The following is a 72,089-nucleotide window of genomic DNA, read 5'->3' as shown; positions in this document are numbered from 1 at the left end:
AGCTCTTGTTCAAGAAAGGAAAGAATGGAAAACTGGAAACAGTTATTTTTTGCAGCCAGGATACTATATATACTGTATATAGATGATTCCAACGTGAGAGAGATCTGAACTCAAAGGATTTATGAGTAGTGATGAGCAAATTTTTTTGCCAGGCAAGGATTCACAGTGAATTTCTGCATTTCGCCATTGCGAATTGTTTTATGAAACTTCCACGAAAATTAGCCACGCGTCCAAAAATTCTCAGGCGTGTCAAAATAGGTGCGGTCGCAGCAAATTGGGCATGATAGCGTCAAAAAAAGGGCGCGGCCACGTAGAAATGTGAAAGGTCTCATGAGGAACGCATTTCGCGAATTTGTCACCGTTTTGCAGATTTTTCTGTCTTTTTGCTAATTTTTCTGCAAAGTGAAATGGGACAGATTCACTAATCAATAGTGATAAGTAAATTTTTTTTACCAGGTTTGGCTGTGGAAAAACTCCAATGTACTGTAATGTGTGCCGCAAAAGTTGCAGTGGACTGGAAAAAGTCACAGTGAAAAAAATGCCTATTGACTTCAAAGCGTTTTGTTTTCGCTGTTGCCACTTAATTGTGAGAAATTAAGAGGTTCATTGTGAAAATGTACGTTTCAGCTAGCAAATATATTTTATATATATACACACAGTATGCTTAACCTTTTGGAAAGGGTAGGGATAGATAAACTTGCTAAGTACCAGGGTTGTGCAAATGATTTTGTTGGCAATGAGAACCCCCATGAGTTTCACTTGCAAATAATATATTGATAGCTGGGGCCAATTGCAATTCATATTTATTCTTTTTAACTTTTAGTAAGAAGTAACCCTATTCTGCTACTGAAGGAAATCCTGCCTAATTTCAACTTTTTTGTGGTGCTACAGGAGTCTTGTACCTCTGCTACAGGGGATAGCAGGTACACTGGAAAGTGGCATTCCTCCAGACTGTAATACCCTCCCTAGGAACTTCTTTGACCCACAATCACATATAGAGATAAAGTAGATAGGTTTATGGACAGGACACCATTCCTTTAAAGAACGGCTGCCTACCTGCCAGGAGCTATTTTATATAATACTGCTGATTCTCTGATCTTTTTTTCTGGGGGGTAGTAGTAGTGGTGGTGGGGGAATTCCAACTTATGTGGCAGTTCTTTCAGAGCCCTGAGAACTCCCTTTGGCTTTGCGTGCCCTGAAAAGAGCACCATCATGTAACCTAGTGTGTTAGTGTGCAATAAGCCTGAGCCGTTGTTAAACCACATCTATCTCCTAATGTACCAACACCATGAAACACCACAGAAAGCCTAATTTATTGGCTTTCTAAATTTCTGGCTGACATACAAACCATATAGTAATGGAATGGTGAATAGTGATGGGCGAAAAGTTTCGCCAGGCATGGATTCGCGGCGAATTTCCGCGTTTCGCCATTGGCGGATTGTTTCGCGAAACGGACGAAACAAGAGCCGCGGGCGACGAAACAATAGCCGCGCGACAAAACAATAGCCGCGGGAGACGAAACAATAGCCGCGCGACAAAATAATAGCCGCGGGCGACAATTTTTTTTGTCGCACAACATTTCCGCCGTTTCGCGGATCTTTTCAAAGATTCGCGAATTTTTCGGCGAAGCGAAACGGAACAGATTCGCTCATCACTAATGGTGAATACTACTACAAGAAATTAAGACACTATTGTTAAAGTAGTGAAGTAGCAATTATTAATACTCCAAAATTATCCATTTTTAGAGATCTATATTCTGGCAGCAGTCTAGGATGTAACATCTGAAGTGCTGAACTTTCCTTTTTTTCCAACTGTGATGTTATAAGGGGTGGGGAATGTTCTGGCAATTTCTTTATTAAGTCTCAGCTTGTTTTTGCTTTCTGCTTAGGTGTATGACACAAATAAATACCTGTATGTGTCATTTCTCAATTCCCAGGGCACAAATGCAAGGGTGGTAAGGGCTGCAAGAGCACACCACAGAACTTACTTAACAACCATGTGTGCCTGGGGATTGCATCAAGTACAAATCAAAAATTGTGTAAGTGCAAATTATGGGGTGGGTAGAGGATGGGTTGGGGGATGCTTACATGCAACCCCCTGCCCATATCTTTCCAATAGAAAGCTGCCCAATGCGGGAAACTGCAGGTCTCTCTGAGAACACTGTAGAAAGTGCAGAAAATTGGCTAATTCCAGCATTTTTTTGCAGTTTGCACTCTGTGTCCTATGTTATAATGACCCCTTTAATAATTCCCACTTTATATTTGTGCAACTAATATACAAATAGTAAGAGAGTATTTAATTTTTTTTATCTGAAATGAAGAATCAAAGTAAGCCTTTGGATCTGAAAGTCTATGTACGGGATTGGTGTATGGCTGAAACCTGTGTATGGCTTCTATGTATTCTGTTACTGAGAAAGACTCAAGTAATGTAATATATGCTGATTGCTGTTTGCAGTTAGTCAATTCTTATTGATCTCTCAAGCTTGGCAAATTAGCATATTTTATTAAGGCACTTTAAAATCTTTTTTGGATATAAAATGTAAGCAGTGAACTTTGAAATTTGTAAACTGGGAGGCCGGTAGCTTTTTGTACATTTTGAATCAAACTTTATTTAATTTACTTACAACTATGTATCATACAGTGGAGTAACACAGAGTTTACCCTGGGGAAAGAAGAAAGTTTTTTAAAAATAAAATGAAATTATTTACTGTGCTAATACAGACTATCCGTGGTTCTTAAGAATATTCTCAAATATTTTTGTGTTTATGTTTTTCGCTGTGTTCTTTCTTGATTCTTAAAAAAAAATGCAAACTTGAATTTTGATAAATTGGCCCCTTGGATTTGGGAAAAATGACGTAGCCCAAGCTCTGACAACAACAAAAAGAGCTTTGATATAATTCAATGTGTCCTTCTTGGTGAATATTGATCATTGTCTGGGTTTCTTTTTGCTATAAAGGAATAATTATCCCTACTACACAGAACATAGAAATTAGGGCATAAAATATCTCACTGCAGCTTGATACAGGTATAGGACCCATTATCCAGAATGCACGGGACCAAGGGTATTCTGGATAAGGGGTCTTTCCGTAATTTGGATCTCTATACCTTAAGTCTATTAGAAAATCAATAAAACATTTATTAAACCCAATAGGATTGTTTTGCATCCAATAAGGATTATTTACATCTTAGTTGGGATCAATTCCAACGTACTGTTTTATTTCTACAAAGAAAAAGGAAATCAGTTTTAAAATTCTGAATGATTTCATTAAAATGGAGTCTATGGGAGACGGGCTTTCCATAATTTGGAGCTTTCTGGATAACGGGTTTCTGGATAAGGGGTCCGATACCTGTATAATAATAGAGTATCTGTGAAGGGGTGGAGAAAGGAAGGACATAAGGCACATATTCCTACGTGAAAGACTCATAATAAGTGACAAAATAAAATAGGAAACCACGTTATAACTATAAGAAGGTAGCAATTCTAATGGTATTATAACATATTACTCTTAAAAGCATAGGCATTGGTAATGGAAAGATTAAAAAAGCCCACAGGAGTGAGTGTAAAATGAATACAGACACCAGATGAAATATCATGAAATTACTCAAAATGACAAAATCACCTTTAGGATAATAATGGTAATTATTGCAAATGGGCAGAAAGCAAAGTGGCTGCAGCTATCAATATGGGACTCATCATAAGCAGCAAGGGTGTACGGCATAGTAGAAATTAAAGTCAGCAAAATTACATGACTGTCAATGTTGCTTTACAGATGGACAGTTTGTCCTAAAATATCCAATATTACCTATTAGAGTGACTTTTAAATGGCACAGAGAAGTTGTGAGCAAATAGAAAATGTCAGATCCACTACGTGTTACAGGAGAAGGGAGGAAATCATTTCATAAGAGAAAAGCATTAAACTAGTGATGATTTTTCTTAAATTCCATGGGGCAAATGTATTAATGTTCATAATTTTCCATGATTCATGGAAACTTTATTTTCTTAAAGAAAAAAAAAAACAATTTTTTCGGCATTTATTATGCGGCAAAAAAAATGCAAATGTAAAAATACTCCATCTAAAAGCTGTCAAATGAAAAATTCAAGGTTTACACATATTCATGTCTGCATTTTTTTGTTGTGGTTTTTTAATAAATTATAGACATTTGTGCTTTTTTAAAAAGTGATTTTAGTCATGGTAGAAAAAACCACGAAAATTACACAAATTTGAATTTTGATAAATTAGCCTTCAATTATTTATTTTATTTTTATGACAGATATTGAGGTTTAACAAATATATTAGGAGCACATGATTAGTATAAACCACAGCAAAAAGTACCAGATATGTGTACAATGACTCCCAGATAGAGTTGACTAATTTATCAATTATTATTCAAGTAGGAATAAATAAATGAAATGGGTGGGGCTTAAGTTGTTGAAAAAGGGAATAATTAGCCACTGTGTTACTGACTTCTCAAGAAAGGAGTTGTTGAAACTATTCCAAACATTTCATAACCACGCAAAATGTTACTGGGTCATTAAGGGCAAAATAATGAGCAGAAAAATATTTCCTCCAGGTTGGAAATTGTTCCATGAAATGCCAAAAAACCCACTATGCAGGGACTAAATACATCACCTCGTGCTGCTTTTCTTGTGCTGTTTATTCCTTTACAGGCCCCTGTAGAATCATGAGGCCCCATACTGTATAAACTATAGCAACAAAGGGAAAGTTGTGCTCAACCGCTAAATTTTAAACCATTAGATGGGGGTGCAATGAGGTTGTGACCACAAAATACATACAGACGGCAACATGAGGTTCTCTGCACTCACCCATTATCAATATATATAGGGTATTAAGACATTCTGTGCATTAAGTTACCAAGAAATTCTCTCCCCATTAAGCAAAACAGAAATTGTTTGTACATATATTGCAAAATAGTCAAGATGGCCAATTACGTTAAAGTCATTCCTGGTCTGGCCAGTCCTACGCTGACTTACTTACTCTGATTCATTGAGAATTGTACTGCTTCAATATACATTTAACAAAGTTAAATGAGTTAACTGACTTTTACCTGCAAACAATCCCTGTTTTGCTTGAAGGGAAGGGCATTTCTCGGTAGCTTAATACTAGGCAGCCCCAAGTGAAATATATTGCTAAGTTTTTTTCCCGGGCTGGTGCTCCTGTTAGGAAAAAACTGCACCATTCTGTAGATAAACTTTCCTAAGAGCTGTGCCAGCATTTTATTTACCATCCTTGTGAAAATCTGTGTTCACGCATGTGCAGTAAAGTAAACCTGGCAGACCTATTCTACTGCACACACACAGATGGCCAAGCGCCAAGGAGAGAAAAAGGAAGGTACTGAGATGCTGGCATGCATTTGGCAGGGGACACCCTGGGGAGCATTTACCCAATGTCTGTTTTTTCCACAATGCCTATTTTTTTTTGCATCAGAATACCACTTTGTTGTGAAAAAAACATGATAACAAAACCACAACAAATCATGTAGACGTCCCTTTTTCAACTCGAAGATCTTTCTTTGCTTCATAGTTTTAGAGGTTTTGGGGTTTTTTGCTTATTCATTTATGTTTGCCTTTGTGCGGCAATATGAAAATTCACCGTTTTTGTATTGTCGCATATTGTCTTTTTTTTTTCTTCAACCTAACTTACTATGTGTTTTTCACATTTTTTCCACGTCTTTCTTTCTTTGTGCATTTTCATTCAGATCTTTTGATAAATGACTGACATTTGTGGAAAAGAGTTTTGTCTTTGTTTCAAAAACCTCTAAAACGATGAAAATGTTAATTAATGGGCTTTCCCATGTCATCTTCTAAATCTCCCAACAGAATCCACAAAACAAGTTAGTTACCCTAGAACTATATCAATATATATAATATATGTAGTAGATGAGGTCAGTATATCAGAGATCATACACTAAATACATTTTACTCATACTCATCTAGGGGCACATTTACTAAGCAATTTTGAGATAAAGTCAGATTTTTTCTTACTGCTAGATAATTTCAAGATTTATGAATGGGTTTTTGCCAGAACTCAATTTTTTCGTAATTGTTCCCCAAAATATTTCGAAAATGTCAAGTTTTTCGAAAATAACTCCCATAATTCGTGATTTATTAACGTTTAGTTAACTTTTTGTTGGCAGGTTTGATCTGTCCTATTGAGGCTTAGGGGCACATTTACAAAAGCACGAACGCACGAGCGTTCATGCGAACGATCCAAATGTATTTTTGCCGATTTTTTCGGGCGCCCGCACGACTTTTTCGTACGGCGCACGACTTTTTTGGACGTTGGCACGAAAAAATCGAAAAGGTTTTACCGCTGTTTACAATTGTTCGGTACGAAAATTTCGGGACTTTCGGATCGCCAATACGATATTATCGTGACTAATACGATTTTTTCGTAAGCATTTTTGTGATATTTGCGATCTTACGAAATTTTCGTTTCCAATACGATTTTTTCCCATTCGTGATTCGGATTCGTGGATTAGTAAATGTGCCCCTTAGAATAGTAAAGGAATAGAATAATCAGTGACAACCTGTCCTTGAACTTTGAATGTTAATCAAAAATTAATCCCCTCATTGTTTTTAGTTTCACCCAACTTCAAGGGGAACTTGACCCCCTCATTGTTTTCTATTTCACACATTTTCAATGGAGACTTAATCCCATCATTGTGTTCAGTTTCACCCAGTTTCAAGTGAAACTTAAACACATTATTGTTTTCCAAGAATGCCAATGCTCCTAAAATGGCTGCTAAAAAAGTTTTAGTAGGAACTATTCAAGCATTATCGAGACATTTTATAAATACAGCAATGATCGAGTTTAATTCGAATTTATACCATGTCAAGTTTATACAACTTTCAAGGCCAGAAAAAAAACGAATTTTAGTAAATGTCCCCTTAGAGTCAGTGTTAATGCACAAGCCTTTGTTTTGAATTACTAAACAAGAAACAAACAGCAGTCGCTCCAGATCTTTATGTGCTTAATTGTGAAAGTGGGGTTTTAATGAATTACTTAACTCATTGTGCCATAATAAACAGTAGGTAACTGCTTGCTATTTCATTAGATAGATCTTGCAGTGTCAGGCAATTTTGCTGATTTTAAATGAAATGAACTAAAAATGTAGAGTATTCTTGTGATTTGTATGAATTTGACAAGCCTATTTCTGTATTTAAAACACAATGCAGTATGGATATTTTATTAGCTGGTAATCCCCTCATGCCTCCGCTCTGTCTATTAAGCAGCTTAAAAAGCTGAGTTTAGTTTCAGAGACTGCAGAGCCAGCATTTCAGATTATTGCATATTGCTTCAGATGGATGCACACAGCCAGAAAGGTATTGTGGGGAAACTTGAGTTTGGAAACAGCATTTTAGAAAAAGGATTGAATGCACTGGTTATTTTATGTTCCAAGTTGGATAAAGTATTGAAGTTTGGTGTTTCAAAAGAGCAATAAAATAGTGCATTGTACAGTATCTGCATACCTGACTACACCTACTCCTTTCTATTTGTACAAAGATTGACCTCAAATAACATTTTGTTATATACGTTCTGCCAAAAGGTGCTGCAAAGAAACACTCCATTTCCAGATAAAGCTTATTAATGTGACTAATAATTAGTTATTTATTAATATGATTTACATAAAAAATAGATCAGGCAATGGTGCAAACCTAAACAAATACATAGCAAAATTAAAACAGCACAAGAAAACACTATCCTATAGGGACAATAGCAAATGCTCAAGTTACCCACGTTTTACTTTAGTAATGTACATTTCCTTTTCACATATATGAAGGTCTCTTATCCAGAAAGTTCCAGAAAGCAGCAATGCCTTTTCCAATAGAGTCCTGTTAACTAGTGACTGATCCTCTTTTCTATTATATTTTTTTTAATGTAAGTAGCCATGGGTCTCTGAACTATTCGGAAAACCCCACATCCGAAGTATTTGTGATTATAGATCCTAGTCCGTTGTGTCCAGCTGTTTTTTTGGGGGGTTTCCCCCACACTTAAGGCACATTAAAGACGGATCACCTCTTGAATAGGGAAATATGCAGTTAGGCACCGGCAGATAAGAACTAGGTTTCTTTTTATATTGTGAGCATTTAATTGGTATTAAGCTGATCAAAAATCAATAAAACATTAATTAAACCCAATTGGATTGTTTTGCATCCAATAAGGATTAATTATATCTTAGTTGGGATCAGTTACAAGGTCCTGTTTTATTATTACAGAGAAAAAGGGAATCAGTTTTAAAATTCTGAATTATTTGAGTAAAATGGAGTCTATGGGAGACAGGCTTTCTGTAATTCGGAGCTTTCTGGATAACGGGTTTCTGGATAAGGGGTCCCGTACCTGTACTGTACTACTGGATACTCTCTTGTCCACTCCTCCTCTTATATCTAGAGGAGAGGCATTTAGAGATCAGATTTGAAGTCCTCACACATTGCAATCCACAGTTTATTCTACCCAAACTGTATTTAGAGGTTCCAATTTTAAGATCTGGCACTAAATTCAATGAATCTTCCTTTTTATTTTTTGTAGTTTTAAAATCTTTACATTTTTGTTCTGCAGTACTTAGACTTGGAATTTAAACTTCTTTTTGGTTGCTAGGGCTTAATTATACTAGCAGTCAGGTAGCAACCTGAAAGTCAGAAGGCAGGTGGGGACAGTTTGGGTAGATTTATCAACAATCTGATTTGAATAGTTTTAGTAGTTTTTGAAACCACAAAAAACTTATTTCCTCTAAGCCATGAATGTCTATTTATTTATTAAAACATCTGAATATAAAAAAGTAAAATGCAGAACAAAAACAAAAAGGACGTGCAAACTATACAGTTTTTGTTTTAGTAAGAATTTTCATATGCTTGGAAATGGAAAAAAAAATACCCCAAATCTTCTAAAACCACAAACGAAATAAAGAATGTTACATTTTGACTTCTGTAGGACCTTGACAGATGGCTGTTAGATGTCAACATTTTGTATTAGTGGTTTTTGTGTTTTTTATACTTAATAAATCACAACAAAGTCAGGATTTTTTACATGAAAACTTTTCACTCCTTAGAGTAATTACAACCTCAAGCACAGTTGTAGTAGCGCAAGGTACTCACAGCCAGTTGCATGTAAGACCCCATTCATTAAAGCTTTAATTGCCTTAGTCCATCTGCCTCCCATTTTGAATTTAAACCTTCCACCTCTGCTTGGGTTGGTAGCTCCAGGGTTACCTTAGCACCCTGTGGCAATGGGTACAGCAAACTTGCACCTAAAGAATAGAGGGCATAGGTCACTTGCACACCAAACGCTGGAAGTTACGTCAACCAGACAATAATATTTAATTTGAATAAATTTTGATGCAATGTCCACAATTGTGTCAGACTCAACACCCCCAGGTTGGCAATGACACTTGGATACCTAGGAAGAAATTGTGAGCATAAATTACCCCTATAATGTTGAAATATCTTTTGGTATCCGAGCAGTAATATTTTACATGTACGCAAAGGCACTTTAAATTCAGGCAGGGTCACTTTAAATACAATGATCAACATTATGGATTCAGGCACAACACAATATATCCAGGTAGGTGAATATTTCCAGGGGGTTCCAATTATCCCTGACACAGGTATGATAGACAGGCTCACTGGTAAATGTATAGTAGGCTAATGCCACACGAGGCGTAGGGCGGATATTTTCGGCAAGTGTAAAAACGCCTTTTGAAAATTCCGCCCTACACCTCCTACATGTGCCTGCACCCGAATGAATGGGATACGCTCGGGTGAAGGCACATGTAGCCGATATACGCATGAAAACGCGAGATAATGCAAAAAAATATCCGCCCTACGCCTCGTCTGGCATTAGCCGTAGAGCAACAGCTATCACTAACATGTAACACATGACAACTGACCTTCTCCGAGCTGCAGTATATGTCCCTTTATAAGGGTCAACATTATTCTAAATATTCTGACCCCAGTTTTCAGCTCAAACTGGTTAGAACAATAGGCAAAAGTATTTGATCTGTGCAGCCTCCTTATCTGTACCTTAATTAACTAGCAAACTGAATGAATTAATGAGACACCATGAAGGTCAGCTAATAAGATTGCAAGCAACAATTACTCTTCTGACTTATTGTTCATTACAAGGGTACTGTGGGCTTTGGGCTTGTAAGAGGGGAGTTTTCTTGAGCCATGTACATAGTATATATTGTAGGAAACCAGCCATCAATAATGGGATTTGCACATTTAGCAGCTGTAGGGCATTCCTATTTAAGCTAGTTGTGGATTAAAGGAACAGTAACACCAAAAAATGAAAGTGTATAAAAATTATTAATATATTATGTACTATTGCCCTGCACTGGTAAAAGTTGTGTGTTTGCTTCATAAACACTACTACAGTTTATATAAATACCCTGCTGTGTAGCCATGGGGGCAGCCATTTAAATTGAAAAAAGGAGAAAAGGCACAGGTTACTTAACAGATAACAGATAAGTAGCATAGATTCCCATTGTATTCTACACAGTTTATCTGTTATCTTCTTATGTAACCTGTGCCTTTTCTCCTTTTTTCAATTTAAATGGCTGCCCCCATGGCTACACAGCAGCTATTTCTATTAACTACAGTAGTCTTTCTAAAGCAAACACACAACTTTTACCAGTGCAGGGCAACAGTACATTATATTTTAATTATTTTAAAACATTTTTATTTTTTAGTGTTACTGTTCCTTTAATATGAATACTCAGGCTCTATGACATCTTTTGGTGGGATTACTATTTAATAGCCCAGATTGCTTAAATGCAACTGAATTCAGTCAGTCTCTTTGTAGGGTCAAATCTAAGTGGTCAGTGAAAATACTCTTGAACTGACGAACGATTTGGCCGATACCTAAGTAGTTCTTACTGGGTATTGCTATTATGCAACTTTCTCTTTTCTACTGAATATGTCACTATGCATGTCACCAAAATAATTCCCTTCAAATAGTGTCTGTCTAACTTGCTAATTTTACTATTCAGAAGGTGACACGCTTAATGGTGCTATAATGACAATAATAGTAAATGTTAAGATTTTAAGCCAATTTCATGTACTTTTGATATTAATTTTAGCTTGGATAAAATGTCTGGCTTCTTCTGATCTGAGTATTATCCTGAAATAAAGAGGTTATTCATTAAACCACTTAGCATTAAAACTGATGTCAGTTTTTGACAGCTCAGTGCAAAAAATAAGAGCTGGTGATTACAGTGCACATTGTGATGAAATCTCAAATACAGTTATTTACACTGGGATACTGCACTAACTTTTGTTGTTTTGTTATACAAGGCATTATGGTCAATGACTGCAAAGAACAAGGGCCTTTATACTGACCCATTGCTTATCTAGGGTTTAGAAAAAGAAAACATAATTCCAAGATTTCCAACATTAATTTTAGTGCTTTAAAAGTTACTTGTAAATGTAATCGCTATTGAAAGCCGCATTTGCCAAACTCCTGGTTGTTGCTTTTTAAACAATGTTGCAAATGTCAGTCTCCTCCAGCAGATAGGTCTGTGAGTTTGCTGCCTTGTGTTTCAAATGCCAGATCCCCGGGGCAGAGAATAAAAAAGGACAGACAAACACTACTTATACTTATACACACTTATACTCAAACACTGGGGGGCACATTTACTAATCTACGAATGCTCCGAAGGCGTCCGAATGCGTTTTTTTCGTAATGATCGGTATTTTGTGATTTTTTCGTAAATTGTCACAACTTTTTCTTAGCTTTCACGCTGAGTACGAAAGTTTCGGATTCATTCAAGCTTCAGTATCGTGACTTTCCTTGGGCCAGGTTGGAGCTGCAGAGTGCCATTGAGCCCTATGGGAGACTTTCCTTGGGCCAGGTTGGAGCTGCGGAGTGCCATTGAGTCCTATGGGAGACTTTCCTTGGGCCAGGTTGGAGCTGCAGAGTGCCATTGAGCCCTATGGGAGACTTTCCTTGGGCCAGGTTGGAGCTGAAGAGTGCCATTGAGACCTATGGGAGACTTTCCTTGGGCCGGGTTGGAGCTGCAGAGTGCCATTGAGTCCTATGGGAGACTTTCCTTGGGCTGGGTTGGAGCTGCAGAGTGCCATTGAGCCCTATGGGAGACTTTCCTTGGACCGGGTTGGAGCTGCAGAGTGCCATTGAGTCCTATGGGAGACTTTCCTTGGGCCGGGTTGGAGCTGCAGAGTGCCATTGAGTCCTATGGGAGACTTTCCTTGGGCTGGGTTGGAGCTGCAGAGTGCCATTGAGCCCTATGGGAGACTTTCCTTGGACCGGGTTGGAGCTGCAGAGTGCCATTGAGCCCTATGGGAGACTTTCCTTGGGCCGGGTTGGAGCTGCAGAGTGCCATTGAGCCCTATGGGAGACTTTCCTTGGGCCAGGTTGGAGCTGCAGAGTGCCATTGAGCCCTATGGGAGACTTTCCTTGGGCCGGGTTGGAGCTGCAGAGTGCCATTGAGCCCTATGGGAGACTTTCCTTGGGCCGGGTTGGAGCTGCAGAGTGCCATTGAGCCCTATGGGAGACTTTCCTTGGGCCAGGTTGGAGCTGCAGAGTGCCATTGAGCCCTATGGGAGACTTTCCTTGGGCCGGGTTGGAGCTGCAGAGTGCCATTGAGCCCTATGGGAGACTTTCCTTGGGCCAGGTTGGAGCTGCAGAGTGCCATTGAGTCCTATGGGAGGCTTTCCTTGGGCCGGGTTAGAGCTGCAGAGTGCCATCGAGTCCTATGGGAGGCTTCCAAAATCATGCAAAGTCTGAAAGGTTTGCCCGCCGTTTATGAGCGCTCAATATAAAAAAGTCGTGACAATATACGAGCAAATCGTAACGGCTACAAAAAAGTCACGACAATTCGCGCAAGTCGTAATGGCTACGAAAAAGTCGCGACAATTTACGAAAAAGTCGTAACGTCGACGAAAAAATCGCAAAAAATACGGAAAAGTTGGATTCTGATTCGTGGATTAGTAAATGTACCCCTAGGTATATACAAATAAGTAAAAACCATTGCAAATTTGTAATAAATGTATATTGCAAAGTTGCTCAGAATTGTGTTTTCTTTTATTAGACAAAAAAAACATTATATTTTTGGGTTAACTTGTCCTTTAAGAAGATTAATTGCATTTTGGACTGCACCAGAGACACTTACAAAGGTTATTATCCTAGGAATGGTAGCCAATAGCCAATATACTGTAGCCACCACACCAATGAGCATAAAAAAGCACTGATTATGTGGGTGATATAATCAGAGATATATATATGTTTTAATGTGAAAGGGCTTATTTTTATCATTACTTATTTAAACTGAATTATACTATCCGGTCTTTTATATCACATTTCCCATGGTAAATTTTTATGTGGATCAAGAATATTGACATTTACTGTTGCTTGAAATCTTTACTGCGTATCTCTTGTGCGTCATAAAGTCTACTGTAAAAAACTCATTTGCGCTGTTCATTTGATCTCTATATTAAAATCGCCACATGGATGAAGAGGGTGCTCAGCTGGGAAGGTAAATGATGAACATCCTTTGGAGGATAACACTATAGTTTCTGGAAACCATTTTTTGGACACTGTTACAGACAATAGTTGTTGAAGCACTTGAAATAATACAGAGAATACCCAAAATATTTCAGGGATATGGATAATACTCATTGTACAGGAAATATGTAAATATACTTACATGATAAAAGAGATTTCTGCAGTGATTATTGGTTTGAGTAATATGTATTCAGCTCCAGATTTATATCTGGCACTGCCCTAGGAATGATATATTTATCAGTTAGGCTGAGCAAACTAAAGGTTCAGTTTCAGGGTTACAGAGTCTAGTTTCTTAAGCAACTTGCCCTCTGACTATAATAGAGCTTTATTTAGATCACCTCTTCTAATGGGTCTTTTAATTACCTCTAGAATGCACCTCCTCAATAGTGTAGCGTTATGATAAAATTTCATGCTACTAAGTTGTCTGTTCTAGTATTAGGTTTCAAGTTCTTAATGTGCCCTTTGTGTTTCTGAATCCTTAAAGGAGAAGGAAAGGCTAGTAAAGAGTTAATCTCAAGCTGCAGGCATACCTTCAGTTCTCTCAATAGTGCCCTTAAGTCTCCCCATATTTCACCTGTTCAAATGATCAGAAGCCAAACAGGAAGAAAAAACGCTGAGCTGTGTAAAGAAAGTTCCCATAATGCCTCACTCCTGCACAGACACTCAGACCAAGTGAACATGCTCAGTTAGTTAGACTATGAGTCAGCTTCCTGCTGATTGGCTCAGATCCACATTCCTATGGGGGGAGTGAGTTCTTAGCATTCTTGAGGGAGGGGGGAGCAGGAGAGGAGAGAGAGCTGCCTGTCTCTGGCACATGAATTACAGACACAAGAAATCTTTTCACAGAGAAGTCAGTGCAGCATTTCTGTGAGTGTTTATTGCTGTATTTACATAGACATTTCTAATAAAGCTTACTTCGTTTTTACCTTTCTTTCTCCTTTAATGTCACCTGTCTTGAAGTTTGAGCCACGTAGACTTGGCATCAAGGGGACTTGATCATATAATCACTCTTTAACATACTCTTAATGTAGTCCCTCAAATTAATTTTATAACGACTGGTGCTCTCCCCTTATACTATTTAACTGCAAAAATTACTGTTTAAGCATGGAAAGTTCCCCTTTTAGGTATGCCCCTATACACATTTATACTTCTTTCAATAGGCTCACATTCACTCTTTTACTAAAGAGTAGCTAAAGAGGGGTGGGTTGGAGAAAAGCCCCAGTACTTCCTGTCATGTTGTAACAGAGGCAAATATCTCCTCCCAATTGACTCAATCCAACCACTCAATTTGTCAAATCCAGACACAAAGGGGATATTGTTTTCCTTTTTAGGTATAACCATTTTTGCCAGCAGTGTTTCACATTCAGCCAAATATATCTTCTGTGTTGCTCTGCCAATTAAATCTTGTGGATAGCCTTTTTTGTTTAAAGTTATGAGCAATATTATGAACTGCAGCCTTATATCTGTCTGAGGTTATCTTTTTAGCCCTAAGGAACTGGCCCTTAGGGATACCCAATACCACTTATGAAAACTCCTAGCTTGGAGTAGGTTATTCCTATTGCAGACAACAAGTAATTTAAGGTAAACTTAAACGTGGTAGGACATTCATTTGCTTCTGTAAGCATCTGTTTAAGCAATTGTTCAGGATTATTCCAAAACGTAAGAATGTTGTCCACCAAACCTGAAGTACACACAGTGGGGGAACTTTTGGTAAAACAGTCTGTGCACAGTTTCATTAACAGATTGCAAAAGTTCCTTTACAACAGGGAGTCAAGAGTTGATAAGCCTCCCCTGTGCTTCCCACTGGACTTGAACACTGAGGATAAGGACAGTAACGGGTCCAACTGAAGAACAGCAGGAGTGCCAGGAAAACCACATGCAGTAGAGATAGAAAAAGCCCTATCCAGATCAGAAATAACAGCAGCTGTTAAGTATAGAGAGAATTAACTCACACCTTGTCAGGTATGTATCCTCCACAACAAAGTCACTTGGCCAAAGCTGAAGGAGCTACAATCCCCTCCCCTCTAATTATGATTTAGAGAGATGAAATTTGGAAATGTCTTATTTATGCTATATAGTGTATTCTTTGTGGTATATGGTGCTATTATTATCCCTGCAGTGTAGCCTATCCTGTAGTAGCAAAGGCACTACATGCGCTGTATAAAAGGACTTGTTTTTCTCTTTCCTCTTTATTATCTTTTAATGCATGTTTATATCTTGACATATGTACCATTGGAACATACAATGTATTTTGTTACCACAGGCCCACACACTCCACCCTTCTATCACAAGCACTTACTGGATCAGCTTTCTTTATTGTTACATGCTTAGGACCCATCATATTAAGGAACATAGAAATAGCATATAGATGGAATCCTGATCAGAATCTGCAAAGACAAGCCAATATAGTGTTTAGGACTGTGGAGACTTGTTCCCTCCCATTATCACTCTTGCCCCATTGCACCTAGCTGACAAAAGACGCAATGACACCATTGTGTGGGTGGAGTTCGGCCACAGCTTTATTATCAAATACAACGTCCAAAATTAGTCCTTGCCATGTATATTCAAACTTTTCCAAACAATAAACCATTTTGTTAACAAATGCCGGCCACTGCGAACGCAGTGGGCATGTAGAAGCCATAAGACAGCATCAGAACTTAAATGGCCAAGGACTACCCCCCGCCATTTGCTGTGACAAACCACAAATTTATATTGATATGATGATTTTTTTTTTTTTTATAAACAGAGTGTTCTTAAACAGGGAGGGTGGGAGGGGGATGCCGCTCGGTGGAATCCAGGAAGCAGAGTGGCGGCAGCAGAGCGGGAATGCAGGCACAGAGGAGGGAGGAGGAGCGAGCAAGGGGGGGGCTGCCCTTTCCTGACTGCACTGGTAAGTTAACCCCTTCCAAGCACGGAGGGACCTGGACCACAGCTGGCTCCACAGTCCCTCCGCGCTTTCATTATTTATTTCAGCGCTCTCTATAACTAGTAGACTAATATCTGTCTATATACTGATATGGTGAATCAGTGTTGACATTGTTTATGTGGTGGTAGGAGAACCATGGGGTAAATAGGAGTTATAAGGCTCCATGGTTAATTATTTAATGGAGAGTCCCAACCCCAAAAGCTCTGGGAAGATGCATATTTGTATGAAACTGCTCATAACTCAATGCACCAACCAGGACCTCTCTACTTTTTGTCACTGCCCTGGGTCTTCACAAGGAACATAGCACAATGGCAACAATATCAAATAGCAGCAAAACAATTGCACACACATTAGTTTTAAATAGCTTCCCGAAACCCTTGGCTTTAGCTGAACGTCTAATCAATGGTGCCACAGTATAGATCAGGAACTGTCCATTTTAACCTGATGTGCCTTTGTTTTCAGGGTTATTAATGGAATTAAACATATTTTCTCAAAGTTGAACACAGTTAGCACTTCCTTAAAAAAACAATTAGAAAAAAAAAAACAATCCTACAGTCCTGAATTATTCAATTTGCAACTTTAAAAATAACTTTGGTGCTGGGTAACAGTCATTGAAGGAGTCATTGTCACTGCTGTAATTAGATGTATGAATGCTTAAAGGAAACCAGGCCACTTTCTTCTAAGCATTTAAGGGTAAAACTCTGAATAAGTCATTAAGAGCAATTTTATGCGTTGTGATGAAAGACAAAATTGAAGTCAGTGACATTAATTCTCCTTGCTCTCCACAGGGGTTTAAGTTTGTTCTTAACTTTAACTGTAATTGCAATCAAGAAATAATGGCACATATTTTATGTCAAAGTTTTTAAAAGAGAACCCAAGGGGGTGAAAATGTGTATTTACAGATATGTGCTTACTTGCTTAGAGAAGAAAAATAAAGAGGTCTGTTACATTGTAAAATATACTATACGTAACGCAAACTTTTATTAATACTTATTGTAATGTTCGGTATCGTATATATACAGTTTAGGTACAAGTTTTGAAACAAAGAAAGATCCTCCAGGGAATGAAAGGGACATCTGCCATTGACTTCGACATAATCTCGGCAAGTTTTAGATTTTTCAAGTAAATCTCGAAAAAGTCACAACTTTTTTTTTAGTGTAAAAAATCTGAATTGGATAAAAAAAAATGACCCCCTAGGGGTTGTAACCTAAGACTTGGACCTAAACTGTGCCTCTGGGCTCAGGTATTTAGTGTGGGCCACAGGCTTCCCTATAAAGTTATGACACAAGAGCACAAAACCACTTGTACAAATAATTTAGCACTTGTGTGTGCAGGTACATGACAACCTGGGGGTACTGTATATGGTGCATCACTATGTTTTTTATTTTTGCAATATGGAGTTAAAGTTAAAATTGGTAACATCTTTCTCAACTGGGTTGAGTCAGTGCGGAGGTGCAGTAGGGCAAACTGATACATAAAATAAATAAATGAATACATACATACTGTAAGTACATCATAAGGATCTTATAGCAAATATTTTGTTTTAGCATTAGAGATACTTTAAAAAGATATATGAATTTATGGGGTGGGGTGAAGTTGAAAGAAGAAGGCTACTTTTTAGAGATGAGCAAACCCCTAAGCATATTCAATGACTGGATATTTTTCTGAAATCAAGGGACAAACCATTCTTTTCTCTTGCCCTTTCTGATTCACTCAATCATCATGTTGCATATTGACATCTCTAATACTCTATCAATTGTCCCTCCAAAGACTGTCACCCCTCCAGTCCATAATGCTGCTTCCAAACTCATATGTCCCAGCATTCCACTGCCTTTAGAAATACAATTCAAACTAATGACCCTGACATTCAAGTACGTACCAAACTACTTGTTGAAGGAGGACTAACCACTTCCCTTTACCCCAGGCCCCTTTCAATGGCCCCTCCTCCTCATTTCCTCCATGCACCACCTGTTACTCTCCTTAATGAACCAATATGTTGAGCTCTGAATCAATGCAAGATTTGTAAAGCATCAACAAAGATTGGTACAACATATTGTAGGGGGCCCAGGGTTGGGGCCCTCCTCTGAAATTCCCTCCCATATTATATTACACTCTGCCAGTCTTTCTGCCATGAAACAATACCTTAAAACACAGATAAGTTGACCCTCTTCTACCCCAGCATTGCTTCAGTATACACTATATGACACTACCAAATGCCAATTAATAAACTCAATGCCATATCCCTAACTTTTCTGGCTCTTGATCTTGCCAATCCCCACACCTTGCTAATGTCCTTTTTATGTAAGACTATTTGCTTTAATAGCCATGGAATGACTCTGCCTGGATTTAGACAACTTATCTACAAAATCCTTAGATCCTTCTCTATTAAGGCTGATGGCCCACGGAGCGAGTTAGTCGCCGCAATAGATCTCTGCTACCGCAGGTGACTAATTGCTCAGAAATGCCTTTCCACTGGCAACAATAGGAGTTGCCAGTGGAAAGGCCTACACATAACTTCAGCTTTTTTATTAGCTCCATGTGTCTTCACCCTTAAATAGTGGCACCACATTAGCAAGTCGGCGGTCTCTTGCACCATGCCTGACCTCAATGAATCCTAAAAAAGTGAAAAGGATTGGCAATCACAGAGCTAAGCTTGTTTTGCACCCTGGGATGAATACCATCCAGTCCCAGACTTTTGCTTACATGTTCAAGTCTCTTTTGAATTTCCTCCTCAGCGACCCATGCATCAGTAGTTACTGTATATTACTAGAACTTGGTCTATTAAAAGGGAAGCCTTGATAGGTGGATCCTCAGCTGTGCAGATGAAAAATAACAGTTCAGAATTTCTGCTTTTTTCATGATTTCATCAACGATCTAACCCGCTTGATAATAAGGATCCCACCCCTTCTTGCTTCATTTTTTCACTTTTTACATATTTAAAAAAATTATTTTGGATTCATTTTACATCATTTTCCATCTCTATTTTAGATTGTTTGATATCTTTTTTGCATGTTTTATCTGCTTCCTTGTACCTGATGAAGTTTCTGCTGTCCCAGCTAACTTAAAAGCCTTAAAAGCACGTTTTTTCCTACAAACCTTGGCACCAACACTTTTATCAAACCATAAAGGTTTTGCTGTGCAATGTCTTTCCTTGCTTACAAAGGAAATAGATTGACATGTATATTTATTAAGCAATATTTTAAAGACATTCCATTTTACCTCTGTGTTTAACCCTGTGACAAGCCTTTCCCAGTTAATATATTGTAGAGCTGCCCTTATACTGGCAAAGTTTGCACGTCTAAAAGGTAGCATTTTAGTTACACCCTTATAGAGCTGTCTCTACCCTTGTAGAGCTGCAACATTATCTCAAAAGAGACCATGCTATGATCAGTATTCCCTAAATACTCACCCATGCAAATTCTAGAGAGTTTAGTTTTCATTTTTACCAGGCCCAAAAGAGAATCATTCCTAGTCAGTTCCTGAATTTAGCATATTTACAAACCTACTAGCTTTTTCTGAATTGGCCACCCCATTACTCCAGTCAATGTATAGATAATGGAAGTCCCCCATAATAACAATTTAACCTATAGTAGTTGTAAAACCTTCTCCATTTGTGATATTAACTGGGCTTCATTCTTATCGTTTATATGGGGTGGTTTGTAGTGTACTCCACTTATAATCTTTTTTGCAAACTTTAGCCCTGCTGAAATCTCCCCCAATGGGATTCCGCACCCTCCCTGGTGCTATCTCTGGTAATTACTTTAGTGTGTGGCTTTAGTTCTAGCTTAACATAAAGACAAATTCTTCTAGCCTATACATAGCATAACTATTGGAGAATGGATTAGCTTTCTGTATGAGTGCTATAGGTAGACTTGTGATAACAATTTCAAGCAGCATTTACATAAACAGTAGTTAAAAGTCAATTAAAAATAAAAGCCCGTAGTCTCCTTCAAGCATTCAGTAATGATTGCTAAATTTAATGAAGAGTCAGTTTGACCTTCTTGAGTAATTCTGCTTAATTTTAGAGCATAATAAAGCAAATAACTATACCTATATTAAATGAAGGCATTAGCTATAGATTCCAATCAATATGAGGCATGTCTATGAAAGCAAATCTTGCGTATTCTGCAACTCATTCTTTAAGTGTCTTGACTGAAATCATAGGGTATGCAAAGCTAAAATCAGATCAATCTAATGCTTGTTTATATTAAATGCAATTTCAAAAAACTCATATTGTCAAGTGATCACTTTATCATTGATAGAAAGGACCTTTAGAGCATGTTTATCATAGCCTTTCATTCAATTCAATAAGAAGTACAAATCAAACATCAAACCCCATCAGTAGCTGATATGACTATGTAATAAATGTTTAGTGAACAGTATTACATTGTGAGCAGCACTAAACATTCACAAAAAGGCCATTTTACACACCACTTGCTATTTTTATAACAATCTCCCAAAGGGATCATTTAACCTTAAACAAATTATTGTTTTGTTTGATGATTTATTTTAGTAACAATCACTTTCCCAAGGAGTAGTAGGGAGTGATGATTGAAACTGACAAGCTTTTGGAAGGGGTAATAAGGGATAGAGTACTTGAATACATTGCAAATCACAATACCATAACCATTTATTGGTTACCTGTTTAAAAGTAAACATCTTATAGGTTGCTATGAATTACTGCACTTGGGGAAGCTTAGTGGCTTTTCATTCAGGGTCAGACAGGGGGGTGCAGGGCCCACATGGGCTCCCGCCCCAGCGGCCCTGCAGGTGCTCCCGCTGGCCGCAAACCCTGCACCCCCTAACCCCCCCCCGCAGGGTCCCCCACTCTACGTCCTCCCCTGAGCATGCATACCTTTAACGTGTCAGGGGAGGAATGGTTGCCCGGGGGTGTGCCGGCATGGGTTGGGTCTGGGGTATATAATAAAATCACTGGAGATTATTAACATTGGGCAAATCTGTACCTGGTTAGTAACCGATAACAACCTATCAATTATTAGCAATTCTCAGTTAGCTGTAGAAAAAATAATAGAAGCAAACATTTCATTGGTTACCATGAACTGCTAACCAGGTGCAAATTTGCCAGTTCATACAGTACATGAGTTCCACTATTTTTGCACATTGCATACAGTGATATATGTCCCCTGGTATGTTTTATATGTGTATTATTCGTTCCATAGCAATTTAAGTGCTATCTTTTAGATCAAAGCTGGCTTTAGTAACCTTACTGCCAACGTTATTTATACTTTTTTGTGTCTTTTTTCTTCTACTTCTTAAAGGGATGTTGCTATCACATAATTACCCTATTTTCACACAAGCTTAAATTATGTTTAATGGTGTTATTTTCTGTCTAGTAAGTGGTTCGAATTGCATGTATTTGAAAATACTAAAGCCCTCAGGCAAGCTTTCTGTGTAGTACATGTTAATAGGCATTTCAAATGAAGGGTTAGGGATCTTGGATGGACTTTTGCTGTTTTTCACAAAGAAAATAGAAATAATCACACGAGTGATGGGAAATGAGTTTCTCCATGCAAGCATAAAAAGTGTCAATAGGTGTTTTTTTTCCAAAACTGCGCTACTCAACATAACAGGATTACTATCTGAGGATAAAGGTAAACAGCTTTTGTTCTGCGCCAGTATCCCAATAAAGAACCAGTAGCACAATAACAAAAATAACTAATATTTAAAAAAATACAAGAAGTTTAATTGACTTATAATTAAAACAAGCCTAGGACATGTTGTGTGAATGTGATTGAGACCTTAGACTGTAAGATCTATTGGGCAGGGACTGATGTAAATGATAAATAATCTCTGTAAAGTACAGGTATGGGATCCCTTATCCGGAAACCCTTATCCAGAAAGTTACGAATTACAGAAAGGCCATCTCCCATAGACTCCATTATAAGCAAATAATTCTAATTCTTAAAAATAATTTCCTTATTCTCTGTAATAATAAAACAGTACCTTGTACTTGATCCCAACTAAGATATAATTAATCCTTATTGGAGGCAAAACAATCCTATTGAGTTTATTTAATATTTAAATGATTTTTAGCAGAATGAAGTTATGGAGATCCAAATTACAGAAAGATCCCTTATCCGGAAAACCCCAGGTCCCAAGCATTCTGGATAACAGGTCCCATACTTGTACGGCATCCAGAAAACTCTGAATTACAGGACGACCATTCCCCATAGACTCAAATTTAGGCAAACACTTCTAATTCTTAAATATTTTATCTCTTTTCTTTATGAAAATTTTAAACATTAGCTAGTAAGGTTATTGGTGGCAAAACAATCCTATTGGGTTTACTTAATGTTTAAATTATTTTAGCAGCCTTAATGATAGTGATCCTAGTTACAGAAAGATGCCCTATCTAGCAATCCCCAGGTCCTGAGTATTTCGGAAAATAGATCCTATACCTGTACAGTATATTAAACTAGACACATAGCATAACTGCTACCCCTTCTAATCTTGTAGACAATAATAAATAATATAAGGTGCTGGTTTCACTCTGGGCTATGAATTAGCATTATCTGTAAAAATGAGCTCTTTTTACTGGAACTCACTAAAGATCTGCTATGGTCCCTGTCTATGTTTCAGATGAGGGGAGGGTGTGTTCTAACAGTCCCTGCCAGGAGCACAAAAGTAGCCAATCACAGCCCTGCAGTCAGACAAGCAAAGGCAGGCTTCAGTTCCCTATCAGGTCAGCCTAGCTGCTGATTGGTTCCTATTCTACAGTGCAGTGTACTGAGTGCTGCCGGCCCCCCTGCCCTTGGAAAAAAGGCAGCAGCTCAAATGCAACTTTTTAAACACATTCCTTCTATATTTAAGAGAATAAAGTGCTTCGGTGCATTTTTCACGCACAATATGCACCCTTTAAATACTGTCTGGGATCTGAATAATGTTGAATCATTTCCAGTATGTATGATATATTTTCTTGTAAGTAACTGACATTTTGACACTGATTTGGGGTTCAAATCGTGATGTAGATCTCAATATCAGTCACAATAAATGGATGGGTGTATGCTGACAAAACATTTAAGGCATGTCTGCCATTAGAAATCTGTCAGGCAGTCACTGCAGTAAATATTAGAATTTTGACTTCAAATGAAACTTTTTTTTTGTTAAAGTACTTGAAAGAAATAAGCAGCCTGACATTAGCGGCAAATAGCATAAGCTATGGCATCGGCTATGTACAGCTGTAGAAGCAAGCATTCTTGTCATGCCCGCACTTCTCCCACATATCTGTACAACTCTGATAACAAAGGAATTTAATTAGGCATCATGGAGTTAAGGATTGGGCCAGGCAGCTTATATTGGCTTAGATAAACTTGTGAATGTTGTAGGTCGATCTTCTGTATTAATCACAAACTTTGTGAAGGACAAATACAAAATTATGAACTTACTATGAATATTAATTTCTCCATTATAAAATGCAATCACCATTCAGGAGATTTTCCCATACACCACAAGTTAACAGTTTGCAGGCTGCACAAATCAGTGCCAGTACTTTTGCATTAAGCTAGCCACAAGCAGGCTTTTTCCTCTGAGATCTATTCATTCACCCTGTGGCCAAACCAGTGGATTGTGGGAAATTCAGGCAAAGGTGTTTGGGAAAATATGGTAAGGAAATGGAGGAATTGTAGCCACTAACCTTGTGAAAATCCTTCCACAAAAGCTGAGGGGAGTTACCTGCAAACCAGTTTTCTGCCCCGACCATGATCTGATCACATGTTATTGTTTAACATTTGTGGGAACCAATGCAAAGCTCTGTGTATGACCAGCTTTAGGACCATTTGTGCTAGAGATGTTTTCAGCTTACCCTGCTCTATTGTTTCCTCTATCCTCCCTACAATCTATAATGGTTCAGCCCTGTGCAGTTTTCACATCACATCTTTAATTCTTGAATTCTCCTCATCTGTCTGTAAAGTAGAAGGAACCCTGGGTAGGACACCCAGTAACTTCTCACATATCCATTTTCATGCAGTTCCCTTATTTAGAAGTAACACTGGTTTGCTTTCTCAGGAACCCACCTACATTGTATACAACTGAGCAGAGGGTCTTTTCTTGTGGATCTCCTTCTCCTTGGCTCTTCATACTTCAGAAAACCCAGAGAGGCAGATTTGCCAACATTTGTTATTCTGGTTTTTTGAATTTCTAAAAAAAAACTGAATTACCTCAAATCAGTTTTTTTTCCCAGGATATTTAATTAACTTGCTTCAGAAAAACACAGGTAAATCAACAATTTTATAAAAAAAACTCAAATTTGAAATTATTTTTTTAAAAATACACCATTCATTGACTTCTATAGAAGCTCCCCCGATTTTAGAATCTATATTTGCGGTTTCAAGATTTTTTTCACTTGATAAATCTCAAAATTTCTAGACTGAAAAACTTGATTTTAAAATAATCAGAATTTAGTTTTTTTGCTGCAAAAAACACTTATCACAGAAAAAAACGTAATCTTGAATATTATTAATAGATCAGCTCCTAAGGTCTGTAATTGGGATCTGATCAGCCTTGGTTTAGGTCTGAAACCCAGTGGATAAGATTTAGCATATTAATTTACTAATCCACAAATTCGTATCCCGAATGGGAAAAAATCAGATTGGAAACGAACATTTTGCGACTTTTTCGTATTGAGCTCAAAAAATTTGCGAAAAAGTCGCAAAATACCGATCATTATGAAAAAAACGCATTCGGGCGCTTTTCGGATGTTCGTGGATTAGTAAATGTGCCCCTAAGTATATAATAAAAGTGGAGACTGTTAAAATGAAATTGGGTTGGGTTTCCTTCCCAGGATCCCTTTTGCTTTTTATTTGTCATAGGAAAGAGAATGAGGAACATATTTCTGTTACTTCACCTCCGAGAGTCGGATTATCTCTATGCTGCCATTCACTGCTTAGGGATTTAACAACACAGACTTTTTTAAACCATTTATTGATGCTCAGTTTTTCTAATCTTTATGTGAACTGCAGGTATGATACACTCTTTTAATAAAATGTGTGTGGCTCTCTTGGTAGGAGATTAATAAGATCCACAAGATTGAACAGTATTTTTAGTAGAAAATCTGTCCCCACGTAGAACATTTTTTCCTGTTCCTTGTGGCTAAACATGTCCCCGAGACTTGCCCTGCTTCTGTTTCCTGCATCATAGGTCATCAAGGACATCCAAGAATAGCTCTTTACAAACTCTGTACTTCAATATAAGGATTAACCATAGGAGATAGTGAACAAAAATCCATATAATGTAGGTATTTCTGTGGGTATGTTTGTGTGCAACGACCATCTCACCTCCCTGGGTTGGAGTTAACTACACAAATGAAAATTATCAGAAATGCAACTGATTGTTGGCAAAATAACTAGTTCAGTGCAATGCTGTCATGTCTTGGTGATGTCCAATGTTTGGTCATATCTAAAAGAATCTATTCTTATCACCCACCATCCTTAAGTATGTTCCTGTTTATTCCAATCACTCTCTGACTTTTTCCACTCTACATATTAGACATTTTAAAGTCAACTGTAATTAGGGATGCCACCTGCCTAGTTTTGACCCGAACATCAGTCTCAATTGATGCTGCAATTGAGACTGATTGCCGCATCAGTCTCAATAGGCTCACTGAGACTGATGCGGCAATCAGCCAGTCACTGATCGCTAAGTCATAACCCGCTCCAATGACATCATTGGCTTACACCCTCCCTGCTCCCATGATGTCACCACCCGCCCCCTGCCCAGAGTAAGGAGCCAAAAAGATAGCTGTAATTAACTGGATGGAGGGTTAATTACAGTGATTTCAGTTGCATTAATGAGAAATGATCAGCAGAATGGACAGAATTACATTTTCCAAATGACAGATTTGTTTCTTGGATCAATAGAATTTACAATTGATATATAGCATTTACACGTTTAACTTAAATATAATTGAGGCCGAGCTTGGATTCCAGGATGATTTATTTTATTAACTAATAGAAGACGACTAGCATCTTAAATGAGTAATATTATTTTATAGGACTTAAGCCAAACATTAAGAGGAGAATCATAAAACTGTTTTTTAAGAGAAAACTCCAAAAATTCTGTAATAAGTTACATATGCAGTACAAATAATGGTTAATCAGTAGTGATCAGTAATGCAACAGCTGTTAGTAGATATGACAAGCAAAAGCTTCATACCATCTGTAACAATTTTACAGCAAAGTATGTTTGATTCCTTGCAGGAACAATTATCTGCCCAAAGTGATTCGAGAATAGAAGTGAACTGTTTACTGTAAGGTAAAGGCAAAAGCTGGTCTGTTTGACCATGTATTATTGCTGTTATCTACTATAAATATTTAAAATGTATGTATTCCCAACTATTTTTATTGATATGGTGTAAGGTAATAGCTTGTTTCATGGCATGAAGCTTTTCCAGCTATGGGCTGCTAAGCAAAAATGGTGTTATGTAATAGTGCCACTTGCACTGATAGTATTCTGTTTTAAACCAGTATATTGTTCTTTTTATAATGAGCCACAAGGTTTGCTTGTTATATTCTAGATAGGCGGATATGTATTGCTTCTGCAAATTGTGTCACAAAGATGAGTGGGGTGAACTCGTCAGGAATAACCTCTGCATTGCTGTCTTTATTCTATGTTCTAGAATACTTTATGCAGGCACTGATGATTAATGTAAGCAGGCCTTCACATCGCTTCCTATAAATCCTTCCACACTTCCTTTCACATGGAATTAATATTCTGCTTTATGGACCCTAACATCCCAGCAGAGATAAAGGTAAATATAGTGTAGTGACTGGAACCCCCTGTGCCACAGTCGAATCTACTAATAAAACTTAATGTGGCCCAAAATGTACAAATAATTTGTACTGCAACTTATTTGAATACCAATGTACTGTACTGCAGTGATGGGAAAAGGCACACCAAGGAAAAGTATTAGTGCACTGAAACATTAGATATATTAGGTGTGTAGTTAGCACTATGTGCAGACAAAGGATACTTGGAAAAAGGATCAAATATTGACAAAGTAGCTTTGAAGGAACATTGTACAGTTACAAGTTAGGTTGGGTTGAAAAAGGTCCATCCAGTTCAACCTCCTTAAACAAACCCCAGTACTCATATATACACACACTCATACCAACCTATCTATATACTCACTTATACTGTAGATACTATAAATAATATCTATACTAATGTAGATTTTAGTATCACATTAGCCTTGGATTTTTTTCCTTTCTTAGTTCCTAATTTTATTTTTATTTTTATGTAGTTTCTCTTCTTCCATTATGCTCTCTTCCTTATTTTACTCATGACTCTCCCCCATCCCCATTCTCCCCACCTTCCTACTCTTTTTCTGGTCCCCCTTTCTATTCCATCTCAAATATTTTTCTGGCATTTTGCAGGAACCATTTTCTCTTATTTTTATATTCTTTCAGTATCTTTTTAATATAGTTTCCCTTATCTCTCCTGACCCTTTCTATTTTGCTCACTCATTCTCTTACTGCTCCCTTTTCTCATTGTTTTATATTCTGCTATTCTTATCCCTTTCCCATTCTCCTCTGCTTGCCTGTTCTCTTCTAGCTCACCTCAATTTTCTCTTTCAGTTATTTCTCTTCCTTACTTCTATTTATCTCCCCTTCCCATATTGATCTGTTTGGACGTTCCCTTTACTCCAACAATATCCCATGCTCAACAATTTCTATGCACTTTTTTCCTTCCTTTTTAGTTCTGCTGTCATCATTTCTTCTACCTTTTTTGTTTTCCCTTGGCTTATCTCTTCTTTTCTACTCCCCCTCATACCCTGCAGTGAGCTCAGTGGAGATTGTGCAAATTGCCTTATGTAATATACAGAGGAAGCTCCACTGCTGAAAATAATATTTTAGCATTTCATTCTACTGTCATCTTTAGCAGTTAGGGGAAGTTTAACCCTATACCATAGACTTGTTACCTTTTTTCCTGGTTAGCTGCAATGGCCCAGTTTCACATTATTTACTAGTGCTCTTAATCCAGCCACTTCATATCTAGGAGGCCACATCACTAAGGGGGCCACATCCCTAAGGGGGTGATTTATCAAATTCTTTTTTATTAAAATTCAATTTTTTTTTTTAGATAAAACTTGTGATGTTTGAATTATGGTTCAAAAACTCTGTCTGAAATGTCTGAAATGTATTAAGTGCAAAAAACCTGAAAACTCAAATGTAACCCATTGATAAATACACTTCTAAAAATCCCACAGGAATGAATAGAAAGTGAATTTTCTGTGGTGTGCACTAATTTCGCATTTTCATAAATCTGCCCTGTAGAGTTTGTATATTCCTATACTGAACAACCATCTCAGAGCAAGGAATGCATCAAGGAAAGCTCTTCAAATAGGAAATGGTGCCTGCAGTTTAAAATAATGTTAAATGACAGATTTTAAGAGTATGGTATGTATGAGAAGGTTAATAAAACCATGTCACATCTCAGTGAGCAATGGGCACATTACTAGTAAGTTAAAATGGTAATGGGAGAAATTTGCTTTTTATATCCATTGAATCTGTGAACTGCTCAGAGAGTCATCTAGAAAGCTAAGCACAGAAATACATGAAAATGATGGAGGTATTAGCTAAAAAGGATCTTCGATACATAGAGAGAATTAATGTTGCCTCAGTTATTATAACCAGATACTTTCTGTGGTTTTGAAGCCTCTGGTGTTATGTGATTATCTGGCAAGAGAGGATTTTAGATTTCCTATATATTATGTATTTTTATCAACAGTATCTATATAACTCCTTCCTGACTTCCTTCCTGATTACAGAGTATCCCCTCCCCCAAAATCCACAATATCTAATCCTATAAATATGATTTTTAAAGGAGAAGGAAAGGTAAAAACTAAGTAAGCTTTATCAGAAAGGTCTGTGTAAATACAGCCATAAGCACTTACAGAAACGCTGCACTGAGCTCTCTATCAAAAGAAACACAGGATTTCTTGTCTCCTTTTTTGGGAACATGTTCTTCGATATCAGACTTACTCTCTTTTAGGGCTCCTTTAGGTTTGGGGCTTGAGTCTGCTCAGTTCTTCCCTCTCTCCTTCCCTTCTCCTGCTCCCCCCTCCCATAAGAATGCATAAAAACTCACTTCCCCCTCCCTTGGGAATTTGTGACCTGAGCTTCCAAGGGCTTTAACTGCAGCTACCAAGACCAAGCTAAAATGGCAGCTGCTATCGGAGGGAGCTTCTAGGGGTCTTTAATCAGGTATAGTAAAGCTTTCTGCTGAATAAATATAACCTTCTAGGTGGCACTAATGTTGCGAATGTATTGGCAGTAAAATGCCAAATACATTCGAAATGACTTTCCTTCTCCGTTAATCAGCTACCATCATTCACATTATTATATTCTGTAATAATAAAACAGAACCTTGTACTTGATCCCAACTAAGATATAATTAATCCTTATTGGAGGCAAAACAAGCCTATTAGGTCTATTCCAGAGCATTCTGGATAACAGGTCCCATACCTGTACCGTGACATTGTACTGCTCTTTCTGCTCAAAGATGTCAATGACTGAACTGAACTTTGCCAATGTCATGTTTTTTTTTTAAAGGTCTGGCACTTTGAAATAAACCAGTGTAGTCTTTCTTTTAAAGCAGTGTAGTACAGATGATCTTGGCTTGTAAAATAACAACACATTAAGTACAATTTAGACAATATTAGAAAGTTCTGTAGGGCTTGTGAACATGTGCAACTCTGCTCAAGCAAAGAAAGGCCTACTAATAGTTTTTTATACTTCTATGGCATCCTCCTTGCTTAGGCATGGCTATGTAGAGCACCACCAGCTTATTAGGGTTGCCAGGTATATGTCATAAACTGTCCACTCTCTGAATATCAGCATAGTAGGAGATACCTTTACATTTTGTCACATTTAAACACTGAAGTATTATGACTTTATATGATACCGAACTCCCCTGTCACTTCTAATATCCCTTTTTACAGTAGTGGGCATATGCCATTATCTGCAATTTGTCTGTGTGCCTGCCTATCAGCAATCTAAATACTCTTGAATCGGATTTTAGTAAAGCATATGTTGTGCATGGTACTTGTTGCTCATCATTCACTTTATTGAGAAACAAAAGGTTAATGTTGCAGATGTTTCCATCACCTGCTTCATCTATCTATCTATCTATCTATCTATCTATCTATCTATCTATCTATCTATCTCTATTTTAGAAAGATTGTGCCATTACAGACATTTACCCTTAGACCTATGTATAACAAAGGGCAGCTTTAAAGAGGTAGTTTACCTTTAGTTACTGTTTAATGTTAATATTTAGTATATTAGAGAATGGCTTATTTTATTTTTCAACTGGTCTTTATTTTTTTATGTTTTATTGTTTTTGAACCAAAAAACTATTGCTCTGTGAGGCTACAATTTTGTTGTTATTGTTAATTTTTAATACTTTTATTTACTTATCTTTCTGTTCAGGCCCTCTCCCATTCAAGCCACTCCTTGATTGCTAATGTAATTTGGAGCCTAGCAACGAGATAGCTGCTGCAATTCCAAACTAGGGAGCTTATTAACAGAAAGTAAAATATATATTTTTTAAATTAACATTACAAAAAGACTGCAAACAATAGCAATTAAGAATGAATGCAAACTGTCTCAGAATGGCACTCTGTACATCATACCTAAAGTTAACTCACAGGTGGTCGACCCTTTTTAGGAGGAGACAGAATACATGGATAGAGAAATGGGCTGATGATTTCTGTCCATCTATTGGCATCCATTATCTGTCTTTCTGTTTTAGTGAAAACATCTGCAGTGTTGACGTTTTGTTTCTTACCAAAATAAATGGTGAGCCATAAGTACCCTGTGCAACATACAGTATGTTTAATTTTCTCTCCCTGAGCCGTTACTATCAGCTGTTGGGAAAACTTAGAATGAAGGAATCCCCCTATAGACAGAAGGAGACCAGCACATATACAGAACATACAGCATATACGCACATAATAATCATCATAACGATAATGATGTCAGGCAGGCTCTGGGAAAACCACTACACTCATTACATAGTTTGTTCTGCATTAAAGTTCAAATGCTTTTCTTTGGAAGTACATTTTAAAACAGGGACTTGATTTTATACTTGTTTTTATTTGTAGTCAACATTTGAGACAGATAAATAAACATGAAGGAAACACATTCATTTGTTTAAAGAAAAATCGTTACGAGGACACAATAAACATTCATTTCTGCTCCTGCCTTTAACCCAGAGCGTTCAGTGTTTTTTGAATGAATGTGAAGCTTTCTATAGGAAGGAAAGGCAATTTGGTCTATTTCGGTTATTTATTAGACATTTAGTCAATGTTAGATATTTTAGCTTGCATCAAAGATTAACAAAAATCTGAAGTACTATTTATTTTATAGAAGGTATTTCCTTCCATTACAAATAAATTTACTGTGCTTTCTGGGCACAATACCAAAAAGTTCATAAATAAATGTAGACCTTAAATCAATGCTTACAGCTTAAATATTTCCATACTTCAGTTTAACAGCAGGCGTTTGAGATACATGATTCTATCCAGGCACAAGATGTTCTGGCAGGTAACCTGCAGTGCTGATATTTCTCTGTTGCTGCTTCATAGGGTACAGGGGGCCGTCTAAAGAACTGCTTCCCCCAAATGCGCACGTACAGAAAGAGCAGTCTCCCACCTGCTGGATTCATGGCATTTCTGAGCTTTCCATAGCGTTGTGCGAATGGGATCTTGAAACAGGTTGAAAACATAAATATGCTAAGAACATTAAAAATAAGAATGTACAATATTATTAATACAGGTATGGGACCTGTTATCCAGAATGCTCGGGACCTGGGGTTTTCCGGATAAGGGATCTTTCTGTAATTTGGATCTCCATACCATAAGTCTGCTAAAAATCATTTAAATATTGAATAAACCCAATAGGACTGTTCTGCCCCCAATAAGGGGTAATTATATCTTAGTTGGGATCAAGTACAAGGTACTGTTTTATTATTATAGAGAAAAAGGAAATAATTTTTAAAAATTAGAATTATTTGCTTATAATAATAATAATATAATAATAATATAATCTATGGGAGATGGCCTTTCCGTAATTTGGAACTTTCTGGATAACGGGTTTCCGGATAAGGGATCCCATACCTGTATGTCATTTAATTAACTTCCTCAAAATTCAGTAGCAAGACACCAAGAATTCCAAAATCTCTCAGATTAGTTTCAATCCTAAATTACCCATAATTTTAACATTTCAGCCTAAGTACACAATCCACTATAGCTGGGCTAGGATGTTCTGAAAATTGTTAGTCTTCAATTCACATACACAAAAAAACTATAGAAATAGGCTCTCTCAGCTGTGCCCTTGTAGTAATAGTGGAGAAAGGGGTCTCCAAGCTGTGCCATAACTTTAATACACACTTTTAGGAGAAATATTAACCACCAAAGGCCTTTAGCTAGGAACATGCATTTACTGAGGAACAGAAATAGTCAAAGTAAAAAGTACTTCGCTTATAGCTATGTGTATAGAGATATTAACTAGAAGACCTTACCTTCTTTAGCTACTACAGTTAATTCAGTCTGCCACATTGATTAGCCAGATTCTTTTTCTCTTTCTCTAAGTGAACCTGAACAGTAAACAGAAGTCTTGTGTGCGCTGCTATGTTGTTTGGACACAAAACGGAAAAGCTGATGGATCAAATTGTTTTACAATATCATGACTAGAAACATCTGTAGGATCTATAGTATGAAATAGTGAAATATGAGCATTCAGACATTGAAGCAAAGTGGGATTAGTCATTAGATAATATAGTAGTTGGGTATAGGATCTATTATCAACAATGTTTTAGACAGATAATTGTTTATTCCTATAATTTGGATCAATGTTCATTAAGTCAGCTAAAAAACTTTTAAGCATTACTTTAACCCAACAGAAAAATTTTGCCAGAGGTTTGGATTTATGCTGCTTAGCTAACTAAGTACAAAGTAATGTTTCATTATAATTCATAAAAAGCAAATACAGGTATAGGACCCATTATCCAAAATGCTTGGGACCAAGGGTATTCCGGATAAGGGGTCTTTCCATAGTCTACTAAAAAATCAATAAAACATTAAATAAACCCAATAGGATTGTTTTGCATCCAATAAGAATTCTTTATATCTAAATTGGGATCAGTTAAAAGGTACTGTTTTATTATTACATTGAAAACGGAAATCAGTTTTAAAATTCTGAATTATTTGATTAAAATGGGGTTATTTTCTGTAATTCGGCGCTTTCTGGATAACAGGTTTCTAGATAAGGGATCCCATACCTGTTCCTAAAAAAGGTTATTTGCTTAAAATGGACTCTATGGGAGATGGCCCTTCTGTAATTCAGAGCTTTCTGGATATCAGGTTTCCTATACCCAAATTCCATTGCATGTTACAGAATTTGCATTATATTAAACCTAAATGTAGCCTTCAATATGACCTTCTTTACTGATGGAAACATTTCTACTCTTGTCCTTCTGTGTAATAATTCCAACTAAACAGTGACGTTTTTCTGAAGATTAGATTGCATTAATCTGACATTTACAGAACAACATTTTCTCAAGTAAATACTGATGCAGCAAGTTTCTGTTCTCATTTTTCTTATGTTATGGACGTAACTGCTGTTGTATTCCTCTTGGGAAAAAAGCAAAGAAATGCATTTTTGGGAGGATTAGGGTATTCTGATATAGCCTCTGAGCAGAAGAAAACATCTGAAATTTATATTTTTGTATTCTGCTCCATCAAGGGCTCTTTTAATTAGACAATTTTGCCCTTTTTCATGAGGATTTTGCAGACTGGCTAATCTACCTGACCACATTATCATTCTTTAGAATGGGATTAATCAGGGCCAAAATGCCAAATGGTTTCTTTTCAATTAAACAACACAAACAACATGACATGACATGTGCACACACATGGTAAAACTTTTCCTTCCTTTTCTGCTAAAACTTTTGTCATAATGAGAGCACACTGAGAGAAAAGGATTCAATGAACCCATGGGTCTTTTTCCAAAAATTTCTAAATTCCTCTGTGCAGAACATGGAAGTTCCAGATAATGAGGATTTTTAAACAGTTTTAATTGATTTTATATAATAATGAACACAAAATGAAGTTATCACCTAGGGTATATTAACTGGACATACCCCAAAAGTATAGTTTTGAATTATGAATTAGTAGAAATGGAAAAAAGTGAAATAGATGAAGAGCAGAGAGGAGATCATAGAAGGTGGAAAAAAGGACAGTGGTCTTGCCCATTCTATGGTTGGAGTAGTTGCTTAATTCAAATTGGGTGGGGGCTTTGGTTTATATTCTGACTCTTTAACAATGCTTAAGTCCCAATTCTAAGATCTTAGAATACGGAGATATACAGTGCAGCCTGTGGCATCCCCCCTACCTCCTTTCTGTCCCATAACTTGTGCATTATTCAAATGAACAAGTTATTGCCCCCCAGCCCCAGTGGTGCCCTGTAAGTTTTGCCTATTGCCTATGACATGAGGTGCAAAACCCAGCCAGGACCTGGACAGAAGTGCTGTCTAATTTTGAGTCCCTTCGTGTCCTTACTTATGTGCTTAAGTCAGCTGTCTAGAGGCTCTAGATTTTTCCTAATATTTTTCTGAGCAGCTCCTTTAATAGTTACAGGATAGATACAGGTATTTCTAGGAAAGCAAGTGTCAGGGTATATTGTGATTTCTATTTCAGAATTGTTCTCTTCTATTTCAGAACTGTTGTCTTTTGGGCAACAACCTTAGTAATATTCTCTGGAAGTGACGGATAATAATGAGAGCAAAATTATAGTGTAGGTTTCTTTAGTCAGTCTTTAACTGGAATGGAAGGTTATTTTATAACCCTTGTTTGTTAAATTATTGTAAGACCCTGTTTGTTGTAAATTTAATGTAAAAACTTGCTGGCGCATTGCCAAGCATTCTACTGGTGTTTGAAAGTAAACCATATTATAAATATACTATATGGCCAAAAGCATGTGGGCATCTTCCTGTCCAACATCTTATTTCAAAACCAATGGTACTAATTATGTTGGTCTTCTCTTTGCTGCCAAAACAGCACTTACCATTGTAATGCCCTGTGTTTGTGCATACATTGTACATGATTTGATGTTTCAGGCTTTAAATCAGTGGGTCAGGGACAGTAACATAGGGACACTCCCAAGTAAAGGTTTCAGCCTATTCCCTTTCTGTCTGTCATAGCATAAAATTCTTTTTGTTCTCTTGTTTACAGAGCTCATTCTGCCGTGGTTAGGGATGGATAAGGAGCCTGATTGCCAAACACAACAAGCTTGTTTAATCTAATTTGTAATAAAAGCCCGTAAAATGTTAATGTTCTGTAGCAGCAGAGGTTTGTATTGCAGTAGGGGTAGAATTAACTTTCTTCTACAACTAGTTTGGGCAGTGGAGTTCCAGTACATCCTACAGGTGTACAGTTGGATTGAGATCAGGGCTTTGTGTTATTCAAACTAGTTCTTATACATCTGTACAAACCCATTCTGTATGGACCTTGCTTCGTGCATTGGGTGTATAAATTGTATAATTTAATGCCACTTGTGTTGGCTATGAGGGCTGTGGCTTAAATAGTCAACTCAACATGCAGAAGAAGCAGTGTCCAAAAACGCCTGGCCATATATTGTACTATCAGAAAGTAAAGCAAGTGTGTTTGTAGTCAAGCACCCTGCTAAATATCATATAAGAGGGTTGGTATCATAAGCTCATGAATGAATATTCAGTTGTAGCTAATTCATATTAACTATCGCTCTTTATAAATATTTATTCATTTGTTTTTTTTGTTTTACAGTGTATTTGCTGACGCCATGTTGTAAAAATGTTCTTTTTCCAGAATCATATTTATAAAACAACAGATCTAGAATGTGATCAAACCCCAGCAGCTTGAGGGATTCATGTGTAGAATGTGCTAAATGTTGACCTTGTCAGCTGGAGAGAAAGGAGCGATGATTCATGGACTGGAAAAAATAGTAGGTCTGTAATATTAGATTCATTTCTCAATAGTAAACTGAACATTTTATAATCAAGCCTTAAAAATGTCATTTTTTATCCATCTTACCTCACTTTTAATGCCTTTTTATTTCATACTTTTGGTTTAATGTTTTAACAGTATATGGCACAAGTATATTTATATTCCCTAACAGCATTCATTTTAGGCTATGCAAACGTCTAATGTTTAAAACGCTGAATAAAACTGCATAAAATGATGTGTTTCTGTCACATTTCCAGCCCAACTAACCATTACTTAATCAGCAGGTCCAATTAGTCAGATATTGTTATCTTACAATATTTTCCAATGGTTGTTACAGATGCTTATGCATTCTAGATAATCAGAACTTCACATATCCATTCATCTTCACAAATTCATGCAGATCCATATGTATAAGCATGTTTAAATATACATTGGAAAATGTTAATGCTTTGCATGAAAATCACTGACAAATTGCAATGGTTTTTACACCTATAATCAGCCAAATACAGAGAACATCTGAGGATTTAGAAGACAAATACAATACTATACAGGTATAAGATCCCTAACCCAGAAACCAGTTATGCAGAAAGCTCTGATTACAGAAAAGCCATCTGCCACAGACTCCATTTTACTAAAAAAAATTCCAAAAATTTGGAAAAAATGATTTCCCTTTTCTTTGTAAAAATAAAACAGTACCATTTACTTGAGCCTAACTAAGATATAATTAATCCTTATTGGAGGCAAAACAATCATATGAGTTGTTTATAATGTTGAAATTATTTTTTAGTAAATTTAAGGTATGGAGATCCACGCTGCTCAAAATTAAGTGCCAGTTCTGACAAAGCTGGTATGTTATTTGGAGCAAGTGTCCTTAAGGCTACTAAAAACATTAAAATAAACCAATAGCATTGTTTTGCCACCAACGTGGATTTATGCAGGACTATATTAAGGTAGCAGTGGGCCCAGGACAAAAATTTAATTTGTGGGGCCCACAGCCCAAAAACTGCTTGTGTGTGCCATACTCTTCCTGCCCTATGCTGCCTGTGTGTGTGCCATACTCTTCCTGCCCTATGCTGCCTGTGTGTGCCATACTCTTCCTGCCCTATGCTGCCTGTGTGTGCCATACTCTGCCTGCCTATGCTGCCTGTGTGTGCCATACTCTGCCTCCCCTATGCTGCCTGTGTGTGCCATACTCTGCCTGCCTTATGCTTCCTGTGTGTGCAATAATCTGCCTGCCTTATACTGCCTGTGTGTGCCATACTCTGCCTGCCTTATGCTTCCTGTGTGTGCAATAATCTGCCTGATTTATACTGCCTGTAAGTGCCATACTCTGCCTGATCTATGCTGCATGTGTGTGCCATACTCTGCCTGCCTTATGCTGCCTGTGGGAAGTGAACCTGGCAGGGGTTTGTTCTGGGAGTCTGTAAGCAGTTGGAAATAGTCATTATATGGTCCCTATGGTGAGTAATTATTTGCTGGGGGTTGCTGTATCCATGGGGGAGGAGGAAGCATATGGAATTAAGGGTATGTCTTAATATGACATAATATAATTCTTTCACATATGAATGAAGGGTGATATCCTTACAGTAAGCACCAACCATTTGGGTTTTTGCTCCGCAACCACCATTAATGTGGGTATGGTCTTAAAAGCTCTTGTGATAACATGGGTGTGGTTTGAAGTGGGTGTGGTTTAAAAAGGGGAGTTGTCAAAACGAGCTTCCATTATTGGCACTCCACCATGTAGGCCAGAAAAATTCTGGCCCTTGGTACCACAGAAGTTGGACAGCACTGATATAGTATATTGTTTGTATTAGAATTAAAATTTATCATATATATATATATAAGGGGTTAATGCTTTTATTTCCACAGTTGCACAATGCTGCACAACACTTTGTCACATTGGTCTTTATCTGTATTTATTATGGGTTTAAAAAATCCCTTTGCACAGTATATATAATGCAGCGTCAGAGGTTCACTGGGTTTAGTTCCCTATTCTTCCAGAAAGATATTTAAGGAACTCTGCAGTGATCTGTTTAGGCTGAAAGTTAAACTCCATGTGGAAACGGTAAGAACAGTTAACATGTTTAATTTTATTAACTATATATGTATTTATATATGTACATACATATTTTAGACATACATGTATATGGAATATACAGTAGATGTAGCTGTATTCATATTCCAGTAAAACTTATCAGCCTTTGATGAGATCTATTCTTAGATTAGATTATGTATAAAAAAATTACATCTTTTGGCTTCCTCTCAGATATGTAGGCTGAATATTCACACTGTTAGGAGTTGTTGCATATGGCAATTGTGGCTTAATGCGATTGTTTCTAATAAAGCTTACATTTAGATGGTTTTATTCCTGGCACAATGGTTTAGTGGTTCGCTTGCAGCTCTGGCATTAGATTTTATGGGTGCTAGGTTTTCTCCCAGTAAACTGTCTGAGTGTTTTAGGAGTGTTATAAGCTTACTGGGCGAGCTAGTGTCAGGGCTATATAAATACATGCTAATAAGTCATTTCTCAACACTCACTACTTATGCCCCCTATGCTTTCAGTTTTCAGTACTTTTTATTACTGATCTGTCACCAGTGAGAAAATGTTTGGGTAATAAATGGAGATGGTGTTAGTTTGAGAGGGCTGATTATGCTTAGAATTGGTTTATGATTGTAATTACAGTTGTTGTAAATCCTTGCTATGCACACCTATAGATTAGCAAAGTTCAAGGGCAGTGGAACACGGGGGGATAAATATTCACTATTGCGGGCGACTAATCTCCCCGACATGCCATCCCACTGGCAAGAATGTAAATCGCTGGTGGGATGGCATTAGGATTGCTTTGGTCGCCTGGAGTTTCGGAAAAAAACCCGAAGCGATGCGTATGCCATCCCTCCGCCAATTTACATTCTTGCTGGTGGGATGGCATGTCAGGGAGATTAGTCGCCCGCAATAGTGAAGATTTATCGTGAGCGACTTATCTCCCCGTGTGCCACTGCCCTAAGACATATAAGAGGTAATTTACTTTTCCCTGGGCAGAAGTGCAAGAGTAGGGACATTAATATTATTCAGGCAGCACTTCTCCCTGGGGAATGACAGCACTCTGCCATAGGGAAGGGTGGTCTCTAGTGATGAGGAAAAGCTGTCCCGATTTGCTTCACCAAAAAATTCGAGAAATGGCAAAAAATCAACGAAATATTTTTTTTGACTCCCATGCTCATTTTTTTAAGCGACCATGCCCATTTTGTCGCGACGCAACTTTTTTTTGACATGCAACAAATTTTTTTGGGGGGTGAATTTTCTCGGAAGTTCCGCGAAATGCGGAAATTCGCTGCGAATCTATGCCTGGCGAAAAAAAAATCACTCATCACTAATGGCCCCCATTTGGTAAGTTGAAGAAAATACAGTGTAACTATCTTGCTATAGGAGTTTAAGTGCTAAGATGAGTAGCTGTATTCCCAGAATGAGGGTCTGTTGAGTTGTTCAGCAATCACAAATATAATTGGTGTATACCTATAGAACCCAAGTAGTATTATTATGATAATATAAGTGTAAGGATAAACTGTTATTTTTACTGCAAGAGTCCTACTCTCAATGATATATCTTCTTAATAATGAAGGAATATTGGTTCCAAAAGAAAATCTGGTGCCCAATTTAACTATAAGTATCACAGAATTACTGGGAAATCACACTGTCACCTCTGTTTAAGTCGATATTCAGCTATGTAGCCTTTTTCCTATCTCAGTAGCATTTGGCAGTACAGAAACTGCCCCAGACCAGTCCAAGTTTCGTATTAAGATTTTATGGACAATATTAGGGTTAGTTTTTCCATACTTTTCAAAATACCTGTATATATTTAAGAAATATGAACAAAAGAATAATGCACATTTTGTCCATTTTCATATTTGCATTCTATTTTGAGAGGGCTATGGGAGTTGGAAGGTTCATGTGCATTAGTAGGTTTTTGTGTAGATTTTGGTATGTTGTTAATATGTAAGAATAGAAATAAAGGTCAGCCCCCAAAGCCTTTAAATCAAAATGAAAACTTGTTCTTTTACTGAACAGAGACATAAAAATAGCCAGTGAATAAATCACCCAACCAATTGCCACCCGGCTAGTAGATGCTGGCTACATGCCGACACATATGCAAAACCTGCCTCACTTTTCAAATGTAAATTGATTCTAATGTTCCCAGGAAAGGCTGTAGAAAGTGGAATGTACACTTAATCAGTTGTTATATTGTAATGGAAATGCTAGCGCAATTGTATTGCATAAACTGCACCAGAAACATGAAAAAAAATTAAAGGTCATTCAGAATTTATTACTTTAGTTTGCCTGCATTATGCACTGCAATATACAGAGCTTTATACAAACCCAGTTTTAGTGTAAAATTCAGTCACATAAGTCAAATCATAATCATTAGCAACGTGTGTCGGTGCCACCGTTACATTGTTCTTGTCAAATGACTAAAAACTTTCAAGTCAAGTAAAGATAATCTTGTATTACTTAAAGGAAAACTGTACCACCAGAAGGAATACTTAACCAACAGATAGTTTATATTATATTAAGTGACCTATTAAAGAATCTATCCTTTCCCTTGAGCCACCATTTAGTGATGGGCTGTGTGCTCCCTCAGAGATCACATGACCAGATATAATGCAGAACTCTGTCCATTAATTAGCTGATGGGGCCTAGCATGTATGTGTGCCTTGGCTTGTTTGTGTGCACTGTGAATCCTATGATCCCAGGAGGCGGCCCTTAATTCTTAAAATGGCAATTTTCTATTTAATATTACCTATACTACTACATACTACTAAAAAAGTATATTTTTATGAAAATGGTTTATTTAGATGTAGCAGGGTTTTACATATAAGTTTGTTTATGCAATACATCTTTATAGAGACCTACATTGTTTGGGGGTATAGTTTTCCATTAATAACATTTGACAAATTTGTCAAATGAGTTATGTCAACACATTAAAGTTCCACTAGAACTCCAAAAATATAAATCCTGTGGGAATGCTCAGATAAAACATATTGTCCACCAATTCCCCAGTCCAATTACCCATAGCAACCAATCAAAGATTTGCTTACATCTTTCGACCTGCAGTTGTAGTTTTATTAGCACCCATGTATATACAGTATGATTGTTTGGCTAAAGGAATGTTCTCGCTGTCTTTTTTTCTCTACATATACATTATACATTTATATTGTATTTATTTGAATAGGGTGGCTATTTATCTACACTATGGCAACTAACTATATACACATGTTCAAAATGAACCCGGAAGATACAGCTTAGTCTGAAATGCAGTCAGTCTATAGGTTTAATTAAAAGTTCTACTGGTTTTTAATTTGTTGCACTAAGCTATGCAGAACAGTGAAAATGAAAGTATTGCATTTGACACCTGATCCAACCTACTTTAATATATTTATATGGCCCTTCCCAATTAAACCCCCATTTTCCTCATAATCTGAAAATGTCAAATGTAGGCAGCAGATGGGTAAGGGTGGGGCTTATTTATATAATATAGACTCCAATAATCATATGGAATTTTTAAAGGCAGCCAAAGTCTAGAAATGAATTAAAACATAAACTTCTTCTTATGGTAGAAAGCTCAAATAGGATCTTTGAAAAACACATTACAACAGCTTCGTATAATATAGATTATGTTGCATGTATAATTGTGTTTCTCTTTATATGACAGCTGTTTAAATGGCACATTGGGCAAAATCAAGTGACAACCGTGATAATGTTGCTTGCCTTGATGAGCCTGGTACGGTGCAGTTTGATACCCAGTCGCTGAAATCTCTGCTACCTTCAAGTAAGTATTTGTACTAGATCTAGTTACAGTTAGGGGCCTAGGGAAACAAGGCAATTTTCTCTCTAGCACAATTATTTGTGTAAATTAGAAGGTCTTGTTTACTATCTGAGGTCTAAATACAAACAAATGAGAAGAGCTTGCACCGGCCAGGTAAGGAGACAAGCAGACAAGACATGGGAGTCCACCTTCTCACCCTGTGTTCATTTCAACTGGTCCAACACTGAACATCTAAAATGGAAAGGGAACCCTGTACTTACTGCCTTGTCAAGTCAGGTGTTATGTATTACCCTTCCTTATAGTGAAGTATAATGTGCTTAGGGTCTCAAAGTAGGCACATTCGGCTACTTTCTGCATATTACCCTTATATCCAAAGTAGGCACTTGGTTGTAATCTGAAACCCATTTTTGCACCTAGTGTTAAAGCTAATTATTAAATATTAAATATAATAGTTGAGTTCAGAAACAGATACATTAAGTTCAAATTTTTGTCTGAGTAAATCTCACATAACATTGCTGATTTAGAATAAGGCAAAAAAAAAAAAAAAATCTGAGGTCATATTCTGTTTGCTTCAAAGGGATTTTAAATGGGTTTAATAACAATAGTGTTACATTTTTACAGAGTCATCCAACTCTTTCTGGATACTAATACTTAACTAAGATTTTAGCATTCAGAGGCATTTGTATAATATCCCAGGTGCTGCCTCTCCTCCGAAAGTACCTAATACTACCCATTTTCCCCTCCTAAGCCCATCCTATATGCAGGTCAATTAATTGCACTGCAGGGGATCTTGATGAACTGGCAATCTAGAAAATAGTCCTGAATTAAAAAGGGTATAGATACAGCAAGGAAAGTGTAATTTTCAGTTATGAAGAAACACTGGCCAAGTTTGGATTGTTTACTCTAGAGAAAAGTCCCTTAGGCTGCTGGCAGACAAATCCATCCCACCGGCGAAAATGTAAATCGCTGGTGGCATGGCATACGCGGCGCCGCGATTTCCCCAAAATCACGGAAGTTGCCTTGAGAGGAAATCGGTTAGCATGACCGGTTTGGCAGTGGTTAAGTAATGGTGTGGGGTGGCATTTCTTTGGGGGCCCGCACAGCCCTCCATGTGCTCGCCAGAGGTAGCCTGACTGCCATTAGGTACCGAGATGAGATCCTCAGACCCCTTGTGAGACCATATGCTGGTGCGGTTGGCCCTGGGTTCCTCCTAATGCAAGACATTGCTAGACCTCATGTGGCTGGAGTGTGTCAGCAGTTCCTGCAAGACGAAGGCATTGATGCTATGGACTGGCCCGCCTGTTCCCCAGACCTGAATCCAATTGAGCCCATCTGGGACATCATGTCTCGCTCCATCCACCAACGCCACGTTGCACCACAGACTGTCCAGGAGTTGGTGGATGCTTTAGTCCAGGTCTGGGAGGAGATCTCTCAGGGGACCGAAATGTAACGTTGGCTGTTCATGCGTTTTTAATACACAATTAATCTTTTTGGAATATAACTCGGTGTTGCTGGTCTTTTTTTTGGATATATATATATATATATACACATATATATAAAGACAGGCTTCTTGTTTTGAGTTATTTTATATAAAATTTTCATTAACAGCTGTTTGCAGAGACTATTGTTCATTATGCAATTCAAATAAACTTGCAATCATTTCCTAGGTACAGCTTTAACATGCATTCAACGAAGACTGAAGTTATTTGGCCTTGCCCTTGTGGTACTATATGTCATTGTCCTGAGCATTCTATTTCTTGTTATTGGATTCAAAGGTAAACAATTGCTTTCAATTATACTTCTGTTAGTAGTGGTATAAGAACTGTAGAATTGTAAGACAATCTAAAAGTCAGGAAAAACAAGGGTCAAAACCATGGGGAGTCAGCACAAGGGACAGGACCAAGGAAGCAAGAAGCAGGGAACAACAATAGCAGGAATCAGAGTAATGCCGGGCCAAGCCAGCCAGGTGCCCTAGGTGCCTCTTCTGCCTACCCCTAGTTACTGCCCTGAATCAGAGCACCTAGGAGCAAGCTAGCTTGAACTATAGCTGGCAGTGAGTGAGGGCAGATCAGGGTATTTTACAGGCACACTGAGCACCTATGTCCAGATTAAAAGTGGATGAATCAAGCCATGCCTACTTAAACTGCAACTATACCAAAAGGATTGAATTAGAATCTTAGTACTCTGCTCATATTGTTTAGAGACCATACAGGCTTGCAGGTTACTGGTTCAAATCGAGGTAGGGTGATATACCTAAATGCTACTAAAACAAGTCATGCCTTAGTGAAGGCAAAAAGTGTGCATATATATATATATATGTCTTAAAATATGCCTATATTTTGTAGTTCAGAATTCAAATTATGAAAAAGACATTCAGGAATTGGCTGAAAAGCAGGAAGGAGATATTAATGCACAGACGACTCATGAATCTGCTACTATTCTCAAGCAGTTTGGCCAGAACCTGTCGGCTTTCAGATCTGAGCTTTCCACGAACACCCAGAATCTGCAGAAGTTAAGGCAAAACTTGCAGGATAACAACTTGCTCTTTAATGAAATGCAGAAAACCGTGGAACAGTTAACAGCAACACTTGAAGAATTAAAGAGTAAAGTAGACTATGCAAATTCAACATCCTTGGAAAACCTGTACATGTTGCAAGAGGTAAGGGGCATTAGTATTCTATGGGTTTATGTAGCAACATGAGCAAAAATTTCCCTCAATCAATAAAACACAACAGCCAACTGGCAGTTATCTTTTACTGGCAGAGTGAAGTTCAGATAATGTCAACAAGTGCCTGGGTGGTTGCTATGGATTCCTGGGTTGAATTAAACCTCAACAGTACAAATGCTTCGATTTTCTTAAAGAAAAGCTGTACCCCCAGAACGAATACTTAACCAACAAATTTATATTATGTTAAGTGACCTATTAAACTGGAATATATATTAGTAAATATTGGCCTTTACATCCTTTCCCTTGAGCCGCCATTTAGTGATGGGCTGTGTGCTCCCTCAGAGATCACATGACAGGAAATAATGCAGCTCTAACTGTAACAGGAAGTAGTGTGGGAACAAAAGGCAGAACTCATTGGCTGATGGGGCCTAGCATGTAAGTGTGCCTTGGCTTGTTTGTGTGCACTGTGAATCATATGATCCCAGGGGGCGGCCCTTAATTCTTAAAATGGCAATTTTCTATTTAGTAGTACCCAATAGCACATACTACTAAAAAAGTAGATTCTTTTATTTATTTTGATGAAGCAGGGTTTTACATATGAGCCTGTTTATGCAATATATCTTTATAGAGACCTACATTGTTCAGGGGTATAGTTTTTCTTTAAGTAAGATTACCATCATCATGAAAACGTTGTGCCAAAACCGATCATTTGTTGCTGATGAGGAATCCACTTAATGGTTGCTATTTATAAATCTGGGAAGTGAATCTCACAACAAATTACCCAATGGGGACATTTCTTTAACCTTTCAACATGTGACATTTCGAGTGCCCCATATTCTTCAGTCACAGTTGCAATAAACATACTAGCAGTACGAGCAATGCTGTTGCCACATTCAAAACATTACTGTTTACACTGAGTGCCATCAAATGATTATGGATAATAGCATTTCAGAATACACTCATAGCTTGTTAAATGGTATTGTACAAATGATATTTACTATTGTATCTATTATGGGAAGAATAGTGAAGCCAAGGTTAATTTCTCCCCCTTGCTAATCGGATAATGTGCAAGAAGTACTTAAACACTGCTTGCATACAAAGTGAGGAGATAAAGTAGCACATCGCTGTTATCTTCCTACTTTGTTTTGGACAAATGTGCACATGTTTCAGCCGGAATGGCTTTGTTTCCTGTATTTGCATAATTTCCTCAAGCTGTTGGGGGCCTTAAATGCCAGGAACCAGTGGGGAGTTGACAAATTGTGGTTGAAAAAAACAATAGATGAGTAAGTGAATCATGACTGTATTATGTAATGAACCAGCTGGATCCCTGACTCAGAGGACTACGTACAGTAAATATCCTGCACACGCTGGCCTCATTTCCCTTACATTCTTTTTTCCTTTACATTAAAGTCAGTCATTTGATTCTATTTAGGTAAGTGACATGGCCCCTATTTCTCCATTGCTCATTTACGTTTCAGACACTTCAGTGACCCTCTGGTTTAACTGTCATGCTGACTGCACAGCTATAGAGTTGAGCACCGTGTCTCCTAGGGCCAGAGTGTCTGTAAAAGACACTTTACTTTTAATGATGCAATAAAAAATGGAGCAAGGTGGCATGGGAAAACGTGAATGATTTACATCCTTCCTTGGTGCAATTCCTAGGTTCCAGCCAAGGTACTGTACTTGTCACTCTGATCCATTGGGGCTAGTGAATAACTTGCCTGCGTCCCTCTGCTATTTGTTCCATACCAATTATTTTCTATGGCTTGGAGGCCACAACACAGATCTTTTCACTGCCGTCTTAAATTATTTTTGCTTTTTTAAAACTCTTTCACAAAACAATTGGATTCTAGTTTTTGAGCTCTCACTGCTTCTTATGTACTGTACATTCAGTACCAAAGCAGTGTACGGGACCAATGATCTGAGAACACCTTTTCCGGGCCATTTTTGTTGGTGTAAGTATTTTCACACTGGCTTTCCCTGGTTTAGAATTGCTGCAGGTCTGGGCACTTTGTTACATTTGGCAGAATTGTATTGCACATCATTCAAAGGTGCAAGGTAGGAAGCAACAGAGGATGCAGGTTATTATGGGGCCCTGCCCTTACTGCATGCCATAGAGCTGGTCTGTGCCCCCTGGCTCTGAGGTCTGCACCTAGCACCAGATTTCTTTTTCCGGCACAAGATACAGACTACAGCCACACAGGGGAAGAAAGAAGCCCAAAACATAATGTACAGTATCTCTATCTTACTACTTCAGCTTTAGTTCTCCTTTAAGCATAAGCATAGGGAAGAAGTGCTGAATGAGCATTATAAGGTACATTCTTATGCCTCCTAGTGCTCTGCACTTCTTCCCTGTGCTTATGCTTAAAGGAGAACTAATGCTAAAGTAGTAAGATAGAGATACTGTACATTATGTTTTGGGTTTCTGTACCAGCCCAAGGCACCCACAGGCCTTTAGCAGGAAAGATCTGTGCCCCTAAAGATGCCCCAGTAGCCCCCCATCTTCTTTTCTGCTGATTCCCTGCACTTGCTCTGTGCTGCTGTCACTTACTGAGCTTAGGGGCTGACACACAATATACAGAAAATATAAATCTAACAGTATAAGGCTGATTAGTAATTCATTCAGATTCATTGCATGGCAGCTCTGAAACCAGTGCGATCAGCATCAGAATTTATTAATCAAACTTCTGCTTATATGACAGACAAACCTCATTTTCTGCTGGATAATTTGCAAAGACCCCTAAGCTCAGCTTCTCAACAGCTGCTCAGAGCCCACTGAATATGTGCACTGTCCCGGAGAGTTCTAACAGATCCAAGATGGATATCATTGCTATTATAGAGATGCTGAAACTTTAGTCAGTTTAGTATATAAAATATGGTATTTCTTGCCATATACAATTCTAGGGTTTAGCTATCCTTAAGATTTATAAGAAATTAAAACTAATGGAATTTTGTTGAAAAACAGGATAGAAAAATGTTGTCTTCTCATTATTTTTTTTTTTTAAAGGAAATTACACAACGGAGATCCTTCTTTCATAACACTTCTACAGAGATTGCAGGAGTGAGGCAGGAGTGTATGACTTTGGAAAAGGAAATGAAAGAAGAAGTAAAGACGTTAAATAAAATCACTAATGACCTAAGGTTAAAAGATTGGGAAAAAGCCTTTATTTTGAATAATTTAACTTCAATTCAAGGTGAAGTATTTAAAACATATTTTCTGGGCTTATTACTACTGCTGTGGGCATTTTCAAGCCTTGATCCAGGCATAGTGCTGCTAGAAGGTGGTTTTCATGCTTAGACTTAAGGTGGCCATACACCTTCAGATCCGCTCGCTTGGCGATGTCGCCAAGTGAGCGGATCTTCTCCCAATATCCCCACTTACAGGTGGGTGATATCGGGCGAATCCAGGTTAATTCATTGGTTGGCCAAACGTTTGGGGCCAAACGATTGAATTTAGAAAGGCGGGCATAGGAGAAGTCTGATTGGGTCCCCGATCCGACCAAATTTTTTAACCTGCCCGATTGATATCTGCCCGCTTTCAGGCCAGATATCGGTCGGGCAGGCCCGTTGTTGGTGCCCCTACACAGGCCGATTAGCTGCTGAATCGGTCTAAGGGACCGATATCGGAAGCTAGAATTGCCCCAGGTATGGCCACCTTTAAAGTATAGTTTGCACTCAAGAACAATTAGATCAGGTTTGCTATTATAAACTGTATTAATGCAGGCATGTTGTGTATGAAATAATCTATTTAAACTGAATATTTCACTTTTTTATTAGATCTGTGTGGTTCTGCCTGCATAGAACAATTGTTACCTTCTTCTATAATAATGGGGTGATGTATTTTTCACCCTTTTATTTATGATGGCCTTGGTATGTTTGCACCGGCTCCTTGTTGCTGATTGGTAGAGTGACCTATATTGACACACAAGTCATGTTTTTATCAGTGTTTTGCTGAATTCTGTTTTTAAATTTCTTTGTGCTCCTCTTCATGCTTTTAAGTTGGCCATTCACAAGTAGATTCAAGCTGCAGATTTAAGATGGTCCTTCAGACAGATTTGGCACCCCCAACTGAAATCTGTCCTAAAATCGAATCAGGGACTGCATCGCCTCATTGATTACTCCAATATAGCCAAATTTAGGTGGACATGTATGTCATGTGGTCAGTGTATGGCCATCTTTAGGAAGTCTGGGAATCTGTCTCAGGATGTAAATAAGACAAAAGACGGCTCATTTACATCCTCAAGTGCAGTGAGCAAAGTGCAATTTTGGGACCATTCCTAATTTTCCACCATAATGCAGTGTTTTTTATCAGAATCTGACACAAATGCGGCCAATGCGTCAAAATTAACAGAACTCCATTGATTAAAAGTACTTATATTAAAATGTGCCCCTTGTCCTCTGTACAGTTGGGCTCACAGTCATTGCCTTCCTGTTCCGAATCAAGCACTGCTGCTCCAGTTAATATAGAGGAACCCTGGAGCTTCTGCCACCCCCATACCAGGTAGCTCCTGGGTTCCCTGCAGCAAGCGGCCCACTGTGCTTGCATGTAAAAAATATGGCACGCATCAACTTGCACCACCCAACACCAGAAATTATTCCACAACTGCATCAGATTAAAAACGAAGTGTAGGTGCAATTATGCCAAACATTTTTAAAGTCTGGAGCAGTCCAGGAGCACATTTTGACACAAGTGACTTTCATAAAAGGGTTTTATGTGCAACTGACTGCTGGGATACATGTGAGAACACAAGCTGCACTTGTGGTCATTAATGACCTCTATATACTGTATAGATAAGCAAATTGTGCAAATGAATTGAGTGCGTGGCAAATGGTTACTGTAAGGAGTACATATGGTTTATGTCTTCTAATAAATGACACAGTTTGCTTGGTTGGGCGTCAGGGAACTAACTTACACTGGGCTATTTCACACTAGGCAGTAACCCATAAAAACTAATCAGCAACTACCTTTGAACACTGTATTGAAAAGTAGAAATTAAAATAAGGTCCTTGATTAGCTGCTATAGGTTACTGCACCGTGGAAATATTGCTATTAATATAATATGAGCCACAAATCATTAAAACTGTTAAAAATCTCATAAATAGTAATACTGAATAAATTGTATGTTTTACTGCAGGTCCTCCTGGTCCAAAGGGAGAAAAGGGAGACACAGGTGTGAAAGGAGATACAGGAGTGTCAGGATTTCAAGGAATAAGAGGTGTGTGATCCTATGTATTTCATAAGTACCATATACTAAATGTATAAGTCAGGGGTCCCCATTTAAATGGGGAGGGTTCGGGAGCAACACAACCATAAAAAACAGTTCCAGGGGTGCCAAATAAGAGCTATGATTGGCTAGCCCCTATGTGGACTGGCAGCATAGATGAGATTCTGTTTGGCATAACACTGGGTTTTTATGTAACCAAAACTTGCCTCCAATACATATTATATGCATAATATAACCTATAATAAATGTTCCTATTTAATGGATTTATTGAGGAGTTCACCTACATGACACACACACAGAGTAGATTATAATAGTAAATAGTCTGTAGCGTTCAGAGATGCAGGTCTCACACTGCATTCGTTTTTAGACATGTAGCCATGCCCTGAAACTGGTTACTAGTCATTCATGCATTACTGATATTAGTCTGTATTAATATATCACTCTGAATGTGAATGTACCTACATTATATGAATGAATATACATGTACATTATAGGATTTAAATGCAGGAAGCTCTATTAACTGGTGTGTTACCTTTGCTGGGACTTCAGACAGAATTCCTCATTAAAAATGGTTTTATTGGAGTACCATGAAAAATTGTCTTATGTTTTTGATCAGTGGTTCTCAACCTTCCTAATGCCGTGACCCTTTAATACAGTTCCTCATGTTGTGGTGACCCCCAACCATAGAGGAGCAGTGTCTCGGTTCCTAAGACCATCAGAAATATGCATTTTCCGATGATCTTAGGCTGAAAGGGTTGTTCGCCCCCCAAAGAGGTCCTGACCCACATGTTGATAACCACTGCTTTTGATGTTCAGAGGCACTTTCACCATATTGGTGCTCCAACTGAAGCCTATTCAAACATAAGAAAACTTTATTAATACAAAACATTAAAAGTATGAGTTATTCTGGGCTCTAAATTTTGGTATAAGGAATACAAAATATTAGAAAAGTCAAAACATTTACAATTAAGTTGTCTACAGACAATTCCATAGCACATCACATTGTATTCACTTTTCATGCCAAGTGGGTATCTAATAGCAAGAGTAAAGATTCATTTGGTTTCATGAAATAATAATTTCTTAGTTAATTCACCTCCCCTCCTGCCCAGAGTAACTCTCTCAATTTCCTGAACCATAAAGAAATTTAAGTTGGAAGAAGAACATTCTAAAAAATGTTTTGCTACATTAGTTTGAGACTTACAGTACATCTTATGTTGTTAATGTGTTCTCATGCTCTTTCTTTCAGGGCTCTGCCTATATACTGGTTTCCCATGTTTTTATAGGAAATTAAATAGATTGCATTAGGGGTTTGGGGTTTGCATCTTTTTGATTTATTATGCCTTTTTTTCCGCAATTCCAAATCTGAAAACTCTCCAGCTAAAGTCTGTCGAAGTCATGTAGAAGTCAAACTTTTGGAGTTTGGATTTTTGATGCTGGTTTTTGATCGACTATTCGAAAAAGTTGCGGTTATCGCAGGACAAGTCAAAATAGTTGTGCCTTATACAACATTTCTGCAAATTTTTCCTGCACGTGCTTTTTCTCTTTGGAGTAAATCTGCCACTATGTGTGTTACAATTAATGTATCCCCTTCCTTAATATATTCACAAGTAATATACCTACAGGCGCCACATTGAAAGGGACCCTTGAAATGATATATGTTATCTATGTTTTTAGGATTTCCTGGCTCTAAAGGGGAAAAAGGTCAAAATGGATATTTAGGTTCAAAAGGAGCTCCTGGAATTCCAGGTAAAGTAGTATAAAGCAGTCCTTATATTGCCCTAATATTCATAAATGAGACCCATGGTGTCCATTTGTATCTGCTGTTTTGTACTAATGATATAAATACATCCAGCATAAAGGGACAGCCATGCTAAATCCATTTAAGCCTACAGTTCTGTATCTATTAATGGATTATTATTATTATAAATGTTAATATAGCTTTTATTTCTCTATGGAAAACCGCTTATGCAAGTATTGCTTTTTTTTTTTATTAAAAATCATATAAAACTATGCCATTAATAAATAAAAGGATAATAAAACATACACCTTTCAGTCTTCTGATTGTAGAATATTTGCAGCTATTCCTTGCCTTTGCTACTGCAAAGTATTGCCAAAAAGCCTTTTGTGAAATCACTAACACATGTTCTGCAACCCGTGTGCATGACAAGGATGAAGTTAATTATTTTTTTTCATGATAACTTGGGTTGATTTTTAGTGTCACTTTTCCCCCTGTACACTGCTGGCTGTTTCCTCTGCTTCTCTCAGAGCCATCATTTTTTCATTCCGTCCACATCCACTTCCATTACTTGTCTGCAACCTTTCTATCTTGCTGCTCCTCTGGAATTCTATCCTTGAATTCGTCTGTAGGGAACCTGCTCTTAAACTCTTCAAAAGAAAAACCTTTTAGTACTACAGGTATAGGACCTGTTATCCAGAATGCTCGGGACCAAGGATATTCTGGATAACGGATCTTTCTGTAATTTAGATCTCCATATCTTAAGTCTACTAAAAAAATCAATAAAACACTAATTAAATCCAACAGGACTATTTTGCATCCAATAAGGATTAATTATATCTTAGTTGGGATCAATTACAAGGTACTGTTTTATTATTACAGAGAAAAGGGAAATCAGTTTTAAAATTCTGAATTTTTTGATTAAAATGGAGTCTATGGGAGATGGGCTTTCCATAATTCGGAGCTTTCTGGATAACGGGTTTCCGGATAAGAGATCCCATACCTGTAGAACCTTTGTGCACTTTGCTTCCCAATATGTGCCTGTATGTTATCCAACTTTTTGGATTGTAAGCTCTATGAGGCAGAGAACTCCTTTCTACTGAGTCTCTTACCACATGGCTCTTAATCTCTGTATATTTATACTTACTATACTTTTCTACATTCTACAACTGTACAGCATATTCATGTGGTGCTTTACAAATAAAGTTATACACACATACATACACACACATAAAAGTATTTCTAATTACTGAAACTTAATACAGTAACTAATTCCAATGCATAGCTAGTAAACTGAGTTTTTCTTTTTTTAAAAATACCTGACAAAAAAAAGATAACATTCTTACATTTTCCATTAAAGGTCTCAAAGGACAAAAGGGTGAAAAGGGAGAAGATGCAGCAACGACTCCCAGTAGAACCACCACAAGTAAGATACTTTAGTTAATGCACAAATCAACTCCTATATTCACTCTTAGGGGCAGATTTATCAAAATGTGAATTTAGAGCTTAATACATAAAAACTCACCCACGTTCTATTCATTCCTATGGGGTTTTCAAAAGCCTATTTATGAAATGGTGAGTTCTAACTTTCACCTATTGATAAATACACTTCTAAAAATCCCATAGGAATGAATAGAATGTGGGTGAGTTTTTATGTATTAAGCTCTAAACTCACATTTTGATAAATCTGCCCCTTAGTCTTTCTATGGTACATGTTCTTTAATGGCCACAACCCATCACAAAAGATTACGTAGAACAAACAAACAGCATCTCTACTAGCTTGTTTAAAACACTTTTATTCCAAACATTTGGCTTAGACCTTGTACATAAGCAACCAAGGTCTATGTCTGCGGTTTAAGCCAAGTTTGAAATAAAGGCTTTTTATACAAGATCATAGAGGTGCTGTTCATTTGTTCTTCATAATGTACCTTAGTTAACTATCAATAATAATCACTATGGGGCACATTTACTTACCCACGAACGGGCTGAATGCGTCCGATTGCGTTTTTTTCGTAATGATCGGTATTTGGTGATTTTTCGGAAAATTATCGCGCCTTTTTCGTAGCCATTCCGAAAGTTGCGCAAAATGTTACGATTTTTTCGTAGCGTTCGGATTCATTCAGGCTTCAGTATGGTGACTTTTCTTGGGCCGGGTTGGAGCTGCAGGGTGCCATTGAGTCCTATGGGAGGCTTCCAAAATCATGCTAAGTCTGAAAGTTTCGCCCGCCGCTTACGAGCGCTCAATACGAAAAAGTCGCGACAAGATACGTAATGGCTACGAAAAACTCGCGTTTTTTCGCGAAAATCGTACTGGTAACGAAAAAGTTGCAACAATTTCCGAAAAGTCGTAAAGGCGCCGAAAAAAATCGCAAAAAATACGAAAAAGTCGCAAAATGTACGTTTTCCAATCAGAATTTTTCCAATTCGGATTCGAATTCGTGTCTTAGTAAATCAGCCCCTAAATATCATATCCCTATAATCATAGGCTTCCATTGCTTTAATGTGGAAATCTTACTTTGAGAAGACTTTATCTAAATAGGTTCCAAACATAACATGATATAATCAGAATAAATATTATACAAGAATTATACAAGAATGCAGGTTTGTTTTTTTACCCCATTGAGATTTTTTTCCTATAACACAGAGAAAAATACCATTGATTTTACATCGGTTGAAAATGATGAGACATTCAGAAGCTTGTGAAATACATTTTTTTCAGTCAATCCCAAACTCAATTACTTTTCTCGAGAACTTTAATAAATGCAAGTAAAACTGAGAAAACATATTAGGAGAAATCAAGAATGAAAGAGAAAAATAAATGATTATACTTGCATTTCACTATAGGGAGGATAAAAAAAGAGATAAGGAACTTGTTCAGTAAACAGCAATGGATACTTAGTAAGATTGAATGTAAAGAAGATTCAGATATACTATCACAAAATGAAATGAGCATTCACCTAGTAGGGGGGAATATTTGTCCTTTTATTCTGTCCTTAAAATAAATAGCTAATAAATACTCCAGTGCTAAATGCAACTGTTGTTTTCTCAAATTGCAGCTCCATTAGTTCGATTGGTTGGGGGCTCAAGTTCTCTCCTAGGAAGAGTTGAGGTTTTTCATAATGGAGAATGGGGCACAGTGTGTGATGATCACTGGGGTCTTGAAGACGGTAAAGTTGTATGCAAGATGCTGGGATACACTGGTGTTGCTCAAGTTTACGTCAATGCCTACTTTGGCCAAGGTAATCCAATAATTCATATTTTTAAGTTTGATTTCCTTTTTATCTGTAATAATAAAACAGAACCTTGTACTTGATCCCAACTAAGACATAATTAATCCTTATTGGAGGCAAAACAATCCTATTGGGTTAAATTCATGTTTAAATTATTTTTTTAATACACTTTATTTATCCAGAAACCCCTAGGTCCCGAGCATTTTGGATAACAAATCCCATACCTGTATTAGTTGCTACTACATGGTTATGTGTGCTTATGCAACAGGTCATAAACACTGAAAATACTTTCTCCAGACATGTTTATAGTTTGATCCCAATATATATCTGTTTTACTTATCTATTACTTCATTATTTCTGCTTTATCGCTATTGTGTGTTAAATTACTAACTGGCACATTTTATATAAGGTTGTGTTGGCAATTTTATCACTATGCTTTATCATGCATTTCATGAACACACTATTGAGTAATTCCTGAAAAACTGATGATTATCCATCTAAACCTGTCCTTCTTCCCCTTTACCAAGCATGATTATCAACTCTCTTGATGCAGCGCACACTACCTTGGTCTAATCTTTGATCTTTTCCACTGTAAAAGACTGTCATTCTAATCAATTATTCAATAAAATTCAATGCTTCTACTATTGAACATTGCTAAATGGCCTCCCACCCTTGCCTTTTACTTTATCTCTCTCAGTAAGCAAGTGGTAGTTTAAATCTTTAATTTGTAAAGCCCTTCACTCATCCAGACTTCATTTTTTTCACTTGTATCTCTGTGTTCCTACATGTCTCCTTGTTTCCTTTATTTGACTCAGTGCTACTGTCTTTTTGCATCCCCTACACCCACTGCCATCCCCCATCTTAAACCTTGTTTTTCCATAACTCTGGAATTCCATCTCTGAATTCCTTTGTAAGAAACTCTCCCTTACCCTTTTCAAAACTACCTCTTAGGGCAGTATCCAGCATGGGATACAATTTTGCCACTTATGGGTCAATTAACCTATAATTAGTAACTATAAGTTACCCACCTATTTTAATTGTAACCTCTACATGGGAGGGGCCTCCTTCTTCTGTGCTTCCTAACATATGGTATTTATACTTAACTGTGTATATATGATCTATTTTTATTTATTATTGTTTCCTTTGCTTATTATTTCAACTGTACAGTTTTGTGTATATAAAGAAATACATACAGTATATACAAGACAACAAAAAGAATATGCACTGTATTGCTACAGTGAATGAAATGAAAAGTGAGATGCTATATGTTTCAAGCAACAGAAATAATTTAATGAAGTTCAGCAGGAAATCACTTTCATAGAAAAGGAAATATTGAACTATGCCCATAGGAATACATTGAATGCATATTGCCCTATGAATGGAGAATGCAATACATGTGAATAATATTTTTGGGTTAAGCTTAGACTTTTTTATAGAGATATCCCAGAGGAAGAGTAGCTCAGAAATAAAACTGGGATAATGATGAATGTAGAATTGGGATGCTGCAGCTGTTCAGAGTGAGGGGGAAATCAAAGTTAAAGGAACAGTAACACTAAAAAATGAAAGAGCTTTAAAGAAATAAAAATATAATGCACTGTTGCCCTGCACTGGTACAGCTGGGGTGTTTGCTACAGTAACACTACTATAATTTATATAATAAGCTGCTGTGTAGCCACGGGGGCAGCCATTCAGGCTGGAAAAAAGGAGAAAAGGCACAGGTTACATAGCAGATAACAGAAAAGCTCTGTAGAATACAATAGTGTTTTATCTGTTATCTGCTATGTGCCTGTTCTCCTTTGAATGGCTGCCTCCATGGCTACACAGCAGCTTATTTATATAAATTATAGTAGACTTTCTGAAGTAAACACACAACTTTTACCAGTGCAGGGCAGCAGCACATTATATTTTAGTTACTTTTATAGACTTTCATTTTTTGGTGTTACTGTTCCTTTAAAGTAAAAGTTGCCCTACAGTATTTTGGAGAATTTAAGGGCTAGTAACATAAAGAAAAGATTTCTCCTTTTCATTATTCAAAATTGATGTTGATAACATTGTATAAAATGCCAGGGGACCCCAGCTGACCTAATGGATTGTCTGTGGAACTGCCCACTTACTAAATGCTTTTGTCTCCAGATACGGAACTATGTAACCAGATACCTGGTCAACTATGTACCTTTATCCCCGCATTGGCACTATGGGGTGTGAACCCAAATACTGCCATAAAAATGACTAAGGGAGCCAAGAGACTCTTACTTATTCTATTGGCTGTTGCAAAGAAAACCATCCTACAAGTATGGATCAGGGAAACCCACCCCAACACTTTAATTGTTTAATTAAGGAAAACTAGCCCGAGTATTGATTGGGCACAGGCATATTTGAATAAACACAAACAGTCAAAAATGTTTTTGAAACATGGGAATGATTTATTAGCATAATTCCAAAGGCACTGAAAGTCTAAATACATAATTGCTTTAAAACTGCTGATTGTACATTGTTACAGACCCTAAGAGGAGACCCACCCATACAATACCCATAAACACTAGAGACCACATATATAAGCTGATACCTACAATGTTAATATTTATTGTTTTCCTTTTTTTCTGTTTACTGGTTTATATACAAAATGTTTGCTTCTTCTTATAACATCCAATTACACTCTGGCAGTGCATATAATGATCCACGAATTACAGGACACAAACAGCTTCTTCTTCTTCATAATATGTGGATCTTCCCAAGCCATATAGATATCATAAAAGTAGGCAATTGGGCTAATGCACAATGATAACATGCTAATGGACTTGGAATTTGTACTAAATAATCTATGAAAGCTCTTTATGCACTGTACAAGAATTGATTGAATAAAAGTTATTCTTTAAAACAAAATGGATATTAATGAGTTTGAAACACAGACTGCCTTTTTAAGTGACTGATCTGAAACAGATCGATTAAAAATTATTTGGTTCTTAAAGGGGTTGTTCACCTTTAAATTAACTTTTAGTATAATGTAGAGAGTGCTATTCAGACGTATGATGTAGAGAGTGCTAATCAGACGTATGATGTAGAGAGTGCTATTCAGATGTATGATGTAGAGAGTGCTATTCAGACGTATGATGTAGAGAGTGCTACTCAGACGTATGATGTAGAGAGTGCTAATCAGACGTATGATGTAGAGAGTGCTATTCAGACGTATGATGTAGAGAGTGCTAATCAGACGTATGATGTAGAGAGTGCTATTCAGACGTATGATGTAGAGAGTGCTAATCAGACGTATGATGTAGAGAGTGCTATTCAGACGTATGATGTAGAGAGTGCTATTCAGACGTATGATGTAGAGAGTGCTAATCAGACGTATGATGTAGAGAGTGCTATTCAGACGTATGATGTAGAGAGTGCTATTCAGACATATGATGTAGAGAGTGCTATTCAGAAGTATGATGTAGAGAGTGCTATTCAGACGTATGATGTAGAGAGTGCTATTCAGACGTATGATGTAGAGAGTGCTATTCAGACGTATGATGTAGAGAGTGCTATTCAGATGTATGATGTAGAGAGTGCTATTCAGACGTATGATGTAGAGAGTGCTATTCAGACGTATGATGTAGAGAGTGCTATTCAGAAGTATGATGTAGAGAGTGCTATTCAGACGTATGATGTAGAGAGTGCTATTCAGATGTATGATGTAGAGAGTGCTATTCAGACGTATGATGTAGAGAGTGCTATTCAGATGTATGATGTAGAGAGTGCTATTCAGACGTATGATGTAGAGAGTGCTATTCAGATGTATGATGTAGAGAGTGCTATTCAGACGTATGATGTAGAGAGTGCTATTCAGACGTATGATGTAGAGAGTGCTATTCAGATGTATGATGTAGAGAGTGCTATTCAGATGTATGATGTAGAGAGTGCTATTCAGACGTATGATGTAGAGAGTGCTATTCTGAGGCAATTTGCAATAGGTTTTCATTTTATATTATTTGCGGTTTTTGAATTATTGTAATTATTATATAGCTTTTTGTTGAGCAGCTATCCAGTTTGGAATTTCAGCAGCTGGGTTGCTAGGGTCCAATTTAACCTAGCAACCAGGTAGTGGTTTGAAAGAGACATGGGAATATGAATAGAAGAGGTCACAAATAGAAAAGTAATAAAAAGAAACAATAACAATCAAATTGTAGCCTGACAGAGCAACGTTTTTTTTTTGGCTGCCGGGGTCACTGACCCCCATTTGAAAGCTGTAAAGTATCAGAAGGTAAAGGCAAATAATTCAAAAATTATAAAAAATGAAGACCAGTTGAAAAGTTGCTACGAATAGGCCATTCTATAACATACTAAAAGTTAACCTGAAGGTGAACCATCCCTTTAATGAATCTAATTCATTGAAATTGCTTTTCCTAGATGATAAATCTCCAAATTTATCCGGACTGATTATAACTGTAGCAGAATGTTGTACCGCATTAGCCATAGAAAATGTAGGGGCAGATTTGTTAACATTCTGATTTTCGTGGTTTTTGAAACCACAACTAGATGCATTTCCATGAAAACCACAAATGTCTAGTCATTTATTAACAGAACCAAAAAGAAAAAGTATAAACCAATTAAAATGCCAAACAAAAACAAAGAACACAAAACTACAATTTTTGTGGTTTTTATGTTTTTCCATGAATCAAACCCCCCCCCCAAATACCTCTAAAACCACAAATGAAATAAATATTGTTACAATTTGCCTAGGACAGCTCCCATTGATGTCTTTATGACCTCCACAGATTTTAGATGGCAATGTTTTGTGGTTCTTATGCTTAATAAATCTTTTTTATACAAGAAATTCATGTTTGTGTAAAACAAGAATTAGTAAAAAAAAAAGAAATAGGAATGTTAGTAAATGCCCTAGGGGGACGTAATACTGAAAGCTCACATTTTATAATCTTCTTAGTTAGCCAATAAAAGGTATCAACTACTCTTTAGTTTCTTGATTAGAATTGATGATATATAAAATGAAATGAATATACTGGACTCTTAAAGGAGATGACATCTAAAGTTTAGGAAATCTGCCATTTTCTCATAATGTAAGAATGAGATATTTGTTAGTGATACAGCTATAATCTGGTTTCTGGGCGTACATAGAGATATAAGGGTTGATTCACTAAAGTGCATTAATTTTTATCACACGCTTTTTTGCGTTAAAAAAGATGCGACAATTAGCACACGATTCACTACAGTATTATCGCATGTGTTAATTATAGAAAAGTACAGTTAATGAGCTTTTGGCAATAAAATATGGACATTGCAGTGTTATTTATTCAAGTATGTGTTGGCCCTAGAGTGAGGCAGCCGCCAGTTTGCTGCATATAAATAGTAGCCATATATAAATAGTGCATATAAATAGTAGCATATAAATAGTAGCCACATATAAATAGTGCATATAAATAGTAGCATATAAATAGTAGCCACATATAAATAGTGCATATAAATAGTAGCCACATATAAATAGTAGCCACATATAAATAGTGCATATAAATAGTAGCATATAAATAGTAGCCACATATAAATAGTGCATATAAATAGTAGCCACATATAAATAGTGCATATAAATAGTAGCCGCATATAAATAGTAGCATATACAGTAAATAGTAGCATAGAAATATTTATATGCGGCTACTATTTATATGTGGCTACTATTTATATGCTACTATTTATATGCACTATTTATATGTGGCTACTATTTATATGCTACTATTTATATGCACTATTTATATGTGGCTACTATTTATATGCTACTATTTATATGCTACTATTTATATGTGGCTACTATTTATATGCTACTATTTATATGCACTATTTATATGTGGCTACTATTTATATGCTACTATTTATATGCTACTATTTATACGCGGCGACTATTAGCGCAAATAATAATAGGCGTTAATTAGCGCGCATGCGGTAAATGGCGCATGCAATATCGCACGTAAATTAGCGCAAGTATGCTTATAGTGAATCGTGCGTTAAGTGGCGAAAATTTAGACGCAATAACATTTTTATCGCACGCTATAAATAGCGCATGTTTTAACACACTTTAGTGAGTTTCCAAACATTTTAGAAATACACAAAAAGGGGGTGTGGGAACCCTCCAAGGCTGATTATTTTAGCTACTGTTTCTTATTCTGTGCACTTTTACCATTCTGGGCTTTCAGGATTTCTCAGAAGGAATTCCACCTGATTTATAATCTGACCAATGTAAATACCCAGAATTCTTCATGATTAGTGATGAGCGATTTTTTTTTTTGCCAGGCATGGATTCACAGCGAATTTCCGTATTCCGCCATTGGAGAATTGTTTTGCGAAACTTCCGTGAAAATTCACCACGGAAAAATTAGGCACGCAGTTTTTTTTCTGTCACGCGTCAAATTGGGCCAGGGCGCGTAAAAAAAGCACCGGGCGCGTCAAAAAAGGGCGCTGTTGCTGCGGTGACAAATTTTTCTGCATTTCGTGAATTTTCTTGCCGTTTCGCAAATTTTATGCCGAATCGAAACGGGACAGATTCGCTCATCACTATTCATGAACCATTAAAATGGGTTGCAATATTTTATTCTTTAGGATACGTTTAAGGGATATGTTGTATTTTATTTTTTTTTTGCAGGACTTGCTCGAATATGGATGGATGATGTTCAATGCAATGGAATTGAAAAGTCAATCTTTGAATGTAAATTTAAAGGCTGGGGCATTACAAACTGCAGACATACTGAAGACGCTGGAGTCCGCTGTGTAGCCTAGTAAATATAACTACATATTGTTTCAGTATTCCATAAACTTTGCCTTCTTATATACTGTATGCTTCATCCATGAAACTCAAAGTCTACTTTCCATTTGTTTGATGTTGTTATAGGCTGTCTACTGAACTAAGAAGTGTCTCTTCTATTCCGAGAGTTTTTAGTAACAGAAGTGACTCACTACGAAATATGCAGTTAATGACAACATTTTCCAATGGTCATTAAACCCCCAAAACCAATAAGCAGCATTAACCAGTTTAGTATATTTAGAATAAAAGCAAATGCCAGATCATTTTATTAGTTGAAAATTACCATAGCTCATTGTACAATATAATAATATGTGTGCTTAATATGTGTGCTCTCTATAAACTGTTATTGATTGCCAAAGTGCACCATGCAAACTGTGTAAAAAATATAATCTGAAAATGTCTGTACTATGAACCAAAAAATTGAGAAATGCAAATATTTAACATTTCCTATTAATAACTGCCCACAGAAAGATGGAAATGAGTTGGCCAATGAATAGTTCAATGTCTTTAGTTTGATTTATTCAAATGGAAGTCACCACAATATTTAATGTCTATGAAGATTTTCATTCATCCAGGTCATGGTATATCTAGTATAAATAAATCCAAAGCAACTGGACTTGTTTGGTAATCATTGAAGACATTTCACTACTCATCCGAGCAGCTTCTTCAGTTCAACTGACTGGTATGGGAAGTCCTCAGCATATGTACTCTTCCACTAATCCAATCACAATGGCACTTTGTAACTCTTCAGAGAGGTGACATCTGAAACTCACAGAGGTGTGAATGCTGTGGAGTTACTTTGAAAGGATTACCAAAGTATCATGCAACTCTTCAAAACAGGTGTTACTTGTTAGAGTTGCATGAATGGATGTGTGAAGAGTTCTGAAACTGCCGGGGTACAGATGTTAGAACAGCATTGTATGTAGCAGACAGATGGTGTCAAAGTCCCCCGCCTCTGTTTAGGGATGGTTTCTCCACTTTGACATGAATGGCCTCTTTTACACCTCTTTCAAACCAGCAGTCTTCTTTGTCCAAAATTTGGACGTTGCCATTTTCAAAGGAGTGTCGCTTGTCTTTTAGGTGTAGAAATACAGCAGAGTCCTGGCCTGTAGTGTTCACTCTCCTATGTTGAGCCATTCGCTTGGAGAGCAGTTGCTTTGTCTCACCAATGTAAAGGTCTGTGCACTCCTCGATTCAATGGATTGCGTATACAACATTGCTTTGTTTTTCCTTTGGTGTTGGATCCTTTGGGTGTACAAGTTTTTGTCTCAGTGTGTTGCTAGGTTTGAAAAACACAGGGATGTGGTGTTTGTTGAAAATTCTCCTGAGTTTCTCCGACACTCCTGCTACATATGGGATGACTATATTTCACCTTCTCTCTGCCTCAGGACAGTTATTCCTTTTGGTGTTCCTGTTGGGCTTAGTTGCTTTCCGCCCTGTGGTGTAGAGTTCTAATGACAACCAGTTTGTGTTCCAGCGGATGGTGGGAATTGAACAACAGATATTGATCCATGTGAGTGGGTTTCCTGTATACTTCTGTTTTCAAGATACCCCCCTCTTGGATGGATATCAAACAGTCCACAAAAGCAAGTTTGTTCTCATGGACATCCTCCCTTGTGAACTTGATGTTATTGTCCACTAAGTTAATGTGTTCTGAAAAGGCCGCCACTTAGTTGGATCTGATTTTAACCCAAGTGTCATTTACATACCTGAACCAGTGACTTGGTGTAGTTCCATTGAATGTGAGTAGGGCCTTCCTTTCCACTTCCTCCATATACAAGTTTGCTACAATGGGAGAAACTGGTGAACCCATTGCACAGCCATGTTTTTGCCTGTAAAATTGGTCCTTGTATTTGAAGTATGTGGTGTTAAGACACAAATCTAGCAATAAACATACTTGGTTGGGACTGAGTTTTGTTCTGCTGCTGAGGGTGTTATCTTTCTGCAGTCCATTTCTTACTCTCAATAGCCTCTGTGGTAGGTATACATGTGAACAATGAAGTGACATCATATGATACCATAGTTTCTTCTGCCTTTAGTTTAACTCCTTGAATCTTGGTGACAAACTCTTTGGCATTTTGGATATGATGCACTGTTTTACCTACCAATGGGGCTAAGATGTTGGCCAAGTATTTTGCAATGCTGTAAGTCACTGAATTGATGCTGCTGACAATAGGCCTGAGTGGTGCTCCATTTTTATGTATCTTGGGGAGTCCATATAAGCATGGTGTAGCTTCTCTGGGGTACAGGAGGTGGTATAAAGCTCGATCAATGGCTTCCTCCTTTTCAAGTTGTTGTAGGCAATCTATCACCTTTTCTTGTAACTGCTGCTTGGGTCTCTCCTTAAAGCAGCAGTTACAAGAAAAAGGTGATAGATTGCCTACAACAACTTGAAAAGGAGGAAGCCATTGATCGAGCTTTATACCACCTCCTGTACCCCAGAGAAGCTACACCATGCTTATATGGACTCCCCAAGATCCCACGAAGTGGCGGCCTTTTCAGAACACATTAACTCAGTGGACAATAACATCAAGTTCACAAGGGAGGATGTCCATGAGAACAAACTTGCTTTTTTGGACTGTTTGATATCCATCCAAGAGGGGGGGGTATCTTGAAAACAGAAGTATACAGGAAACCCACTCATACAGATCAATATCTGTTGTTCGTTTCCCACCATCAGCTGGAACACAAACTGAGTGTCATTAGAAATCTACACCACAGGGCGGAAAGTGTGACAACCGATACAGAGTCCAAGGACAAGGAATGTAAACATCTCAGAGAAGCACTGAAAGCTTGTGGCTACCCAGACTGGGCCTTTGTCAAAACAACAGCAACTAAGCCCAACAGGAACACCAAAAGGAACAACTGTCCTGAGGTAGAGAGAAGGCGCAATATAGTCATCCCATATGTAGCAGGAGTGTCGGAGAAACTCAGGAGAATTTTCAACAAACACCACATCCCTGTGTTTTTCAAACCTGGCAACACACTGAGACAAAAACTTGTACACCCAAAGGATGCAACACCAAAGGAAAAACAAAGCAATGTTGTATACGCAGTCCAGTGTAGCGAGGAGTGCACAGACCTTTACATTGGTGAGACAAAGCAACTGCTCTCCAAGCGAATGGCTCAGCATAGGAGGGCGAACACTACAGGCCAGGACTGCTGTATTTCTACACCTAGAAGACAAGGGACACTCCTTTGAAAATAGCAACGTCCAAATTTTAGACAAAGAAGACTGCTGGTTTGAAAGAGGTGTAAAAGAGGCCATTCATGTCAAAGTGGAGAAACCATCCCTAAACAGAGGCGGGGGACTTTAACACCATCTGTCTCCTACATACAGTGCTGTTCTAACATCTGTACCCCGGCAGTTTCAGAACTCTTCACACATCCATTCATGCAAATCTAACAAGTAACACCTGTTTTGAAGAGTTGCATGATACTTTGGTAATCCTTTCAAAGTAACTCCACAGCATTCACACATCTGTGAGTTTCAGATGTCACCTCTATAAAGAGTTACAAAGTGCCATTGTGATTGGATTAGTGGAAGAGTATATATGCTGAGGACTTCCCATACCAGTAGAACTGAAGAAGCTGCTCGGATGAGTAGTGAAACGTCTTCAATGATTACCAAAAGTCCAGTTGCTTTAGATTTATTTATACTAGATACACAATATTTAATGTTGTGTAAATACAAACTTGTACCATATTCTAGTTCTCAAGGAAACCCGTCCCAGTGCCTTATTGTTACACCTATGGCAAGTGGGCTGAAATAAATATTCATAGGAACTGCACATGTATAATTATGTAGACACATTTATTTATGCACAAAGTTGATTTTTAAGTTTGAATAGTAAGACCTATGGGTCATTTACTAGTGCAAGTGCCATGTATGTTTGGGGGCTGATTCACACAATGACTGCAGAAAAGGATGTATGATTAATAAATAAGCCCACCTGTCTCCTGTGCCTCTGGGCTACAGGTTCTGCAATGCCATTGTATTATATCTACACTGTGATTTCAAAAAATGTCCATTTCAGTGGTGCATTTAAGCAGAGTAGTGCAGGGTTGCAAACCTGATTTTTCAAAATAGTTTATTAGATATTTAATGCAAAGGCAAATTACATTTAAGGTACATTTACATTAGAAAATCAGCTATTGTCTTGTAAGTCTCCATATATAAATTGTGCCTATTTGTAAACAAGCATTGAATTTAATTGTCTGGGGAAAAAATATATATATATCAACTATATTTTTTGTTAATAAAACTTTTTTCTATATATTAAGTCCTAGTGTGTGCGGTTCTATGTCTCTATATTTAGTTTATTTTGACCAGCAGCCGGGCAGCTAACTACATTTTTAGGGTTGTGCTCCTCTCGGCACCTGTATCTACTGTATACAGGTATAGGACCCGTTATCCAGAATGCTCGGGACCAAGGGTATTCCGGATAAGGGGTCTTTCCGTAATTTGGATCTCCATACCTTAATTCTACTAAAGAATCAATAAAACAGAAATTAAATCCAATAGGATTGTTTTGCATCCAATAAGGATTATTTGTATCTTAGTTGGGATCAATTACAAGGTACTGTTTTATTATTACAGAGAAAAGGGAAATCAGTTTTAAAATTCTGAATTATTTGATTAAAATGGAGTCTATGGGAGACGGCCTTTCCGTAATTCGGAGCTTTCTGGATAACAGGTTTCCGGATAAGGGATCCTATACCTGTATATATATGTATCTATATATATATATATATTATCTACATATTGTGACTATGAGCATGGTGATTACTCTCATAGGTTGCTTTGCTTCTGACTTTGATCTAACATTTTACGGGAAAACCCAATTTTAATATGGTAGACTTTTTGCTTGGCTTGCTTGCCCTGGTTTTACAACAGGGTGCTTTTGTTTTTCTCAGCAGCAAAGAACAGTGCAAAACATGTAGGGCAGATTTATGAACATGTGAGTTTAAAGCCTAATACATTAAAACTCACCCATGTTCTATTCATTCCTATGGGATTTTTAGAAGTGTATTTATCAATGGGTGAAAGTTAGAATTCACCATCTGATGAACATGCTTCTGTTCTGTATTGTTTTCTCAGGCCATAATTGATGCAAAGATAGCCACCATTACATTCAAAAACAGATATTAACACTTGAAATACAGGAATATTTGTTTTAATTAAGTAAACACAGCTTAAATTACGTAGGAGGCTCCCTGTCCTTGTGTTTATATTATGAGAAATGAGTTACTTCCATTCCTTCTGGATTCTGTGCCTAGCTTCATTATTGATGCATACACCTCTATCACCTATAACAAGAGGAGGAATCTGTTCAAACTAAAGAAGGGTTGAAGAATCCTACCATAATTTATTCCCATTTTCTGTACAGTTGGTAAGGGCAGGTTTACTCGTTAGACAAACTGACAAGAAAAGTTGCTTCCTGCTGTTAAGTCTCTTGCATGAATAACAAAATACATTTTCTTTGTCAATAAAGTGTTGAAGAGAATGTTGATTATTCAGGCTTCAGTGATTTATTGCAATTTGTAATTATTCTGTTTAATAGCTATTTCAACCCAAAAAGCAAAGTCATTAGTGAAGTAAAGTGAAGTCTAAAGTTAGCGGAAGGCTAGATAAGTGGAGTTTTAGGACATGATTGAATAAAACATACAGTATCATTAAGTAAAACATCCAGTACAATGTACTTCTGCAGGATACTTTCCTATACAGGTATCGGACCCCTTATCCGGAAACCCGTTATCCAGAAAGCTCCAAATTACGGAAAGCCCGTCTCCCATAGACTCCATTATAAGCAAATAATTCAGAATTTTAAAACTGATTTCCTTTTTTTATGTAGAAATAAAACAGTACCTTGTAACTGATCCCAACTAAGATATAAATAATCCTTATTGGATGCAAAACAATCCTATTGGGTTTAATTAATGTTTTATTATTTTTTTAGTAGACTTAAGGTATGGAGATCCAAATTATGGAAAGACCCCTTATCCGGAATACCCTTGGTCCCGAGCATTCTGGATAATGGGTCCTATACCTGTACCTGTAAATGAAAATATTTTGGGTGAACCAAATGCCTTATGCGTTTCAGTGAAGGTTCATGTTGAGCATTTATTTCATTCCACATGTCTTTTCTGTTCCCTGTCTTAGGTTTTTCCCATGAACATGGTTGCACGAGACAGACCTTTGCATAAAAGAGACACATTCGTGTTTTTTAGAATGGTATCACAGTCCATCCTGATTTCCTTGCTTTCTCCACAGCTGCAGCTTCACCTTCCCTGAGCTTGTTCACTGCATCTACATCAGGGATTTCCCACCTTTTATACCTTGGCCACATTCAAATTGTGTGCAACACAAGTAAAAGAAAAAGATGCAAGGATTACAAAAGGCTCTGTTTGGCAGTACACTGGGTTTTTAATGGAACCAAAACTTGACTCCAAGTCAGGAATTTAAAAATAAGCACCTGCTTTGCGGCCACTGAGAGCAAAATCCAAGGGGTTGGTGTGTGATATGTTGCTCCTGAGCCACTAGTCTCCATAATCCAGTGTTATGGGGAACACCGCATGATAACTACTAACCAGATTAAAAGATAGCGGAGTTTCAACATAATGAATCAATATACGCAATAATGTTTTGTATGTCTTCCACTGGCTTTCAGCTAGTATAACACAGTGCATACATATAGATGTATATTCACACTTGGATTGCACAGCTGCATTTATAAATTCACCCCACTGAGACGCCTGTTCCAAGGGCAATCCACTTCCCAAATTATAGGCTGAGTAATAATGTCTTATTTTTATATTAAAAATCCATCTTTATTTTAAAGGTAACATTTGAAAAGCTTCCACTCTATTTGTCAGACCAATATCATATCATTTAAAAACCACTGAAACAACCACAATCTCAAGTACTTAAAGATCAGATCACATGGTCAGTCACCTATCATGTCTTTATTTTCTACATCAGTAATCTCTATGGGCCAAGACACATTGCAGACGTCACAACATAAACCATCTGTAGAGACATTAAGGATGTCATAAATTAACTGATAAATAGTAATGCCTATCCAAACCCCATGTATGTACAGCCTTTAATCAAATAATCTTCCTTGGTATCAAACACCAAGTTTCAGTCTCCTCCTCTTTTTGGGGGGAAGTACCTGCTCAATAATGAAAAGTGGTTTGTTGCCTGGACTATGTCCAATATCCACTAAATGTTTTGTTACTGTTAATGTTACAAAGTTACATTAAATAGATGACCTGTTATGAGACACTATCGTGGACCTTTTGTATGGTCATTTCTGTTGGAATGCAGGATTTTATATCGCTGATACAGTCACTTTGCGGATTTAGTTTCATCAATTTGCAAGTAAGAACCAGGTAAAATAGACTTTGGAAAAAAGGAGAACGAAGAGAAAATTTCGCCCTTTGATAAATTGCTGAATTTTAGATTCTTCGCCAGAGTGAAAATTCGCCTGGTGAAACGGAGCGAAATTTCTCTAGTGCTGAGGTTTTTTGTTATAGAAATGTCTTCTTTGCCTTTTGGTAAATCGCCAAATGCACTGTGAGTTGTCCTTTTGCCGAATTTATGCTAGAAAAAGACAATTCACCCTTTAGTAAATGTGCCCCGTAGAGTTGGGCAATAGGCAGTCAGCAAGTAACGAATCTGGGAAACAAGCAGAGTTCAGAAACAAGTTCAATTGCAGATAAAGGGCTCAGTAGCATTCAGGTTGGTCACGATTACTTTGCAAGGAAGTGAGGCCTTGGCGTCCATTTAAGCACATTGGGTCTGATTCACTAAAGATCGATAACGCTTACTGTATGCTTTTTTTCCGTTAAAAAGCATGCGATAATTAAGTCCTGATTCATCAAAGTTATTTACCTCGCATTGCATTAATTAGCGAATAGAAATAGTACTACTGCATGATTCACAAACACATATGAAGCGTTAAATGCGCTAAATATCACATTAGTCTGTGCGAATATTTACACCTACTTGGGGTAGGCGGGAACAACTTTTGACAACTTAATTATGACGCCTGTCCTTTTTAACGCATGCTATAAATAGCGCTCGTTTTATCGACCTTTAGTGAATCAGCCCCATTGTGTTTGCTCGCTTGTCTATCTGCATGAGCGCCAGAGACGACGCTGTACCCCTGTGCTTGAGCATCGATGTGGGAACCATCTTTATACCTTACATCCAGTTTGTATTCAAAGACATAACAATGTATGTCAAACAACTTGATGTTCACCAGGACTGAATACAAAATATAAAGAATGTTCTGAACTGAGCTCAATAACTTGGTTTCTTCCCTATGCTGCGCAATGTATGCTGAGTTATTTTATTTCAAATACAATGTTTACTAATCATAAAGCCTTTTCCCGAATGTAGTGGGTTTAACAGCGAATGGCCAAGTCTGTCAGTTCTCTGGATTCCATGCATTTTATTTCAAAACTACAGTTGTTATAAAGTATATTGCCTCAAGTTTTAGGGTTGTTTTCCTATCTTTCAAATAACATTGCTGAGTCTATAATTCTTAAAAGATACCACTTAAGCTGAAAGAGATGGTTCTGTGTTTTGCCATCAATCAAATCATTATCAAGAGTTGGTTTAAGTGTCTCTTCTTCACATGTTTGTTTATAATTTCTCGGAGGAAAAATGTGTCCTCTTGTGTTATCCATCACATTCTGTGTAATGGAATTGGTTTTATCAGATTGTTCTGTTTAAAGATCAACATTAGTCATTCTTCCCTCTCATGTGGATCATATCTATCACAACAGATCAAGCTTTCAGAACTTCACTTTTTTTTTTTCTTTCAAAATAGTCATGTTATCTGTGGAAGCAGGCGGCTATTTGTAGTATAAAATTCGAGTGCAAAAGATTCTTTTATTTTACAACTTAAATATCTTCGGTATTGATAAACAAACAGGTATCATTACTATACTTTTTGCAAAATTGTCTAAAAATGTGATTTTGTAAGATTGTTGTAAAAATGGACTCTCCTACCATATTTTTATATACACAACATAATTTTATGATATATACAGTATACATATATAAGCTGATGGCAGTTCCATCACCAGGCACATTTGCAGCTCTAGCGTTCCGGTAGTGGAATAATGAAACATATCCTAGAGGGAAAATAACTTCAAAGGCATAAGAAATGCAACCCGTAGGCAATATGTGCATGTTTCCTAAGTTAAATATTGCATGTACACCCTTGTCTTGTTATCCTTCACATACTGATGTGATTAAAAGGAATTCTATCATGGAAAAACATGTTTTTTTCAAAACACATTAGTTAATAGAGCTGCACCAGCAGAATTCTGCACTGAAATCTATTTTCTAAAAGAGCAAACATATTTGTTTATATTTAATTTTGAACTTTGACATGGAGAGAGCCATTTTCTTACTTTTCCAGGTGCCCAAAGCAATGTGACCTGTGCTTTGATAAACTTCAGTCACTCTTTACTGCAGTGCTGCAAGTTGGAGTGATGTCATCCCCTACTCTTTCCCCTACTCTTTCCCCTCCAGCAGGTGTTCAGCAGAACAATAGGCAGATAACAGGATACCAGCTTTCCCTAACGCTATAGGAATTTAGCTGCCCAAAGTGTTAGGAGCTCCATGGGCAAATAGCACTGCTGGTGCTGTCCTCATTTTTAGTAAGTGGGTAAAGAGGCAAAACTGCCTATACTGCCTCCCAATAATTGAGTTTGGCTACAGGCATTTCTCTGCCATCTAAAATACACTGTGAAAAACTGCCCCATGTGCCATTAGCCTCAATTAGCTTGTACAATAAAGGGTATATACACACAGTATGCACTTGTTAATAATGGTACACTGATGTCTATGAACAATAACTCCAGATCCTAAATAAATGATACCTTGAAGGGCAAAATACATTAAATACAGTGAAGGAAGTGACACCACAAATATATTAAATACAGTAAGAAGCAGTGGGAACATCAGCCCCAAATACATTAAATACAATGAGAGGCAATCATTTCTGACACCCCAGATCCCCTTACCCTACTGAAAAACAGGTTTTCTGAAGGCTTTCAAAGATTTCAGATCAATACAAATTCAAAAATAATTTGCATTGTTGCATTACTAAACGTGCTCCCATGCCACACCTAGTAGT

At 37.3% G+C, this 72,089-nt stretch overlaps 1 protein-coding gene across 1 annotated transcript; it reads left to right on the top strand.

Annotated features, from left to right (window-relative positions):
* The first annotated feature begins 38,437 nt into the window (after nucleotides 1-38,437).
* msr1 (macrophage scavenger receptor 1) lies at nucleotides 38,438-69,228 on the top strand. Its single transcript, XM_012955668.3, has 11 exons — nucleotides 38,438-38,527; nucleotides 42,171-42,287; nucleotides 43,952-44,059; nucleotides 44,630-44,943; nucleotides 47,960-48,146; nucleotides 50,088-50,168; nucleotides 51,852-51,923; nucleotides 53,273-53,338; nucleotides 54,969-55,151; nucleotides 61,774-61,906; nucleotides 68,096-69,228. Coding segments are annotated over exons 2-11 (1,254 nt in total). The 5' UTR covers nucleotides 38,438-38,527; nucleotides 42,171-42,178; the 3' UTR covers nucleotides 68,097-69,228.
* Nucleotides 69,229-72,089: the final 2,861 nt, after the last annotated feature.

Source organism: Xenopus tropicalis, chromosome 1 (genome assembly GCF_000004195.4).
Source record: "Xenopus tropicalis strain Nigerian chromosome 1, UCB_Xtro_10.0, whole genome shotgun sequence".
Taxonomy (NCBI): Eukaryota; Metazoa; Chordata; class Amphibia; order Anura; family Pipidae; genus Xenopus; species Xenopus tropicalis.
Note: the sequence above shows the minus strand (reverse complement) of the source record. Positions and strands in the feature narration are given on the sequence as shown.

What these genes read in the sequence shown, in the direction of transcription:
- msr1 (XM_012955668.3), top strand. Translation starts at nt 42,179, where the DNA reads ATGGCACATTGGGCAAAATCAAGTGACAACCGTGATAATGTTGCTTGC. An exon ending in ACCTGTACATGTTGCAAGAG is followed by an intron (nt 44,944 to 47,959) that starts GTAAGGGGCATT and finishes TTTTTTTTAAAG; the next exon opens with GAAATTACACAACGGAGATC. An exon ending in AGGATTTCAAGGAATAAGAG is followed by an intron (nt 50,169 to 51,851) that starts GTGTGTGATCCT and finishes CTATGTTTTTAG; the next exon opens with GATTTCCTGGCTCTAAAGGG.